At 38.5% G+C, this 72,089-nt stretch overlaps 1 protein-coding gene across 2 annotated transcripts; it reads right to left on the bottom strand.

The window, feature by feature from the left end:
* Nucleotides 1-21,558: 21,558 nt before the first annotated feature.
* On the bottom strand, nucleotides 21,559-59,381 carry LOC131153936 (uncharacterized). Of its 2 annotated transcripts, XM_058106381.1 has the most exons (6): nucleotides 59,181-59,355; nucleotides 56,734-56,942; nucleotides 44,665-46,416; nucleotides 26,334-26,447; nucleotides 25,992-26,141; nucleotides 21,559-21,974 (listed from the first exon to the last, which is right to left on the bottom strand). In XM_058106381.1, the coding sequence occupies exons 2-6, from the start codon at nucleotides 56,764-56,766 to the stop codon at nucleotides 21,834-21,836; spliced, it is 2,190 nt and encodes a 729-aa protein (XP_057962364.1). In that variant the 5' UTR covers nucleotides 56,767-56,942; nucleotides 59,181-59,355; the 3' UTR covers nucleotides 21,559-21,833. The 2 variants fall into 2 exon arrangements, with proteins under 2 accessions (XP_057962364.1, XP_057962365.1); XM_058106382.1 differs by lacking the exon at nucleotides 56,734-56,942 and having other exon boundaries at nucleotides 59,181-59,381.
* Nucleotides 59,382-72,089: the final 12,708 nt, after the last annotated feature.

Below are 72,089 nucleotides of genomic sequence, written 5' to 3'. Positions count from 1 at the left end.
TCAACTGCCCAAAAGTTGGAATGGTATTGTTACTGCAATCAATAGCTCAGCAGGAAAATCAAAGCTAGTATACGATGAGGTCGTCAGCATGATTTTGACGGAAGAAATCATAATGCAGTCAAACCATGGTTCCACTTTGAGTTTAGCCTTGAACATGGAAAGTCGAGGCAAAGGAAGTAGGCATGGACGATTAAAAAATCACGGTAGATCTAGGTCTAAGCGGTCCAGATCTAGAAAACCCAGAGGTTCTCAGGATACAGGTTCCCATGGCACAAAGAATATTGAGTTCTGGAACTATGGAAAAATTGGTCATTACAAAAACCAGTGTAAAGGTCCGAAGAAAGAATATGAGACGAAGGCAAAAATAGAAGCAAATGTTGCTTTAGAAAATGATGATATGTTGATATGTTCTTTGGAATGCAAAAAGGAGACTTGGGTGTTAGACTCTAGAGCTTCATTTCATGCCATTTGCAGTACGGATTGCCTAGAGGAGTATACACCAGGTTACTTTGGTAAAGTATACCTTAGCAATAGTTAACCTTGCGACATTGCTGGCAAGGAGACAGTGAAGATCAAGATGAACGGGTCAGTATGGAATCTGAGAGATGTCAGATATATTCCATACTTAAGGAAGTACTTGATCTCAGTTGGTCAATTGGCAAATGAAGGATATAACACAACTTTCATTGGTGATGAATAGAAGATTTCGAAGGGTGCACCGACGATTGCATGAGGTAAGAAAAGTGGAACTCTTTATGTAACCCCTAATGCATGCATGTCTATTACAGTTGCTACAAGAAATGATGATAGCAACATTTGACATCAACGACTCGGACACCTGAGTGAGAAGGGACTCAGGGTGATGCACTTCAAAGGAAAGTTGAGTGATTTACAGTCAGTGATGATTGACACATGTAAGGATTTCATACTTGGGAAATAGAAGAGGGTCAGTTTCCAGACGAACACTAGTACCCGAAAGAAGGAGAGACTTGAGCTAGTCCATTAAGATGTATGGGGACCAACGACCATTTCATCCACAACTGGGAAGCATTACTTCGTAACATTTATTGACGATCATTGTTGGAAGGTATGGATTTACTTCCTTAAAAAAAAATATGACTTCTTTGATGCTTTTAAAAATTGGAAGGCAATGGTTGAAAATGAAACTAGTTTGAAAATCAAGAAGCTGAGAACCAATAACGGTGGTGAGTATGATGACACCAGGTTCAAGAAATTCTACTATGAGCATGGTATCATAATGGAAAGAACTATGTCAGGTACACCTTAGCACAACAGCATAGCCGAACGGATAAACAGATCATTGACAGAAAAAGCCAGAAGCATGCGTATGCAGTCAAGCTTACCAATGATGTTTTGGGTAGAAGCAGTCAACACAACAACTTACTTGATTAACAGGAGTCCATCAGTACCATTGAACTATAAACTACGAGAAGAAGTATGGAGCGGTAAAGAGGTAAAACTTTTACATTTGAGAGTTTTTGATTGTGTTGCATATGTACATATCAATGATCATGTCAGGAATAAGCTTGATCCAAAATCCCGGAAATGCACCTTCGTCGGTTATGGTGGAGATGAATATGGGTATCGCATTTGGGATGGTGAAAACAAAAGGTGATCAGAAGCAGAGATGTGATTTTTGATGAAAAGGTAATGTACAATGATAGATACACAACAAAACCTACAGGGTTTGAAACAACCTATGCAGATGTGGATGATGTCCTAGAAGGTGAAAGGACACGTCAACTGAACACCGAGAATCCTCAGCAGAACACCGAGATTCCTCAAACAGAGGAACTTGTGGAGCAGATTATTGCACCACTACCTCCTACTCCAACTCCAAAGCTTAGGAGATATTCTCGGCAGCATGTACCAAATAGGAGGTATGTGAATCATTTACTTCTTACAGATGGAGGAGAACCTGAATGCTATGTTGAAGCATGTCAGGTAGGAGATTCAAGCAAGTGGGAGCTTGCAATGAAAGCAATGAAAGATGAGATAAAGTCTCTTACCTCCAACAAAACATGGGAACTAGCTAAGTTGCCCAAAGGTAAGAAGGCTCTTCACAAAAAATGGGTGTACAGGATCAAAGAAGCACATGATGGATCCAAGAGGTGTAAAGCCTGGTTAGTAGTCAAAGGTTTCTAGTAGAAGGAAGGAATTGACTACACTGATATTTTTGCACCAGTTGTGAAGCTGACAACCATCAGATCTATCTTGAGTATTGTTGCCTCAGAGGGCTTACATCTTAAGCAGTTGGACGTGAAGACGACATTTCTTCACAGTGACCTTGATGAGGAAATTTAAATGTAATAGTCATAAGGTTACTCAGTTAAAGGTAAAGAGAATCTTGTGTGCAAATTGAAGAAGACCTTGTATGGTCTCAAACAAGCTCCTAGGAAATGGTACAAGAAATTTGATAGCTGTATGCAGAGGAAAAATTTTCAAAAGTGCAATGCCGACCACTATTGCTACTTCAAGAGGTATCGTACTAGCTATATTATCCTATTATTGAATGTTGATGATATGCTAGTCGCAATATCAAATATAGAAGTAAATCAAAAATTTGAAGCAGCAATTGTCAAAGGAGTTTGTGAAAAACTTGGGTCCTACAAAGCAAATTTTTGGGATGCGGATCTATAGAGATAAGCAACAAGGTACGTTGTGGTTATCTCATTTAGATTACATTAGTCGTGTTTTACAGAGGTTTAACATGAGCAGTACCAAAGCAGTAAATACGCCATTGGTAGGTCACTTCCATCTTTCTTAGGATCAATCTCCCCAGACATATGAAGAAAAAGATTTTATGGCTAAGGTACCATACGCTTCAGTCATTAGAAGTCTCATGTATGCTATGGTTGGTAGCATACCAGATATTGGCCAAGCAGTGGGAGCTGTCAGTAGGAATATGTCAAATCCAGGGAAGACTCACTGGGAAGCAGTGAAGTGGATTTTGAGATATCTATGTGGTACTATTGATAAGTGCCTATGTTTTGGCAAAAGTGACTTGAAAATTCAAGAGTATGTAGATGCTGAATTTGTAGGTGAAATTGATCATCGCAAAAGCACCACCGGATATATATTCACTGTTGGCACAATAGCTGTTAGTTGGATGTCATAGATATAGAAGATTGTTGTTCTACCCACTATAGAAACTAAGTACGTAGTAGTGACAGAAGTAAGTAAAGAGATTATTTGGCTTCAAGGTTTGTTAACAGAGCTCGGAATAAAGCGAGAAAGAAATATTTTGTACAGCGACACTCATAGTGCGATACATCTAGCAAATAACTTTGCATTTCATTTCAGAACCAAACGCATTGGATTACGTTATCATTTCGTCAGATCTCTATTAGAGGATGAAGTGTTGACACTGGAAAAAAATCCAAGATAGCAGGAATCTGGCAGATATGTTGACAAAGGTGGTGACTACTAAGAAGTTGAATTTGTGTTCAACTTCAGTTGGTCTTCATGCCTGAAGACATATTTGAGCACATCATTTAGCCATATACTGGTTGAGGAGGCGTCTCCGTCTCCTAGTGGGAGATTGTTGAGTAGCTGGAGCCAGAAGACACGTGTGTGAGCTGGTGCTACGTGCAAGCTGGTGTAAGCTAGAGCCGCATTGAGCTATGTCTGCCGATTTATTGTAATTCCTCCATCACCATTTAATGTAATTCTTACATCCATCTATAAATAGAGAGGTGTGTGCGAGTGATAAATGTACAGAGAAAAGAGGTAGAATGCAGAAAAGAGAGTAAGGAAGAGTGCATAGAGAGCTGTCAGAGAGTTTGTATTTTTCTCCCAGTTTCATAGTGGATTGTGGTGTGCTCCGTGAATGTAGGTCAATCTAGACCGAACCATGTAATTTCTAGTGTCATCTATTTTGCTGGTGTGTGTTTTTTTTGCTTAAAGATTCCTAACAAGAGGACTTCTGCTCTAATTATCCATTGATTAAAAAAAATATTCTTGTTCATCACCTCATTGGCAAAGGTGTTTGATGGGGATCAAAATGCTTTACCTCTTTGCTTTGCTAATATGATGACACTTTGACGACCTCTGATGTCCACTCCTTTGCTAACATGGTGACACGTGGACGACCTCCAGATGTCCATTATCATTAAATCTGTTTTACAGGAACACGTGGAGTTATTCGAAGATTACTTTAAGACTTTCGGTATGAGAAGACCCCGAGTGAAGTATTGAAGGAAGAAGACCCATATGGATCCCACAAGGCTTATGGGCCCCACACAACTTCATAGGCCCTACATGAATTTGGGCCTCCATTTGGTCACATGCTTGAGTCTTCAATTTAATTTGTAATAATGCAATGTGTGCTTAGCAAGTTGGAGAGTGTTTATTATGTTAGGAGTTAATGAGTGTATTTAATATGTTTGTCTCCCATGCTTTGTTCCCATACTTTGTCCCCCCCTCAATATAGAAACCCAAACCCGAAAAATAAAAGAAAATAAATATAAAAGAGAGAAACAAAGGAAAATAAAAGAAAAAGGAAAGAAGTTAGTTGGTAGGGCCAAAACCGTTGACAGTGTTATAAAGCATGGGAAAAGGGTCACCGATTTTGGGTTAATAGGGCGAGTCAACCACAAAACCGTCAATGGTTTTGTGAATACAAGGAAAATCGTCAACGATTTTCTCCTAGGCTGCTCACCTATAAATAGAAGTGAGCTCATTTTTTTAAGAAATTCCAAAAATTCCTCTTTTGAGCTCTGCTATGGTTTCGGGGTTTATTCACTAGAAGACTCCTATGGGTCCCCTCGTACTCCCGAATCACTCTCTTTCCTCTCAGCTCATAGGATCTTGTGTTTTTATTGGTTTGAAAGGCTAGGGTTTCAAATTTTTTAGTTCGATTCGATTTCTTTTTTAGAATCAGGTAAGAGGATTAAGTTAAGTCAAATTTTTAACAAATTTAAACTGTATGAAATGTTTTTGGAATAAGTATATTTATGTTTTCAGTTGATGCTTCGAAAACCAATTGTTCAAAATAAACCTTTTTCAAACCTAGGATATATGTTATATTATTCGTCGTTCCATACTTGCATCAACCATGATAAATGTGGAATTTCTAAGTCAGTTTTTATTCTATCTTCAGGATGGATCCCAGGGGTAGGATTGTACACGGTTCGGTGCAGTTCGATTTTGGCCAAAACCAAAAATCGAACCAAAATTTTTTATTTTAGGATTTCCGAACCAAAATCGAAACCGAACCAAAATTATGCTTTAATTGAAAACCGAAAATGTGGCGATTTGGTTGCAGTTTTTTGGTTTTAAACCGATTTTTTTTTACAAAAAAAATAACCTTTATTTTCATAAAGTTGTTGAAAATTTATTGAGCATTTTAATTTTTTATAGGGAATCATAATTTTAACAAAATAAAATCTGTTGGGCACTTTTAACAAAAATAACCTTTATTTTTCATAAAGTTCTTAAAAATTTATTGAGCATTTTTATTTTCTATAGCGGCTATATGGCTATATTGCATGCTATGATATATAGATATATATATATATATTTTTTTTATATAAATCAAAATTTCAATTTTTTTTCGGTTCGGTTTCAACATAAAATCGAAACCAAAACCGAAATCGAACATTTTTATTTTTGGAAACCGCAACCAAAACCAAAAACCGAAAAACCAAATCGTTTATGGTTTCGATTCGGTTTCGGTCCAGTTTTTGGTATTTCGGTAATTTTTGTACACCCCTACCCAGGGGAAAGAAGATTATGGAAGGAAAGGATAATCATGTAGATAATTCTAGAGAAGATGATGTTGAGGCCTCGACAGTGCTATGCAATATAGCACGATAGGCTAGGAAGGAAACTCGAAGGGATTCTCGAGAGCGAGAATAGCTAGCGATTGATAGAGGCTGCACATTCTAGCAGTTTACTCAAACAAATCCGCTGGCATTTTCTGGAGGACTGTTAGCTTTACCGTAATCCCAAAAGGGGGGGTGAATTGATATTTTCAAATTTTATCCCCTAGGTCAATCCCTTAATAGCGGTATTATACAAGCCTAGGGTTAATATAATGCAGATGAGCAAATCAATATAAATATACAATAGAAATTAAACTACACAAATAATTTAGCAAAGCATGCACAACATAGCAGTAAATAAAGATGACACTCAGAGATGTTATTGAGGTTCGGAAAACTGCTTACATCCCCGACTTGGCTAACAAATACAAAAATTACCACTATAAGCTCACTTAACAGGTGGAGCGACACCTAAACAACCAAGTCAATTACCACATGGTTGACCTCAACCTTTAGAACTAGGTCAAATTAACACAAGGCTGACCTGAACCTTTAACAACGAATCCATACTGGGCTAGATTACCGCCCCTCAAGCCATGCCTAGAATACAACAGATTTCTCAATAAAATTTGCATACAACAAATATGCTTCTCAACTAAGCAGATTATGTACCAATCTAATCAATACACCACCAAATCATATGATAAGATAAGCTCAATGTGGTCTTAGTATCTACTCTCAAATTTTTATGCAAATAATGTCATCAGTATATGAGTGTTAGTGATAGGATCTTTGTGTCAAAATAATATTCCCAATCACAGCACAACAACAAATATCACAAGTATGCTTCAAATATCTCAACAAATGTTTTTCTCAATATAAACCACGAGAGATATTTAAAAATGATTTGTAGAAATTATTTAATTTTTGTGTCAAGATGATGATATCAAATAAACGATATAGCAACAAAGATTTTTCAGCACTTTAGCAAATATCTCAAAATATATTTCTCAAAGACAAGCACAAGAGATATTTTTGAAAATGATGTGTAAATATTTTTAGCAATCAAAATCCAATATGAACTCCTTGAGTATTGCAATGACAATGTGAAACCCAAAAGCCCAATGAAGTATTCCTAAAGAAGACTTATTAACAAAGTCTCCTAAGGAAACTTGAAGTTTACTCTCTAATAAAATAATTTCAATCAATCAAGAACAAGAGAGAGCTTAAGCCTTTGAGAAGAATACTCAAGAACATTTACAAAGAGATTTAAGCTATAAAATTGGGTAAGAATGAGTGCTAGAGGCTTAAAAATGGAAGTAGGATTTTTTTTTAATTTCAGAGGATTTTTTCTAATTAAGTTTGCTAATCATTGACTAATTTTTGCAAATGAAGAGGTATATATAGAAATCCCCAAAATTATAACCGTTTAGGACATATTAATCATTTTTGAAAAATTTTAACTGAGGTTAATAAATTTTAACTGCATTTTAACCCCAGTAATTCTCGCCAACCTGAGAGCACCAGTCGAACGAACTTGAGGTTCGGTTGATCAAGTGGCTAGGTTTGGTCGACCAGGAGAAATTTGAACTGAAAGGATGGTTGATCGGACTTGCATGGTTGAAGGGTGATTTTCCAAATCCACGTGGTTCAGTTGACCGGGCTGTTGGCATTTCCCACATGGGGGTTCGGTCGACCAGGGCGTTGCCCATATAAACTTGGTTAGTTGACCGAGTAGTCAACTTGTTGACCCAGGGAGGTTCGGTCGACCAAGTCTTGCCTATATATTTCTGGTCGGTCGACCGAGAGGTCAACATGTTGACCTAGTTGGGGTTCAGTTGACCGAGGATCTTAGTGTAACTGAGTTCGGTCGACTAAACATGTCAATTTCGAAATTTTCGATCCTTTTCTCTTTGAAATGCTACCCTTATTCATATAATAATTAACTTAAATTTGATAGGGCATTCATTTATGCATGCATGGGAAACTTAAGGTCAGTTTAGGTCTTTTTGAGCTTATCTATTCTACCATACAAGCAAAGCATTGATTATTACAGACCATTTTCCCTAATTACTATTACAGACTCAGATTAAATAATAATGAATTATAACATATTGATCTTCAAGATTTTCATGCTCTACTTCATATGCCATCAAAGTATCTGCGAATATAAACCTGCACATGAACTAGATAGCCATCAAATACTTGAGTATTTGTCATTATTAAAATCGAGTGACCTATAAGGTCAACATTCTCTCCCTTTTTTATGATGACAAATACACCATGCAAAAAGTGGGTGTAGCCTAGAAAGGCTCCCCTAATGATATGCATAATGTAAAAAATATTTCAATGCAGATAATTTTTTAAGTACTACTAAATACTACTACCCATTTTTTGCCTCATCTCTATTTTCCCCTTTTGGGAACAGTAAAAAGGGCTAAAAACATAAATAGCCAAAGGCATTAGGTATTACGCATTAATACACAAGAAAATTTTGGGAAATTTTTTTAAAAAATTTCGGCAGCATGCTGTTTGAAAATAGGTCATTATCGTAAAAATACCTATATAAAAATGACCTATTTTGAGTTTTAAGATTAACAGTTTATCCATAACTACTTAACCCAAACAATTCTAGTAAACACAATCATCATCATGCAGTAGATATGAGAATTATGCATTTCAAAACACAAATAAATTCATAAAGTCTAAACCAATGAAAGATACCAATAGTTATATTAATTGTTAGACTTGAGATTTGTTATAAAGCTCCCCCTAAGTTGATGCACTCTATCAAATGTCTAGGAAGCATCTCTACTATGCATGAGACCTAGTTCACGTCTAATTTGTATGAACCTATCTTCTGGAAGTGGTTTAGTGAAAATGTCAGCCCATTGTTCATTTGTGCACACAAACTCAAGTATCACATCACCTTTCTGAACAAGATCACGAAGGAAATGATGTCTAATCTCAATGTGTTTAGTTCGTGAATGTGAGATAAGGTTCTTTGAAATATTAATTGCACTAGTATTATCACATTTAATTGGTACTATATCATAATGCAACTCAAAATCCATAAGTTGTTATTTCATATAAAGAGTTTGAGCACAACAACTTCCAGCCGCAATATATTTTGCTTCGGCTATGAATAAAGCAACTGAGTTTTGTTTTTCAGAGAATCAAGAAACGAGAGATTGTCCTAAATAATGACAAGTACCGCTAGTACTCTTCCTATTAACCTTATTACCAGCAAAGTCAGCATCAGTATAACTAACAATTTCAAAAGTCATATGCTTAGGATACCATAATCCTAACTCTATAGTTCCAACTAGATACCTAAGGATTCATTTTACTACCAATAGATGAGATTCCTGAGCGGCCTGAAACCTAGCATACATGCACACACTAAACATAATATCAGGCCTACTGGTTGTAAGATATGGAATACTCCCAATCATGTCACGATACAATTTCACATCTATAGGAATTCCTTGCTCATCTTCTCATAGGAGTACCAAGAATTTTACTATTTTCCATATTGAATTTCTTTAGCAAGTCCTTAACATATTTAGATTGGCATATGAAAGTTTCATATTTAGCTTGTTTAATTTGCAGCCCTAAAAAAAATTAAGTTCACCCATTATGCTCATTTCAAATTCACTTTGCATGCATTTGGCAAACTTATTACACAACTCATCATTGGCTGCTCCAAAAATGATATCATCAACATAAATTTGAACTAGAAGCATATCATCATTTTCGAATTTGATGAAAAGTGTAGTGTCAATCATATCACGGGTAAACCCATGTTCTAGTAGAAACCTACTAAGCCTCTCATACCAAGCTCTAGGAGCTTGCTTCAATCCATACAAGGCTTTAAACAACCGGTATACATGATCTGGATATTTATGATTTTCAAAAACAAGTGGTTGTTCTACATACACTTCTTCATTAATATAACCATTAATAAAAACACTTTTAACATCCATTTGAATCAATTTAAAGTTTTGAAAAGCGGCATGAAAAAGTAGCATACGAATGGCTTCCATCCTAGCAACAGGAGCATATGTTTCATCAAAATCTATCCCCTCCTCCTGATTATAACTTTGAGCAACTAGTCTAACCTTATTTTTAGTTACTACCCCATTCTCATCTTTCTTATTTCTATATGCCCATTTAGTTCCAATAATTGTATGATCATTAGGCCTAGGAACTAGGGTCCACACTTTGCTTCTTTCAAATTGATTAAGTTCTTCTTGCATGGACATCACCCAAGACTCATCCTCTATTGCTTCTTTAATATTTTTAGGTTCTTCACAGGACAAGAAAGCAGAATAACTCACTAGGTTTTTCAAGAAAGATCTTGTAGCTATACCGCAGGAAGGTCCACCTATGATTTGATCTATAGGATGGTTTCTAATGAATTTCCAATCCCTAAGCAACTCCTGAGTTGCATTGTCATTGTTATTATCTTCACATGATTTATCATTAATTTCTGAATTCTTACTTGCATTGTTTTCAACAGATAACTTGTCTAAACATTTTCTAATGTCAATGTCATCTTCATCAATTTTCTTAGAAAACAGATTAGATTCATCAAGTACAACATGAATAGATTCAATGATAGTTAAGGATCTTTTATTGAAAACTCTATATGCTTTACTATTAAGAGAATAACCTAGGAAAATGCCTTCATCAGATTTAGAATCAAATTTTCCTAGATGCTCATTATCCCTATGTACAAAGCATTTACAACCAAAAACATTAAAATATGAAATATTAGGTCTATGGTTATTCCACAATTCATGAGGGGTTTTATTTAGTGAAGGTATAATCAACAACCTATTCATGACATAATAAGCAGCATTTATGGCCTCAGTTCAAAAATATTTAGGTAGCTTATATGCTCATTCAACATGGTCCTACCCATTTCTTATAAAGACCTATTCTTTCTTTCTACCACGCTATTTTGTTGAGGGGTCCTAGTGCAGTAAAGTTGTGTGATATACCCTCTAGGTCACAATAATCTTCTATGCCTTCATTTTTAAATTCAGTGCCTCTATCACTTCTTATGTGAGTTATCTTATAGGTTTTTCCATTTTGAATTCTCTGCAAAGCTTAGTAAATTGTTCACATGATTCATTTTTATGTGAGAGAAATAGCACCCTTGTGAACCTAAAATAGTCATCAATAATGACAAAAGCATATGATTTTCCACCAAAACTTTGTATAGAATTAGGACCAAACAAATCCAAATGAAGCATTTCAAGTGGTCTAGTGGTAGATATAAATTTCTTTTTCTTAAAGCTAGATTTTGTTTGCTTATCCATTTGACATGCATAACAAATTTTATCTTTCACAAATGGTGTTTAAGGTAAACCTTTCACTAAATCTTTTCTTACTAGTTTTGACAACAAGTCCATGCTAGCGTGTCCTAAGCGGCTATACTATAACCAACTAGCTTCATTAATTGCAAAAAATAAGCTACTTGTTGTGAAGCTAAATTATCAAAAGTAGTAGTATATACATTTTCATGGCAATCTGTAGTGAAAATAATTTTATGATCTAATTTACTTTCAACTATGCATTTATCATTTTCAAAAGAAACTTTATATCCTTTATCACACAATTGACTAATGCTCAACAAATTATGCTTCAAGCCATCAACTAATAGAACATTATCAATAACCAGGGAAGGATCCTTACCGACCTTACCTATGCCGATGATGCGTTCCTTTGCATTGTCACCAAACACCACGTACCCTCCATCCTTGGGAGTGATTGAAGCGAATTTTTCCTTGTTGCCGGTCTTGTGTCGTAAGCACTCGCTATCTAGGTACCACCTATCCTTTGAAGAAGATGATCTCAAATATACCTGCAAGATAGACTAAGTAACTAACGCTAGTCCCTAAATTTTGTTGGGTCCACAGGGGTTAGTGACTAGATCACTGTTAACTACCCACACCTTTCTAATTTTTACACGTCTATTTTTAAGTGAGCAATCAAATTGAATGTGACCGATTTGTTTGCATTTAAAACATTTCATTTTACACTTAGGATCTTCAGGTGGGATTTGAGATTTTGATTCACGTGTGAAATGTCTCAAGTAAAGATTAGGTCATCTAACATTCTCAATGCCATTAAAGTCAAGACCCTCTTTACTAAGAGAATTTCTTTGGGCTCCAAGTAGTTTTTCAAAATTACATTGGCTCTCGGTGAATGTAAAAACAATTTTGGAGTTATCTTTCAATTTTCTTTCAAGCTCATCAATTTTGAAATCCTTTTCTTTAAGAATCGAAGCATGAGAATTTTTTGCCATTTCAAATAATTTTGACCAATTCTCGCATTTCTTTGTCAAAATATCATTCTCCTTGGTCATGTTATTCAACAGTTTAGATACACGAATATATTCAAATTGCAATTTTCTAAAAGTAGGCATGCTATCAAATTCACAATCATTAGAAGAATAATATGAAGATAAAGAGCAAAAAGATGATACATCATCATCATGTGCCATCAAGCACAGATTAGCAACCTCTGAGTCGCTGCGGTCTGAGTCTGAGTCACTGTTGCTTAGTTTATCCCATGAGGTGCCTACTTTCATGGCTTTCTTCCTTTTCCTAGAATCCTTTTTCAGTATAGGGTAATCCAATTTGATGTGCCCAACCTTGTTGCAATTGTAGAACATGGGAGCATTTGATTTTTCTTTTCTTTTACTAAACTCTCCCTTCTCAGATGTAGATTCCATATATCTTTTGTATGGCTTTGTATTCTTCTTGAAGAATTTGCTGAATTTTCTAGTTAACATGGCCATATCATCCTCAGAATCATGTTCGCTGCATTCACTAAATGTATTAATGGAAGTTTTCAATGCAGTTATCTTCTTCACCCTATTATGTTCATTAAGTCTCTCATTTATAGTTAGTTCATAGGTGATCAATGAACCTATCAATTCATCTAATATCATGGCCTTAAGGTCTTTACCCTTAGAAATGGTCGTAGCCTTAGCTTCCCAAATAGGAGGCAAACCTCTAAGAATCTTCCTAATCATCTCATATATAGGATAGGTCTTACCTAATGCACGCAGTGAGTTTATAATGCATGTGAATCTAGTGTATATACTCTGAATGGACTCACCTACATTCATCTTAAAAGCCTCATATTCACTAGTCAGCATATCTATCCTACTATCTTTTACATCCCTAGTGCCTTCATATGTGACTTCTAATTTATCCCAAATTTCTTTTGCAGTAGCACATGTCATTACTCTATTAAATTCATTCACATCAAGACCATAATACAAATTATTCATAGCAGTGGCACTCAAACTAACAGCTTTCATATCATCATCATTATATTCTTCTTCAGTTTTAGGAACTCTAGTCTCACCCTCTGTTTTCATAAGAACATAATTTCCCTTAAGAACAATCCTCTACACCTTCCAATCTATATTTTGAAGGTAGATGCGCATCCTCTGTTTCTAGATGGTGTAATTAACACCACTAAAAGCTAGAGGTCGTGTGGAAGAGGGTCCCTTAGGGAAAGGGGTCACGGTGCTATGAGCCATCAAAGATCTTTTGCAAATTAACTATTAAGTCTATGCTATGTCGCTCTGATACCAATTGTTAGCTTTACCGTAATCCCAAGAGGGGAGTGAATTGGTATTTTCAAATTTTATCCCCTAAGTCAATCCCCTAAAAGAAGTATTACACAAGCCTAGGGTAAATCTAATATAGATAAGTAAATCAATATAAATATACAATGGAAATTAAAATGCACAAATAATTTAGCTAAGCATGCACAAAAAATCAGTAAAGAGAGATGACACCCAAAGATGTTATCGAGGTTCGGCAAACTGCCTACATCCCTGCCTTGACTAATAAGCACAAGGATTACCACTATAAACTCACTTAATCGATGGAGCGGAACCTAAACAACCAGATCAATTACCATAGGACTGACCTCAACCTTTACAATCAAATCAAATTAACATAGGGCTGACCTCAACCTTTAATAACGAATCCTTATCCGGCTGGATTACTGCCCTCTCAGGCCACGCCTGGAATACAATAGATTTCTCAATAAAATTTGCGTACGACAAATATGCTTATCAACTAAGTAGATTATGTACCAATCTAATCAGTACACCACCGAATGATATGATAAATTAAGCTTAATGTGGTTTTAGTATCGACTCTCAAAGTTTTATGCAAATAATGCAATTAGTATGTGAGAGTGTAAGTGATAGGATCTTTGTGTCAAAATAATATTCTCAATCACAGCACAACAACAAAGATCATAAGTATGCTTCAAATATCTCAACAAATGTTTTTCTCAATATAAACCACAAGAGATATTTAAAAATGATTTGTAGAAAGTATTTAATCTTTGTGTCAAGATGATGATATCAAACAAATGATATAGCAACAAATATTTTTCAGCACTCTAGCAAATATCTCAAAATATATTTCTCAAAGACAAGCACAAGAGATATTTTTAAAAATGATGTGCAAAATATTTTTAGCAATCAAAATCCAATATGAACTCCTTGAGTATTGCAATGACAATGCGAAACCCAAAAGCCCAATGAAGTATTCCTAAGGAAAACTTATTAACAAAGTCTCTTAAGGAAACTGGAAGCTTTGCTCTCTAATAAAATAATCTCAATCAATCAAGAAGAAAAGAGATCTTAAGCCTTTGAGAAGAACACTCAAGCACACTTACAAAGAGATTTAAGCAATAAAATTGAGTAAGAATGAGTGTAGGACGCTTAAAAATGGAAGTAGGATTTTTTTTTTAATTTCAGAGGATTTTTTCTAATTAAGTTTGCTAATCATTGACTAATTTTTTCAAATAAGGGGGTATATATAGAATTCTAATCGTTCAGGACATATAAGTCATTTTTGAAAAAGTTTAACTAAGGTTAATAAATTTTAACTGCATTTTAAACTCGGTAATTCTCGCCAACCCGAGAGCACCGGTCAACCAAACTTGAGGTTCGGTTAACCAAGTCGTTGGATTCAGTCGATCAGGAGAAATTTGAACTGAAAAGATGGTTGATCGGACTTGCATGGTTCAAGGGCTATTTTCCAAATCCGCGCAGTGTGATCGACTGGGTCAATTTGAACTACAAAGTTTGGTCAACCGGGCGGTTGGCAGTTCCCACATGGGTGTTCGGTCGACCAAGGCGTTGCCTATATAAACTTGGTCAGTTGACTAAGTGGTCAACTTGTTAACCCAAGGAGGTTTAGTCGACCAGGTGTTGCCTATATACATTTGGTTGGTCGATCAAGAGGTTTACATGTTGACTCGATTGGGGTTCAATCGACCGAGGATCTTAGTGTAACTGAGTTCGGTCGACCGAACATGCCAATTTTAATATTTTCGGTCTTTCTCTTTGAAATGTTGCCCCTATTCATATGATGATTAACTTAAATTTGATAGGGCATTCATTTATGCATGCATGGGGAACTTAAGGTCAGTCTAGGTCTTTTTGAGCTTATCTATCCTACCATATAGGAAAAGCATTGATTATTATAGGTCATTTTTCCTAATTACTATTATGGACCTAGATTGAATAATAATGAATTACAACATAAAATTGATCTTCAAGGTCTTCATGCTCTACTTCATGTGCCATCAAAGTATCTACGAATATAAACCTGCACATGAACTAGATAGCCATTAAATACTTGAGTATTTGTTATTATCAAAATCGGGTATAACCTATGAGGTCAACAAGGACCGAACCTGATTACGGATGAAGACTAGGTTTAAGAGATGGAGGAGCTGTTGGGTGTGCTAGGATGCATAGAGGAATAGAAGGTGTGGTTTTCCTTCTATAAATTGGTGGGGGAGGCGAAGAGATGGTGGAGATCGGCTAAACTGGTGGAGGAACTGTGACTAGGGTATGCATGTATTACCTGAAGTCTTTTTAGGGAGGTTTTCTTCAGCAGATACTTCCCTATTGTCATTAGAAAGGCGAAGGCAGAGGAATTCTTGCATCTGACACAGGGGTCCATGACTGTGCAGTAGTATGCGGCCTGATTTGTGGAGCTGTCTCATTTCGCTCTACATATGGTCCTTGATGAGTTGAAGAAGGCTCGGATGTTTAAGAGAGATCTGAGGCAGAGTGTATGATCACAGGTTGTGGCATTATTGACACAGAGTTTCACCAAACTGGTGGACAGGGCCATGATGGTTGAGGCCAGAATTCAAGAGGGGGAGAAAGTAGTAAACCAGAAGAAGAGACCCTTGTCTTAGGGGTTTTAGTCTAGCTCCAGCTAGAGTTCATGGAAGCGGCCCAGTAATTTTATGGGTCAGTGACAGGAGACGGGATTTCGAGTCCCTCAGGGGAATTCTCAGCGTCCTACCTGTCTTAGATGCCATAAGATGCATTTTGGGCGAGTGTAGAGCTGGATAAGCTGGCTGTTACCGATGTGGTGGGGTAGGACATCGAACGCAGGATGGTCAAGTGACCTTGAATTACACACCTCCACAACAGTAGTATGGGAGCAGTAACCAGACACCCCGAGGCGGTCACTAGAGGGGTACTACCCAAGCACAGGTGTATTCTATGACTTCGGGTGATGCCGAGCACACATGAGATGTAGTTACAGGTAACATTTATATGCTTTCAAATGAAGCTATTGTGCTCCATGTATGTTGTATGTATGATAGTCTTGTGTGGACCAGTATTATGTGGACATGTATTTTATATGGATTAGAGTCCTATGTTGATACTGTATTCTATGTGGATATGGACTTTGTGTGGGTGAGAATGTGGAATGTGTAAATCCTGTGTGGGTTATTGTGATATGTGTGTACATGTGGAACTTTGTGAAATGGTTATTATTGGTTGTGTGTGACTTTAATTGCATAAATATTTATGGTAAAGTAGATTACTCCTCTCGAGGGCTTGCTAAGGAAGACGAGTGCTCTGGTAATTATCTGTGGATACCAGAGCAGAGGGAAGCCACTTTTATGGGCAAGTGACCTTCCCTATTCTCAGAGACTTTACCTGAATGCATAACTCGAGGGCTTACTGAGAAAGGTGAGTGCCCTGGTGTTAGCACTAGAGCAGAAGGAATCAACTTGTATAGGCGGGTAGACTTCCCTATTCTCGGGAATTATCAGTAAAAATAATTATGTATGTGTGTATATCAGTGGGTGACAGAGAAGTCGACAATGATGTGATTATGAATGCGTTTTCTTGGCTGCTATGGATAGTGAAATACATTTGCATATATATTTTGTAATTATATATTACACACTTCAGCCACACACTATTGTAACTTATTTCTTCCTTACTGAGAAGTGTCTCATCCCGATGAAAATTTAATCTTTTCAGGTCTTCTAGGTGATTAAGCTTAGATAGCTCCAGGGCAGGGTTAGTTTTTGTCAGTGGATATTAGAACAGATATGTGTTTAGTTTTATGTTTAATATATTTTATTCTGGTTATGTAATATGAAGAATAATATTGTTCTTTATGGGTTTGCATATGTAAACATAGAACGCTGGTATTTTGATTGAGGTTATTTAATTAATTCTGCTGCGTGAATGGTATCAGAGACGCATGTTTGGTCTCTTAACACTCTAAGCCCCACGTGGTAGGTCTAGGGCGTTACACCTACTCATCTCTGCTCTTTTGATAACTTTCACTATTATGTTTTATTCGTGGATTACTTTACCAAATATACTTGGATTTATCCAATCAAGAACAAATCAAATGTTACCTTTCATATTTGAATAGTTTAAATCTCTTGTTGAAAATTATTTCTCTACAATGATTAAAACTGTTTATACAGATGGAACTGGCGAAGCCACTAGTCTCAAACATTTTCTCTCTCTGGTTGGAATTCAATATCTAAAATATCCTCCTCATACTCTAGAACACGTTGGCATAGCTAAAAGTAAACATCGCCATGTTGTTGAAACTGCACTAACTTTGCTACATCATGCGTTGGTTCAGCTTAAATATTGATCCTTAGCATTTCAAGCCATTGTTTACCTCATCAACTGAATGCCCTCTCTAGTAACATGTCATCAATCTCCTTTCTCTTATCTCTTTAAGAATTCACCTAATTAATTATCCTTAGAAACATTTGGTTGTTTGTGTTATCCATGGTTACGACCCTACACCTTTCCCAAACTCCAACCACAGTCCCATCCTTGTGTATTCGTTGGCTACTCAACTCCACATCATGCCTATATGTGCCTTGATCGCTCCACCAATAAAATCTACTCAACTCCACATCATGCCTATATGTGCCTTGATCGCTCCACCAATAAAATCTACATCTCTAGTCATGTCATGTTTGTGGAACACACACTTCCCTTCCAGAATAACACATCTCATACCGCATCATCCTTAATCTTACATTCCTCCACAACTTGGTTATCCAAATCAACTCAAGTGTCCATTCCTGTTTTTTCACCTAATCACTCCCAGTTGCCTGTCACCTCTACCCTTCGAGTTGAGCCTACATCTCCTCCTCTTGTTTCTACTTCACATGGTGATTCTTCTTTTTACAGGACTGAATCTCTAAACTAGGCCATCTCAATCTCGGGCCCCTCCTTCACACCTCCATCTTTGGATGCATCCAGTCCTTCCCAAGTAAGTAGCTTATCTTCAATATCCTCTCTCTCATCTACAATTATAGTCGAACCTTACCTTTATAATACCAAGCTATGTAATAACATTACAAAGCCAAAATGCATTTTTGACCTTCACACCACTGCTCCAACTACTGAACCTTCCACCTTCAAGCAAGCCCAGCAACACCTCTCATGGCGACAAGCCATAAGTGATGAATACAATGCTTTACTCTCCAATCACACATGGTCTTTTGTTCCATGCATTCCTACACAAAATGTTATTGGGTGTAAGTGTGTCTATCGAATTAAGAGGAATGTTGATGGGTCCATAGCTCGTTATAAAGCTTACTTAGTGGTTAAAGGTTTTCATCAACGACATGGGATAGATTTTTCTGAAACCTATAGCCTGGTTGTCAAACCTGCAACTATTCGGTTATTACTTACTTTTGCTTTGATTATCGGTTGGTCTCTTTTCCAACTATATGTGAATAATGTGTTCTTGCAGGGCTCTTTATCTAAGGCAGCTTTCATGGACCAGCCCTCTAGCTTCACCCACCCCAATATTCCTGATCATGTATGTTGCTTACACGAGGCCATATATGGACTTCGACAAGCCCCTCGTGCATGGTACCATGAACTTTGCACCTTTCTTATCTCGAAAGGCTTCACCAACTCTCAGTCGGATACCTCATGGTTTATGCTCCACTTTTCTAACACGGTTCTTTATCTATTAGTTTATGTTCATGACATCATCATCATTGGATCCTTCGCTGCACTGCCTTCATCACCGTTCTTACCAAACGATTCTCTCTTAAAGATCTTGGTAATTTCACATATTCTCTTGGGGTTGAAGCTCAGTTTACCTCTAATAGTTTGTTTTTGTCTCAAAGGAAATATATCGAAGACCTTTTGCATCGAGTTAACATGGCAGATGCCAAGACTCTCTCTACCCCTCTTGCAACTACTAAAGCTCTCATATTGTCTGATGGCTCTCCACCAACTGATGCTACCTCGTATTGCCAAACTCTTTGGTTGTTACAATACCTCTCCTTGACATGTCCTAACGTGTCTTTTTCCATTAACAAGCTATCTTAGTTTATGCATTCTCCTTCCACCCTTCATTGGTTTGGAGTTAAACGCTTGCTTTGCTATCTGGTTGGAACTCCTGACTATGGCATTATGCTTTGCACAAACTCACCTTGGACACTTTATCCATTTGTGGATACCGATTGGACTAGTGATCCTAATGATTAGACTTCAATCTCTGCTTATGTTCTTTTTTCTTGGCGCCAATCCGATCTCTTGGAGTTCTAAAAAGCAAAAGACTATCACTCGCTCCTCCATCGAGGCCGAATGCCAAGCTATCGCCTCTGCTGCAGCTAAAGTAAATTGGGTAATGAATCTCATTCAAGAGCTCAATGTACCTGTATCTCCTACTCCGATCATCTACTGTGACAACATGAGTGCTACTTATGTCTATGCCAATCTAGTCTTACATTCTCGTATTAAACACATCGCCATCGACTTCCACTTGTTCGTGATCAAGTTGCTACAGGTCACCTACGTGTTTCCTATGTTCATACTTCTGATCAACTAGCTGACTCTCTTCCCAAGTCGCTACCTCGGTTACCCTTTCTTACCCATCAATACAAGATTGGTATCCTTAACAGCCAGTCATTCTTACAAGGGCATGATAAGTCAACACCCAGACAAGCCATAACTCTCTCCTAGAATCTTGGCTTCAAATGTATGGAAATAATCCTCATTTATGTTGCAATTACCGAGTGTATATCTCCAACAATCATTTCCTGTATAAAGTCATGTATCATTTTGAATTGAAGAAAAAGATAAAATTAATACCTTCACTTTAGGCGCAACCATTTTGGGGGAGTTGGTGGTGGCAAAGGGCGGCAGTGAAAGCCTATATGCTTAATTCCATGGCGGAATTGACGCTAGAGTGAGAAAGATGCGCATGCGGGGGAAGCATATAGGGAGAAAGACAACAGGGGCCCTGAACGATGTCGATCCCTTATTATTATTATTTTTTCTCTGTTTGATCAAGTAAAACGGCATCGTTTTTTCGCAGGCGCATGAACTCATGCGCTGTGCGTGAAGAACCGAACGTGTGAAGTTTCACCTTATTTTCCCTTTTCTTCAAATTCAAAATTCATTTCATTTTTTTCTCATTTTAGACTAAAAATTCATTTTCCCATTTTAAAAATTCACCTTTCTCATTTAAAAAAATTTTCATTTTCAAATTTATTTTCTTTTTAAATTCATTTTCACATGACATAATCATATTAGATCTTACATAAACACTTGACGTATTTAATAATTTCAAAATTCTCCGTGTGCCGATAAAAAATTCATTAATTAATCCTTTTAACTCTTCAAATGGAGGCAAACAATGTTAGGAACGTAATTATATCTTAAAAAAAATAACATAACTTTTATAGAGTCTAATGAAATTAAATGACAAATTACAAGCAGTAGAACAAACAGCCCATACTGTTGGCAAGGAAACGTAAGAAAACTAAAAATTCAAATAGAACAAGATATATTAAAATCTATCAAGAATAACCACACCTGCTGGACCATACCTCAAAATTTAGAGAAAAAAGAAAGTAGCAGTTCCATTTTAAATCCAAACACACCATAAGTTAATACCTATAGCAAAAGAAATTGAGCAGATCTAATAAACTAAACATTTCAATTTGCAGAAATATTTAAGTAGGTTCTGAGTATTACCAGAAGTAAATCTATTGAACCTTAGATATCCAACTCCTTAGAAAATTCACTTCAATGGCAAAGGGTATATCTAGTTTAAAGAATGATCCCATGAAATCTAAATCATTCCATTTGCAAAACAAGATCAAAGGGAAAAAAAAAAAAAAAAAGGAGAGAACAATCATGAGTTTTTCATCATCCCCTTGCTCAAGTGAATCAAGGAAACTCCAAGTCTCTCAGCCAAAAATTGTTCATCAGAGTCAACTGAAGACCAAAACGTCCTCACAATATTACCAATTAGTTTAAGCCAGAACTTCATTTTATCACATATCATATTCTTCTTCTTTTCCTACTAGGTATAATGCTGCTGGGAACAGATATAAACAAATAAATAGATCATCCATGAAAGGAAAGCAGACGTACTTGAAAAAAAAAAAAAAAAAATCTGTGGATGAAGGTGCAATTTACCAATTCCCTCTTGCAACAGATTATTCCATCGCCGAAAAAATTTTGCAATCTAAATACAAAAACATAATTACAACCGCTTTACAAAGATGACCATCGGGGGAAAAGCAGCCAAGGAAAAGCCAACTGCTTCTGTAGCGGGAACAAAAAAAAAAAAATGAAACCCTGGGGCGAAGGCATGGGCTCCAACAATGTTAAAAAAATACCAACGAGGTGATTAGTAAAATTTGATCACAACAAAAAGCATTAAATATTCTACATCAGCAAGACGGTAAGAGCTTCTCCTTCATTCGACATATAAGTTTAAATTTTTCCTCAGCTTCAACCTGCTGGCGGATGTCAGTTCTTGACGCTCGGTCTGGGTGAAAACTCAGCAACCCTCGCTTATAAGCCGCATTCACCTGAAATGACGATAGCCACCGCTAAGAAATGATTTTGAGAACTCTGCAAGAACTAGGAATTATCTGGCAGACTCCTCAACCTGGCTACTACCAAAGTCTTAAATTTCGATTTCACAGCTCCAAAAGTAGGAATGGGCGAAAATTTTGATTTAGATGCTTACTTTGATTTCAATTTGAAATAATAATAAAAATTAGAAGAATGAAATTCTTATATGAAGCTCTAGAAATGATTAACAGACATAATAATGTAGATTTTAAGATTAATATATTACAAGTAAATACATCTATATTGCGTATAAGGTGAAAAAATTATAATATACTGTGCATCAAAAATATTTGTAAGAAAATGCACATTAAACATATTTAATGAATAAATTAATATAAACGAAATTCATAAATCATCTAAATATTATTATTATACAAATAATAATAATTAGACATGAATGATTAAATAAATTTTTTTTTTTTTCATATTGTAATAATTTTTTATTTCGATAAAAATAAGTAAAATAATTTAAGAGAGAATTTTCACTTCACTCCTATGCATCTCTTTTTAAAATTTTCAGAAAATTTCATTCTATAATTCAAATTTCAATAAATTTCGCTAATATTTTGAAATTTTGATAACTTTCGAACTATTAGATTTTGATCAAGGTATTATCATGGCAAGCGTGACTCCAACCCATATGTCAGTGCAATGGAGTGCTTTGGAATTGCCAATTCAAAGAGCTCAGATATTTAGAGGCAATCCCAAGCGTTAGTGACGTGGCCAAAGTGACAAAAAATCATGGTGTGGTAAAGAGTAAATGCTGTGCTCCACAGGCCAGTGCATTGTCACAAGCCCACATGGCAAGAGTGGATGGAGCAGAAATAGTTCTTCCTTTATTTGGAAATAAAATAAAATTTTCTTTATAGAAAAGAGGATATTCAAGGATAAAAAACCCTCCTACAAAGAACATAGAAATCACAGAAACAAAAAAAAACAAAACAAATACATGAGATCAATGCCAACCAATCATACTGGAGATTATAGAAACCAATACACCAAAAAATATCCAGAAGAGAAGGCCCATAACAATACAAAAGATATGATCCGCACATAAAATCAGCAGATATATGATAAACATAGAAAATCATTTCTCTGAAGACAAATCACCCATAAGAAAGCAAAAACTGCAGACTGCCATGATCTTCTCGCTTACCTTTTCCCCCCAAAATCCCTAAAGGCAGTTAACAGAAAAGCCTCCAAAAAGTTAGGATACCCCAACTGCTCACCAAATTAACCAAAAAGCTTGTTCCTAGCAAATTCTAGCTTCTAAATCTGTCTATCGCTAATGAAGGCACTGGTTTTCAGGGCTCTCCCCACGGCACACATATATATTTATATACATTTTGATTTCCAAAGAGAAGGCTTTGTGGAATTGACACTTTATTCTCTTCATTTCTTTTTGTTTACTACTTTCCTCCACTTTGTATCTCTTCCTTGCAATATAATTTTCTCTTGAAAAGATTATAATTTCATTAAGCTAGGAGCTTAAAAAGCATGTTATTAATGCACAAAAGATGTACATGTTTTCAAATAATTCATTGCTATTGCACTCAATTCCGATTATGTAACATCACAGCATTGGTATTTTTGCCAAAATATATGCCAAAATTTTAGATTTCAAGGGGGAGAAATGGAAACAACTCACAATTTCTGTTTTTTGGCAAATTTTTTGTCCAAATTTTGAAAAATTAGGAATTTCAGCAAAATTTTTGAAATTTTCAGAAAAAATTCTCAAATTTTTTAAATATTGATACAAATTCAATTTTTAACTAAAAGAAGAAGAATTGAAGCTCTCCATTTTGGTTCTAAAGTATTCATAATCATACATTTTGACATATCCCAAAGTTTCATACATAATTTGCATAATTTATTGCATGTTTCTGTTTTCCAGTCACAGTGTGCTAATACAACAAGACGCCAAGCGTTAAAGTATCAATAGGTAGAATCAGCTAGATGAATTATTTTCCGGCAATTTACACGATCATGGCTCATGGGCAATTTCTTCTAATAAATTCATGACTATTAAATTCTTACTATCTCATTCCAAGTTATTTTAGGTAATACCCCTACCCTTTCTACTATCCCTTACAATAACTAGCTCACTCCTCACTCTACACTATTTGGCCTACATTGTAGGTGCTCAAACCATCTGAGAGCCTACTTATGTTTGACTTACTACGCACTAGTCTCCTTCTATACCATTCATCTATCTTAGCATTCTAACCTCAGCAACTTTTACCTTTTGGATATGTTATTTCTAATCCACTCAACATTCCGATCCATAAAGCATAATTAGTCTTACAGTCGTTCTATAGAACGTCTATTTTAATTTTAAAAGTATTCTATGACACAACACTTGAAACTTTTCTCCATTTTACCAGACCTACTTTAATTCTATGCATTACAATTTCTTCAATTTCTCCTTCAACTTGCAAAATAAATCTAAGGTATTGAGATCTACTAGTGCTATTGATTTCTCGATCATCAAGTTTGACCTTTACTCCAAAATTTCTCCTACTATGACTGATATTACGTTTCATATATTCTGTCTTATTTCTATTTATCCTCAAACCTCTAAATTATAAAACTTCTCTCCACAATTCTAACTTAATTCTACTCTATCCATAGTTTCAGCAACCTATATAATATCATATATAAACAACATACACCACGGAATCTCATTTTGGATACTCCTATAAAGTTTATCGATCACTAGAGTACAAAGATAAGGTCTTAAAGTAGATACATGATGTACACCTACTGTGATTGGAAATTCCCTAGCCTCGCCCACATGTAATCCTAATGCTAGCCATTACTCCATCGTACAAATCCTCAATAACATTAGTATACCTACTACGTATGCCTTTATTTTCTAAAACCCACCATAAAACTTCCCCAAGTACCCTATCATAGACTTTCATGAAGTTCAAAAAAACCATATGCAAGTTACTCTTCTTTTCCCTTACTCTTCATAAAAGATATATAACTTTTGTAATAGATGTCCTAGGCATAAAACCAAAATGATTTTCTGAGACCTTGTTTCTAACCTTAATCTTTGTTCAACTACCATAGTTTCATTGCATGACTCATAAGTTTAACTCCAAAATAGTTATTACAATTTTGAATATCTACTTTATTTTTTGTATATAATTATTAAATTATTTTTCCTCCATTCGTCTAGCATTTGCTTAGTTTTTGTAATTGTGTTAAATAAATTAGTTAATCATATACTTTGTTATCTCCTACACATTTCTAAACTTCAATTGGGATGTTATCTAGTCAGATACCTTCTCAATTTTTCATGTTTTTTAATGCAAACTTAACTTCATTAATTCTAATTTTGCAAATAAATGTCTAGCATTTTCCTCAATTAGCAATTTTAAGTTTAAGCCTTCTACTTAGTTTTTCATTAAATTGCTCAAAATAACTTTGGCATCTTTATTTTTATGTCTTGTTCTTTAAACAAGATAATTCCCTTCTCATTTTTTTATACATTTTAGTATTTTCTATTACCTAAGTCCTTGCTATTTCTTTCTCTAACTCTAGTAAGTTTAAATATGTCTCTTTACATTACCTAAGGCACAATGTGTTCATCCTTGTGAATTTTTAACAAGTTCTAGGAGTTCAATCATTTGCATGATAGAATACTCAATATTTAGAAGTTACAATTGTTAAAGATTGATATACATTATTGGCCACAATGCTTTCAGCTTTTAGGTAAAGTGGTTCTTAACATATCAGTGCTATGCTTGTCATAAGGTCTAAGGTACAAACCTTATTGCCAACATTTATTGTGTGGTGGTTAAGAATTATACTATTCCCTATAATGAGGGTTATAGTTCTCTCTCTCCATGTGCAATTGGCTGCTCATGTAGGAGTGTGTTAAAAGATTGATATACATTATTGGCCAACAACCTACCAGCTAAATCAGTAACAAAAAACATTGTAAGATAAACCAAGCAACTCACCTCATGTAACAAAGGATGTAAACCGCCTCCCACATGGATTCCTAGGCTACGAAGTAGAGAGGCCATATCACTGCATGTCATTTCAAGTCTATTAAGCTCATTCCTTACTTCAACTCGATGTTGCTCCTTCAAATTCATGTTTTCCTCGTCCTGTATTTGGAAGAATTCACAACACAAGAAGGTAAGTAAATAAACATTATTTTGAAAATGAAATTCTTTGTCCTGCTAAACTTAGAAAGAAATATATGACAGCAATCAGAGGTAACATAATGCAAAACCAATATAGATAAAGAAAATATTTATCCAAAAGATATATGTGATAATGTAAGTATAGACCCAGACCTTCTTTTGTATGTCTCGCATTTCTTGCACACGTTGCTTTTGTCTCCTTTCCATGTCCAATAAACGCATGCTTTCAGCTTTTCTTCTCTTCCGCAACCGCTGTGCTTCTTCTGCCTGAGAAAGACGAAACAAACCATTTTAGAACTTGTTTTTTCCTATCTCTTTTTGCAACTCCATCAGCATAACCAATCATGATATTTTAACAGTAGAACCGAAATATGGTCATCATCATAATTCATAAAGGAAAACTCAAGACAACCAGATACTCCTTGAAAGCAGCTGGCTTTGCAATGAATGTAGACAGTGGAGCTAGGTACATATACCCAACCCACCAACTTTCCTAGCTATCCATGTAAGGTGAAATATAATTGTATTTGCAGTCATCCAAAAAGATCAAACTATCTACAGTTTCTGTGTTGCGGCAGAAATTGAAGCAATTCAAAGGTTTGTCTCCTTTTTGGGAAATACAAAGAAATTATATTAAGAAAAGAAAGCCGGAGTATGACAGGAAGGTTGGGAACCTAACACATTCACCAAAAAGATGAAAAATAAATAAATAAAAAGAGGGAGAGAGAACTGAAAAGGACATGAAACTCAGATTAGCATGGCAACCAATCCACTGGAAATCCAAGAAACAAATCCCATTAAAACAAATAGAAGACTAAGATCACAGAAAAGCAAGGAAATTATATCCTAAAGCAAATGAAGAGACATAGACTAACATCTAAAAATACGAACATTCCTCTTCAACCATATAACAAAACATCGCATAGAATACAAAACCACAATCTACCAGCATCCTTACACCTCCCAAAGACTCTAAAAGGTCAACAAAAAATTCTCCAACAAGCTCAGACACACCAACAATCACTAAAAAGACCGAATAATTCATTCCATAAGATCCAAGTCTGGCAACACAAGACTACTAAACAACATCACACGGAGACCAGGAGATAAAACCTGACGCTACCAATTAGTAGCAAATTGATGGTATTCACTCTTTTAAGAATGGCTAAACCAAACAACAGCCTTGACCTTTGGAGGAATTTTCAGTTCCCAAATATGATTAACAAGAACAGAGAATGTAGAGGAATGAGTAAATAAACTGATTTACAAGAAGACACTGCAAGATTCAAAAAAGTCGAACAAATTAAGCGATGAAGAGAGCTCCTCAACTTTCCTATCACTTAGATTTCTTCGGAAAATCCAAGAAACGTCATCCTCTTCAAGAACCAAAATCAAAATACATATGCATTACAACAAAGGCATAATAAAAAGAGAAAGCAGTAGAAAAAAGGTTGCTCCTTTACTCCCAAATCCTCTCAAAATCAATCTAAGAACCAACCCACGCTTTATACTTCATATATGGAACAAATAACGATGAAATTTGTGAAATCAATTCCCAAGGGCTTCCATGGGCAGCTCCAATGCCAATATTAGCATCCATCCAATTCTCTAGCAAACCATATTTATGTTTTATCACCTCATGCCAAAGAAAATTAGCCACTAAGGAGAAACACCATAATCATTTCCATGCTACAGCAAGAATCCAAGACACCAAGTTACCCAAACCAACCCCCTTTCAACCTCAGACCTACAAACTAACCCTTAACAAACAAGTAATCCGTCACAGGAAACTAAACGATTTTATCCAATAGGAATCTCAAATAAAGACAAAAAATAATGAGGTGTAGCCAAACGACAAGCCTCAGCTAAAAGTAACTTGGCTATCTAGAGCAAAAAGAGCACCTTCCCCTCCCCCCCCCCCCCACGCCTTTTCCAAGCTCCAACTATCTAAGCACTTGGAAACCTTAGCCACCTCCCAGCAATGAAGAGACCAAGGATTACACCTTAAGGAACACCTATATAACACTCCAAAACCAAATAACATTGGAGCTCAAATTAATGGCACAAAACCACCTGATCCATACTAATCCTCAAATCCAAAGCAATCAAAAATCTCTTTAAAGCTTGTAGTACAAAACTTTGCACATCATAAAGCCCAACTACAACACCCAATGATGATTATCAACCCTGCTTAATTCAAACTTGAAGGGAAGAATGCCTAGCCCAGTACCAAAAAAATAAACCGGTAACTCTAGGCCCAGACTCACACAGATCCTCTTCTCCCATTACCAATGCAGCTGGAAGCTCAACCATGGACCCTCCTGCCCTCCAGCCACCTGCTTCTTACCCACTATCACACCACCACAATTGGAGAAAGATGTTGGGACCAAAATTAGAACTGTTATGGTACACCAAATAATGCTAGTGTAAAACCATGGAACCCTATTGCACCTCTTCGCAGGAAAGAGAGATCATTGTAGTGAGCCTTGAAAGGCAAGAACAGATAAAAGCCAGACTCATTCAGACAACTCTTGCAGTTTGGTTGATGTTTCTGGACCTTTAGTGGGAGAGGAACTCCATGATGAGGAAAGAACCAGTGCACCTCCAGTGGTTTCTGCTGAAAGGAAGGGTTTAACCAAGGACCAAGATGCTTGTGTGGACAAGACTTGGGGTAAAACTGATGTTTTGGTGGAAAAATCTATTGATAAGGGAATCAACTCTGGTAAGTTTATGGGCAAGAAGTTTTATGCTCATCGGAAGGCAGTAAATATGAGTGTTGAAATGAGAACAAATTTGAAGAGAAGCCAAATTATTCTGGTGTTAAGGAGGCATACAAAAGGAAATTTATGTACTGGGGAAGATCCAACTATTCAAAAGGGTTCCACTGTGACAGTGTTAGCAAGGGTAAGGAGTATAAGTGGACGGGTCCCACATTGACAGTGTCACAATGTCCCAAAGAAAGGCTCGGAACGGCGAGGAATAATAATATTGAAATTCAATGGAGTCGCCACTAACCTGTTATTTACCTAAGTGCGGTTAGTTCACCTAATTACTACCCGTTAATTGGTATTTTAAACTAATATTAGGACAAAGAACCAATAGTCTCAGTCTGCATTTACCAGAGTTGAGATCGGGAGTTCAATTATGCGAGGGGAAGGTATCAGCACCCCTTGCACACCCGTTCTACAAACGATACATAATTAATCATAAATTATCCCTAAATTGAATATAATGGTTTGTAATTTTCCTTTAAAATAAACAAATAAATAAATAAATAAAATTAAAAGAAAGATGACAACCACAATACGATTTTGGAATGTCTAATAAGACCCCCAAACAAGGGGATCTTATTAGATAAACTCCCCTCGCAACTAATATAGGTGAGATCTGAAATGCCTCTTTACCCTTTGTTAAATCATTGGAATGTACACACCCAAAAATCAAGTAAAATCATCAAATTTTAAGCAAAAAAAATATTTAAAAACATTTCCAATTTTTTTCAAAATTTTTGTAGAAATTTTTTGAAATTTTCCAACACTTTTCTAAAATTTTCTAGGATTTTTAAAGACTTTTTTGTCATTTTTTTTGGTTTTTCTATTTTCCATTGTTTTTAATTTGAGTCAAGCTAACTCAAATATTTTGCTTATTTTTCCTTTTTTTTTTTAAATATTTTTCCTGATTTTTTTTTATTTTCTTATTATTTTTTCCCAATTTTCAAAAATTTAAATTCAACTAAAAATTAAAAATAAAATAAATAAATAAAACTAGTGGTTCAGAAAACAGACCGGTTCAACTAGTCTGAACCAAGCTCAACCCAGTTTGGCTTAGTGGGCCACGTGTCAACCCACAGTGGTGACACATGGCCCACTTTATTTATTCCCTTCTCTTTTTTTTTATTTAATTCAATGGCAACTCTATTTTATTTTTCTTTGTTTTTGAATTTTTTGCCACTGGGTGACGTCAACATGACATCACCCTGCCACTAGGGGTGGCAAAACGGGTTAAAATGCCGAGTTCGGTCGAGTCTAAACGGATTCGGATTCGAGTTCGAGTTGACCCGTTTATTAACGGGTGACTAATAGGTAAACCCAAACACGCCCGTTTAATAAATGGGTCACTTGTTTAAAAATATAATTTATTTATTTTAAACATTTTATATTAGAAAAATGACACTTTTTTAAAGAAAAAAGCACTCCATTTTATTTATTAACATCTAACTAAAAAAATTTAACATAAATGTAGAATTGTCAATTGCCGATGGCAGCAGTATGCAACGCTACAAGCCTGCAACAATCAACATCTCCTGTTGCTATTAGTCGAAGGCCAAACAGCCGGAACAGGGTTTCAGGTTTGGAGGAATTGGGGAAATGGGGAATGAGGGTTACCCATCAGCTTGGAACAACAAAAACTGAACCAACTAGTTCGATTCGTCCTAAAGCCTCAAAAAATAAAACCAAACCGGAGAACCTCATCCTTTACAAAATCAAACTACAAAGCGATTGCAGACTCGGGGACTTTGCGACTGCGGTGAGGAACTGAGTGAGAGCGACTGCCGACTAAGGGAGAGCCGGAGAGGGCAAGGTGAGGTGAGGTCGTGAGGCTTGAGGGTGAGATGCTGAGGCAATGAGGCTGTGAGGACTGAGGAGTGAGATCTGAGCTCTGAGGTGAGGCCCTGAGGGATTGAGCAATCTGAGCATCGAGCGACGGAGTGAGTCGAGGCAGTCGAGCAACTGTCGACTGAGGAAGAGGGTAGGGTTACTGGATTAGGTTCAATATATATATATATATATATATATATATATATATATAGATATATTCGGGTCCGGGTTGACCCATTTATAAACAGGTCAACTTGTATTAAACCCAAACCTAGTTTAAACGGACGGAGGTCACATGTCAACCGTCGGGTTTCGACCCGTTTTTCCACCCCTACCTGCCACGTGGCAGATTCTGAGCGGCTCTGAAAGTTCGACACAGATTGCTAACGTGGCCTGTGTTTTAAAAGGTGTTCGTAAGGCGCACCTCAAGGCACGCTTTGATGCGTTTTGGGCTTAAAACGCCCTAAGGCGTAAGTGGAAAGGCAAAAAGCCTAAAAGGCGTACGCTTCGGGAGGAAACACTCTCCTTTTACACCTGAAATTGGAAGGTGTACGCATTTCGGGGTGCCTAATTTAAAACATAAATAAAATAAAATAAAATAAAAAAGTACCCATAAATCTGAATCTGAAGACTAAAACCCCTTTCCTCCCTCTCTCGAGGAAGCTTCTTCTCTCTCGACGATTCCTCCACTAACGTCTTCTCTCTCAACAATTTCTCCAGCGACAATTCCTCTCTCGACGAAGCAGCTTCTCCTCTCTCGACTAGAGTAGAGGAGAGCCAAAAGGAGACGAGAGTGCTTGAAGGGTTCACTGGTTGCTGACTTGCTGCTGATCGAAGAATTAAACACCAACGCTGTCGAACAGAGCTGCTAGGAGCTATTTTGCCCTAGATTTCAAGATTTTGGGCTTAATGTAAAAATTTTGGGCCCTTTTTATAATAAAAACAAATGTTTTAAAAGGGGAAGGCGTAAGCTTTTTAATTTTTAAATTTAAAAATTAATGGGAACCATTTGTAATATGTTTTGGCCTATATGATATTTAAAAATAATGTTTTTTTTCTACATTATTCTAAAATTTTTCTCATTTTTTTACTATATATAAATTGATTTTATTTATCAATTATTTAAAAAAATACAGTCCCAAAATGCTTATGCCTCGACACTTTAAGGCTTACACCTCACCTCACAGAGGGTAAAACACCTCGCCTTACGCTTTCGCCTTTTAAAACATTGGACATGGTAGCAATCCGGTCATCCAGAAAACACATAGATCGGACAGCCAAGATTACGCCATGTCACTATCTGAACGCGCAGCCCTGGTTGTGCCACGTGTCACCATACAAATAGTGACACGTGTCCCACCCATTAATATATCTACATTTTTTCCTCTTCCATCTCTTTTCTTCCGTTCTATTTCTCTCTCCTCCTTCTCCCTCTTTTTCTTCTCTTCTTTCCTCAAAGATATTTCTTTATTTTTTTTTTTCTTTCTTCTCTTCTAGATTTTTATAAGACTCCTCACAGATCCTCTCTTTCTTTCTCTCTCTCTAATCTTCTCCTTTCTTCTTTCTCTTTCCTTTCCTCTTTCTCTAATCTTGTCTCTCATTCTTCTTTCTCTTTCCTTTCCTCTTTCTCTAATCTTCTCTCTCATTCTTCTTTCTCTGATTTTCTTTTCTCATTCTCCTTCAGATCTCACACTCTCTCATTCTACTTTGTTTATTTTGCTATCTAACCTTATTTTGTCTTCTTTTTTTGAGATCTAAAGCAAGAAGGGAGTTTCAAGAACAAACCAAGCTTCTCTAATGATAAGTTCCTTGTCCTCCCCCCACCCCCACCCCCCCCACTCCCACTTTTTTTTTCTTTTTATCATTTCCTGGTTGGTTTAAATTTTCTCGATAAAATTTTCCCAAATTTTCATGTTAACCAAACGACCAGTAAATTAAATTTTTTGGGCTTGAATTGATTTTATATGCTAGGCCGGGTAATAGTCAATTTGGGCTTTGGGCTTAAGATAACTAATTAGGCTGAGCTTAAACTAACTAATTGGGTTGGGGTTAAAGTAAATTATTTGGGTTGGGTTTAGCATTTAGTGGACCCAAGTCCAAGTTGGACCTAGGTCTTAGCCTTTCAAGTCGAATCCCAATATTGGGTCATGGGTCATAAGTCAATGAGTTGGATCTTGGGTCAACGGGTCTTATCCAAATAATGGATCGGATCCAAGACAATGGGTTGGATCAAAATTTTCAATTTACACAAGATTTTTATTTCAAACCACTAGATTTCAATTTCAAAACTAGTGCAATTTAAAAGAAAAAATAAACAAAAGAACAAAATGAAAACCAACCTCAGTCTTCACACTCCTCCGGTCTTCAAATTCAATGTTAGACCCTCAATCTTCTCTGACTATGGCTTTTTGCTTGAATCTCTTGAATTCCTCTTTTCTACAATTCAAACCTTCGGTTCCTTCAACTCTGCAATTGCCCCTAACCTCATGAATTCCTTCAGCAGCTTTTAGAATTCCTCTTTTTCCTTCACAGTATCTCCAATTCCCGAGCTCTATAACTCACTCTTGATTAGAACTCTTAACAATTTCCTATACGATTTCTCTCTATGCATGTCTCTCTGTCTATGTGTGAATGTGTTTCAGAAGCCTCTATTCATAGGTCTTAGGATTCAATCAACTTAATGTTGATTTAATCAATCAACACTTAATTTTATCAATCACCACTAATTTTGATTTTTGCACATTTTTCACACATGTTTAATTTCTTTCTTCTCTCTTCGCAAGTTTAAATTCAAGACTGAAGATTGCTAGCCCACCTCTTTATTTTTGTCTTTCCTTTTCTATTTTTTTTATTTTCCATGTAATATTTATTTCTCAGTATTTCATTTTCTTGTATTTTGTTTTTGCACTTTTTTTGGAATAAAATTTGTACAATTTTAATATATTGGCCCTAGACAAAATGGGGTGTCTACAGACAGTGAAATCATTAGTGAGTTTGATTGTGACGGGGAGGTTGCTTATAGATGAGTTTGAGGATCTATATGGATGTGATTCTAACTCATCTAACTTACTTTGGGGATATCGTACGTGCCTCCATCTACCTACATCGCCAATGGAAGGATTAGAGGGGATTTTTATTTTTGAGGATGATGTAATGGACAAAAAGCAATAGGGTAAGGAATGCATTCTCCCCATCCATGTGGAGCAATTACTATGAAGGATTTAGAAGCTCAAAAATTGACAAATAAGCTCGAGTTGTGGTTGTTTGATCCTGGAGGAAACGAAGTTCAACTCATGGTGGTAAAAATAAGGCAAAGAAAGGCTAGGGAGAACTAGAAAATTTGAAGTGCTTGATGAAATTTGATGGAAAGGGTTTAAAGCGGGGTTTTCTTGGTTAATTCTTGTTAAATATTTATTTTTCTTCCACTTTTTATCCTTCTTTTGAGGATTTTTTCTAGTCCTTGCTTGGGTTGTAAGTTCTCTATTTCCTTACTCCAAGGAAGACCTCTTTTTTTTTTTAAATTCACAACATTTTTAAAATTCACACCATTTCTACCCTCTTGAAAAGGAACCATCAATCTCTCAAATTCCACAATCGATTCAACTAGGGGTGAGCATAATTTGGTTAAAACCGAATCAACCGAGTAAATTCGGTCGGTTTGGTTCAGTTAAAAACTTATTCGACTCGGTTCAGTTTTCATTTTCATTGAATTTTTATTTTCAGTTATCGGTTCTATTTTTGGGTTCGGTTACTTCGGTTAACCGAATAGTATAAATTAATAATAAACAATTATATATATTATATATTAAAATTTTTTATATATTATATATATATACTAAATCTTTATTTATTTTTATATATTATAAATATTATTTATATTTTATACATTTTAAAAATCTATAATTTATATATATTAAATTATTAAATCGGCTAAAATTGGTTAACCGATTTAACAGAAATTCAATTCGGTCGGTTTTGAGTTTGGTTATATATGGAATTTCGGTCGGTTCGATTAACGACATTTTTTAACCAAAATTTTTTAGTTAATTAACCGAGCCAACCGAATGCTCACCCCTAGATTCAGCACTGCAACAAAACCCCTCAAATGAATGCCCTTCAAACCTCTGGTAACAAAAACAGATTGTCCCTTCCCTTTCAAGCCCCACCCTAGTTTCAAAAACTTGCCTTTCCATGTCCACCAGTGCAACACCCTATAGCCCAACTTCCTAAATCTTGCCTGAAATGATTCAGTTGAGCAAACGCTGATGAGATACAATCACCCATCAAGCAGCCCCCAACAAAACTCTAATCCACTAGTTCACTCTTCTCTAAACAAAAACAAACATCTACCTCCTCCAACGTTCTCCAATTTCAGATTAAAGGATTTGCCTTTGACCTGAACCCTTTTCCAAACCTCATCAGAACCACCAGCCACAATCACCATGACCAGTTGAACAAAACGACTTTGAGAGACAAGTTCGACCAAGAAAAGAAAGAGCCTCAATTTTTTCATGTAATAATCAACAAAATTTCAGCCCTTAGCTTTTCTGAGAACTTTCTCCTCCTTTTCTTAGAAACTGTTCATGCACAATATTAACAATTTGAACTTCTGCTTTTCCTACTCTCTGCAACCCAAACCACTATATCTTTCTACCCATTAAAGCCTTAAAATTGTAGAATATTTTTCATGCATTTACCACCATAAAACCCTAACCATGGCTACCTAAACTCTTAGAATTTTTGCTGCACAGAACTTCCAGCTACTGTTCTATCATGTTTCAGCGTTCTTGCAATTAAATCCCAATTAAATATAGCCCTCATTCATCCCTAATCCTGACTCCATTTTCTACAATAGTTACAAACCCTAAAATCCCTTATTTTTCATAAGCCAAGCATTCCTAAGCTACATAGATAAATCTTTGCCTTTTCTGTCTTGCATCTGCTCCTAGATATGTTCAATTTAAACATCTTAGCGTGATCAAATCTTTAGTCATTGCAAGAATACAGTAGCTGTGAAAATTGCCAAACATGCAGGTTTAAAGAAGAAATCATCAAACTTGTTACGAATGTTCAGAACTCGAGTTGTGTCATGCACATTTGAGCTTACTTGTTTCTGTATGAGCATGCTAACTTCAATTTGAGCTGACTCACTTTCAACAACTCTTAAAACATTAACCCTTTGGGCCAGCACCACTTAATAAACAAATCAGACAACACAAAAACAAGTTATAGAATCAAAACTAAGTACACTACTCTGATAGGAAAACAGATTACCCAATTTCTTTTAACAGAAAAAAGAACTTTCCATTAAGAAAAGAAATAATATACGAGGAAAAAAAAAACCCTCCTTACACAAAACAGAAAACAAAACGAAGGAAAATGTATACATATATATATATATACACATACGTACAAACAAAAAAAGAAAGAAAAATCAGGCTTAAAAATCAAAGAAAGCAACATTGCTGAAACAACCCAAAAAAAAAAGCTCAGTGAAGCTAAAAAGAAATCTTGTCTTGTCCCGCACTAAGCAGGAGACTAAGTGTGAGAAAGAAAAATGCAAGCATTTCTCTCTAACCAAAGCTCTGGAGAGAAGAAAAAGAAAAAAGGGTGAAATCTGCACATCATTATAATCTCCTGAATCCTTACGCCTCCCAAAACCTCCCAGATCAATCAGCACAAAATCCTCCAAAGAACTAGAGCACACCCAACACTATCCAAATAATTTATAGAGCCTATTCAATAAATCTTAAGCCACAAATGAAGGAATAGAAAGACGAGCATGAGTAACACCATCAGCGAAGTACACTACACAAAAAAATCATGACACAGATAAGGTCTTCTAATCTGAAAAAGATTGTTGGTGTTGTTGCATTGAGGATGGGCATCCACACAAAAGCCTCAACCTTAGAACAGAATCTTAGCTTTCAATGAATCTTAATTTTCATTGAGATAAGGTAATCCATAATATTTTTGGCCTTCAACAGAATGGTTGGAATGCTAATGTTCGGACTAATGTCAATCAGGAAAGGTTTTCTTTCCTTGGATGAATGAAAAATTGACAATTGTGTAAGAGTTTGCTTTAAAGAGGATTTGTAGGAAGGGAAGGTGTATGTTCAAGGGCTTTCCTTTGTCTTCATTTGTCTACTCAGTTCCCATAATGATCCTATTCCAGTTTTCTTGTTAGTAATCAGAGTGATATTTCATTTTTTTTTTTATATAGCAAAAGAAATTTCATTAATAGGGAAAGAATTTACAAGGAGGGAGAGTAAGATATCTCCAGAAGAAAATCTGGTTCAAGCCAGGAAAAGAAAAATTAAAACAACAAAAATCAAACCAACCAGTTCCTCCAATCCTTAAATCCTGAAAACTAGCTTCCCTAAAAATTCCAAACCTGACACACCACAAAAAAGCCATATAGTCATACACTAAATCTTTTCCCACATCAGTAACCAACTTAACTTCTTCCCAGAAATATCCGTGCATTACACTCCAGCCATATACCCCATAATACTGCAAATTTGCCACTCTCCCACAGAGCTGCTGTATCCTTCTTCCAAAGTCAGCAAATGAGATGGCAAACCCATAGTTACCATAAAACGCTAACATCGTTGCAAACCAAATGTTGTATGAACTTTCCAAAGCATGGTACATTTTAGTTATGGAACCCTAAATCTAACGATCCAAAATTTGTGTTCAATATTTTTCACATAACATAACTTTCTCTTAGGTAAATGTGGGGAATTCTCACATTCTAATTCTATTTCTATATTATTAATCCATATCTATTCCACAACAGAAAATATCTTCTAGATTTAGAAACAGCTCAACATCCTCTCCCAAATATACAAGTGCCATTATACTATTTTCACCAATATATCCAATTAAGTATACCCCTAACATTCCACATTTTAGAACATGCATCATACCAGTATACCATGATCCTGTTCCCACTCGACAAACCAAAACGTTCCATGTTCTAGGTAACATTGGGGAAAACCCAACTCGCTTCCATAGTACCAAACATCTTCTTCCATATCCTCCATACAAATCACGATGCAGAAAGAAATGGGATGCTGTCTCAAAATTCCTACAACAGAGCACGCAAACATCTGGAGAAAGAGCCTTCAAAGGTCTCTTAATCTGCAGCAAGTTATTGGTGTTAATTTGGTTATGCACAACCAACAAAATAAGAGCTTTTATTTTTGGGGGAACTTTGACCTTCCAAATCAGACGATAGAGAGGAAAAGGAGAATTGAAATAGTTCAAGAATTCATACAATGATTTACAAGTAAACAACCCAGATTGATCCAGAGAACAAGAACAAACATCCCTTTCTACAGATGGGTTGCAATTGTTCAATAAGGACAAGAAGGAAGACAACTCCACCATCTCCTTATTGTTTAGAGCTCTCTTGAGATGGAGATTCCAAGGGACCAATGAACTACTCACATTGTCTACAAAAAAAATAAATAAATGACTATATTTGACTAATCTCTATAAAGGGCTCCCCACTTTGCAAGAGTTGGGGAAGGATCATCATAGTGTATGTAGTCTTATCCCTACTTTTATGTAAAGAGGTGGTTTCCTTGGACTCGAACCCATGACCAACCAGTCACACAGAAGCAACTGGTGCCTTATCTTTATCCATCCCAAAAACAACCCCCCCCCCCCCCCCTCCACTCCCTCCTTGTCAAATGGTATCCTAACCAGCACATTTGATCATCACAAATAGGATCCAATCTAACCCCTCAATCATTAGTCTACTGTGGTCTTCCTTTGAATACAAATTACGAAAGAAATCAGTGATAACATATGCGATCAGACATTGATCATTAGTAACACTCCTATCCCCCTTATCTAGCTCTCTAATCAAGTTTTTACTTTTTTTCCCATTAGCTGGCTTATGAAAAAACAAAAAGAGAAATAACCTCATTTCCTAGAACATTACCTTTTCCAACTAATTTTAATTGTGGAACTCTTCTTGCCTCCTTAATTTCAGAAGAATAACCTCCCCTTCCTTTCTATCCAAGACCACCAACTCTCCTAAACGACTAGATTTTCTAATTCTAAAGTCTCCAAACTCCTCCTTATTCCATATTTTCAATCTAAAACCTTCCCAACCCCTCTCTGAATCCTCTACCCAAGAATCCCTAGCCAAAGGCTTAAACATCGCATGGTTCAATTGCATACTCTCAAACCTGAAAGGGGTAGGGCCCCATGACACCTTGGCTCCAACAAAATAGGGAAGCGATCAGAAGTAGTCCAAGGAAGTGCAATTTGGGAAAGATTGGGAAATTCATCCTCCCACTCACTGCAAAATCAAAATCTACCCAGTCTAGTAGCCACTACCCTTGCCACCCCCCACCCCCAATAGACCATGTGAACAAAGCATTCCACGTGGGAGATCTCTCAAACCACAATCCCTAATTAATGAATCAAACTTGAGCATACCCACAGTAATTCTTACGCCTCCCCCTCTTTTCTTCTTTCTAGGAAACCTAACTGCGTTAAAGCCACCTCCCACCATCCACCTAGGGGAGCAAAAGCCAAAGATAAAGCAAAAGCTCTTCCTAAAAAGAGCTCCTCAAAGCAGATCTAGAAGGCCTTTAGACAAAAGAAAGCCACCACTACCCCCTCCCTCTTACTTCGGGAAGGGAAAAAAAAAAAAACCCTCTTTAGAGAATTAATTTTAGAAATTAAGTGTGAATCCCATAGGACAAGGATACCCCCTGAAGCACCATGCAAAGGTAAAAATTCACAATCCCTACAATGCCCACCATGCAAAGGTAAAAATTTCCAATCCCTACAATGCCCACCCCAAACAGTCTTGACTACACCCCCATCAATTGATTCTAGCTTAGTTTCCTAGATAAGAATAATATCAAGAAATTCTTGTCCAATACCTCCTTTATCAAACTCCTTTTCTTCATGCACCCTAAATCATTAACATTCCCATTGACTATCCTCATAATCTCACACTCTTCCCAAAACCTTATCCACCCCTATAATTAATTGTCAACACCAGATTTTTAAGCTCCTTCTGGACTTTCCTCTTCCTTCTCTTGTAAATCCAGTCCCATGTCTCCAAGGAGTTTATGCAAGTCTAGGCAGTCTCTCTCACCTCCCTTAGAGCTACAATCACAGCCCTCCCCCAGTAGAATCCACCCTATGGCAAAGAGTTACTGGAGAAGGCAGAGGTTAAGGGAAGGGAAGAATGCACATATTACTTTTTGATGAACAAGGGTCCCCATAACTGTGATCACCCCCAACACCACAAAATGGAAAAACCACATCAGCTGCAAGGTAAGGACTGAACCCATGAACCCATGGCCGGGGTCAGAAGACAAAAATGCTGCATTATTCAAAACTTTAACCCCGTCACAATTGAGCTTGGAAGAATTTGTGCATGCTTGTGTAAAGCCAGGATTCAAATAAAGAATTTCTCTCTCCATTGACTTCCAACTCAATTTCAAAATTGCCTCTTCTTCTGCTCCATCCTCTTCAAGATCCACGTCAAAACTTTCAAATAACTGATTCAAGCCTTCCTTTTCAGAATCAGCTTTCATCTGATCAACCAAGAGCTCCTTCTCTGAATCACACATATTCCCCATCTCTTCTTCTGAATCATACAGCAGATCATCTTCCATATCCCCTTCTAAAAACATGTTTGTCATCTCCGTAGTAGTTGCAGTTAAAGGATCAGCTCGATTGCAGTTAACATCTTGTTTTTCCCTGATCGTATAAACCTCTTTACAGAGCACTCTGCCACTGGTTCTTCTGGTATCAGGCTGTCCTCTGATCTCTGCCCAGCCAATGCGTCCAATTTAGCTTGTTATGGTTGTCCTTCCTCCATTTAAATCACAGGCCTTGGTTCCTGTGTTTCTGAGCTTGGGTCTTAACATCATCCTTCCCTAAATTTGGGCCCTCACTTTTTAATGACCCATACAACTTGTGTTTTCTTCTGCCCAGATGACTTGGGCCTCTGAATTTCCAGCCCAGCTTTGGTCGAGCCACTAGGCCCCCAAGGCACCTCAAAAAATTTGAAAACTTTCACACTGCATTTGGGAGCATGGATTTCAGACCTTGATTTGAATTTGAGTGGATTTGGACAAATTTTAATAAAATTTTATATTACATCTTTTCCAAATCCAATACAATTCCAAATCCAAAGCCTCTCCAAACATAGGATCATTCTAGCCCCATCCTCACCCTGCCATGGGATTAGGATCAGTATTTAGCAAGACACCTCCCCAATCCCTTTGATTACAGGGTAATTCCTTCCTAGTCTCCACCCTTGTCACCAGAGTTTGTCTGATCACATCGGCGAAAGAGGGACACAATGATAACCTAAGAAACATGATAGAACTTACAATTTTCTCCTCAGCTTTCTGAATGTTTGAAGAGCCACAGTCGGAGCATCGCCAACCACGACTAATGGATGTGGGATGTTATGTCAAGGTTGATGATAGCTCCAGCAGGGCTGCAAGGGAATCCTTCCACCCTTTCTTCCGGTCCCCTTCAGGGATACGTATGCCGAGGGAGTTCTTACTATCACCCTCCCGCAAGCAAACAAACCTGCCTCTACCATTTTCAAGGACCTTCATAAACACACTGTTTTCTGCCTATCTGTAAATGACTCCACAGTAGTTTGCTGCATCCCCTTCATTGGCAGCACACAGCACCCCCATCAGCTTCAGCACCTGCACGAGCTCCTCCTCCACCAAAATGATGTAGGAGACGAGCTCACTTGCAAATTCAATCATATGATAGGTCAAAGCATCCAGTTGGCAGATGGTAATCACCTCCTCTCAGTTTTCACAGTTGCACGTTCACCCATGAGCTTCTAGTACGAGCAAGATGCTTAGGGTTTCAAAGGGCCAGAACAATGGGGGTAAAAGGGAAAATAGATTACGGGGCGAGGGCTAGTCAATACTGGTCAGAGGACAGTGAAGGATTAGTGAGAGTTTTTGATGTAGACGAAGGCTGTAAGAAGAATAAAGGGAAGTAGTCAGTGCGGGGAAGAATCCTGGTGATTTGCATTTTTCGTTGGGAATTTTGGGAGAGTCAATGTGAAGTGGTCGTGAAGGAATAGGACAATGGTTTGCTTTCAATCCAGAAACCAGCGCAGGGAGACGATTGATGCTACAGGAGACTAGGGATAGATTTTGGGTGGAGCTCGAAGTTGGTTTCGCCATGCTTGAGGACTTGAAGCTGGGCTCCACTGAGAGGAGGGAGTCACCATCTCTGCTCAGCAATTCAATGTATTCACAGTGATATTTTTTGGAGTTTCCATTTTAAAAAGAGTTTAAAAGAAATAACTGCTGATCTTAGGGTGCTCTTGCATATGCCTGATTTTTTTTTCCCTTTCCATCTTCTTGTAGGCAAAATGCCAAGATATGGCCTTTAGGCACTTCTAGCATTTCTCTTGCACTTCCCTCATTCTTTCTTTTGGTCCATGTCCCTAGCTGACCCTTTCCTTTTTATTGCTTTTATTTGGAAAGCTAAGGACTTGTTTAGTTGTGGAAAATATTCTCCATTTTCCATTTTTAATTTTCCAAGGAGTTATAAAAATTCCAGCCTATTTTTTATGTTTTCAAGATTCGTATTAAAATGTAGGAAATAAACTTGTTTAGTTGTGCAAAACAGTTTTCATTTTTATATCTAGTTTTCAATATTCCAAAAATTATATAAGGTAGTATTTGGGATCATGGATTTTGGGACTTTGAAATTGTGTGGATAATTTTAAACTATATTTTCTCATAATCTACACAAATCCAAAATGTGAATTCCTTGCTCCCAACAATAATCTAAATTACTACTAAGCCTAGGTCTCAACCACTCGGGGTCAACTACATGAATGCTCTATTTCCACTCTACTTGATTTTACACATGCTCTTCTATTAAATTAACTTTCATGCATCAAAAAAATTTTAAACCCATTCTTTAAGGGTTAATACAGCACAAATATTGTGCACACATAAAGATAGCCCTGTATGAGACACAATGTTCATGCATACATCATTTTTTTCCCTTTTCCATACTTTTGTGTCTCCCGTTGGCAACTCCCTTTCTCGTGTAAATGTCATCATCATAATTTACAAAGCATTTTCTCGAAAAAATTAACAAATGGTTCTGTTCTACAGTAAGGTTTAAATGCATGCCAATGAGTGCATAAGCTTCAGTATTCGGCAAACAAAAAATATATGTATCTATATATATATTGACAACATATTTAGCTATAAATGTGAGGACAATTAGATTACTGCTTCCAAGTCACACTTCAGTTCCTGATGCAGAACGAATGTCCCACAATCTAACTCCAAATCAGCTCACTACCCCCCAAAGATCTTTTATAGGTTAATATTGCTCAGGAAACAAGAATCTAAAACTATATTAAAGTTGGGTTGAGGCATGGTTTTAAATAAAGGCCGCAACCGTTATGTAACGCCATTACGTAAAGGTTTTTTGGGTTACCGATACCGTTACACACTGCGAAATTGGTGGGAAGAAAAATCACGGCCGTAGTGGCCGTTACGGACCACGACCATTACGTAAAGGCCGCTACGGCCATTACGTAACCGCTGCAGGACTATTACACCAAAAAAATATTTTATTTTTTACTTTTTCTTCTCACTTTTTCTCTCTCTTTCATATATCATTCTCAATATACCAAGTGGCAAGAGGGGGAAAAATTATAATGAGGATGACAATGATACAAAATTTACTTTTTCTTTAGATACTCACAATAGATGCATTAATTAACAATTTCAAAATACTAACTTGTTAGGAATTTTTTTTTTTAATAATATTAGTAATGTGATATTTATGTTCTTTATTTTTCAACTTCAACCTTTTTTCTTTTCTAGCTATTTTATATTTATATTATTCGTATGTCTTATGTGTCTAATAGATTAATGGAGTGTATAATGTATTTTATTTTATTAATTCATTTAGCACACATAAGAATTTATCACAGATAAGAACAATGAGAAGTATAAATACGCACACACACGTAATTTTCTATCAATGATGGTTTAAAACAAATGTAAACTTGTTACCCTTACCAAATAACTTAGTTACTCGAACTAAAGGGTCCAAAATACACTAAAACCCTTTCTAAGAATGGCCAAAAGCTTAAAACATGCAAGTACGCTAATATGCACAAGGTTGTGCATGCTTCAAAAAAATTCACGGCCGTTACACCCACTTCCCATTATGTAACATCCACTACTCCTGCTTCCCGTTACACCTGTTACCGTTACGTTATGCGACCCGCTACCGCGATTTAAAACCATGGGTTGAGGTGCATCTAGAGGCTGATGCGTGGCATATTTAAAAGTGGGTTTTGAGTCCTTAGATGCTGACACGTAGTGCGTCTTTTTTGGATTTTGTTGACCCGAGCGAGTTTGGAGGGAACCAATACGCTGATGGACAGGTACACGATTTAGTAAATCTGAGCAAGTTTGAGTTTATTAGTTTGACCTTGGCGGGAAGCACGGGCACTTTTCTAGTAATTATAGAATCCCAGGCAAGCTTAAATACCAATTTGCAAAACAGAATTACCACAGATAATTATGTTTACACAACTACAATTGCGGTCATGCTCATATATTGAGCTGCTTAATTTTACCATTTATGTGCCCTCATAACTGCAAAAAGTTCACAAATACGTATAAAGAGGAATAGCTAAAATAAAAAAAGCCTACTTCACTCACCCACCACTAACAATTAAAAGTGCAGGATAAAGAAATTTGTCAATCATGCAGCCCTGTAATACAATTTATACTCACAAGTGGAGCAATACTGCAGAGAATCAATATTCACAGCCATCAAGAAAATTAAGGCTGCACAGAAACAATATACAAGAAAATTAAGTGCAAAACCTGAATTTGTAACTGCCGCTGCCTGGATGCCCACTCTTCTTCCACTGCCTTTTTGTACTCGGCAGTTTCCTTTATCTTTTCTCGTTCATTGATTATGCAACTCTGAACAGAATATGTACCTTCACCGTCTTGAGAATGAAATCTGTCTTGCAGTTGACTGTCACAAATAGATTCAATAATTGGTTCTTTCACATCCACCAACCTAGATCTCCCCCATTTAGCCTGTGATTCATCAGATCGATTGTTGCAAAAATATGGTTTCTCATAATTGGATTTCACTTTCTCTTGGGAGTTAGCCTCATTGTTTTCAACATCTAAATTGCCTTGTGATTGAGTCTTGCATCCAGACATATTTTCAAGCACAATTCCAACTCTATCTTCACAAGCTACACCATGATGAACCAGTTTTTCAACCGATGGTTGAGCTGAAAATGAGAATTCCTCAGAAACTGCTTTCTCTTTTTCCATGAAACTACTTCTTTTGTCTTTTGATTCCTTTGTACAGAAAACATTGCAATCAGAAGGCACCTCCTGAAACTCTTCATCTTTATCCTTGGAAAAGACTGTTTCACAATCAATCTTTGTCTCAATTGAACAGTTCCTCTCACATTGAGTCACCTCTTCATCCAGAACATTAGCTTTTCCATGATCAATGGGTATGCTCAGACTGGGAGCGCGATCAAATAAACAAGGTTCTTCTGACAAGTTCCATCTCTTAGCCTGAAAAAAAGATCTTGCATGCACCTGTTCTTGATCTGACCAAGAAGAAGGTTGTTGGGAGCATTGTTCTTGTTTTTCACAAAACATTGTGCCAGTGCCACCATGATCAAAAGGCTCATAAGTTTGCCATTCTGGAAAGTTAAATGGGGGATATTCTGCACAATTCTCTGCTCTGTCGTGGACATCTTGCGTTTCTTCCATTGACTTGTGATTGAAATCTTCAGGACTCCTTGTAGCAAAATTGGGAGGGGTACCGTTAAAGTTGCCACCGCCAGATTTAACAAAGGAAGACTTCTCTTCATAATTTACATTACTTGAATTAGAACATACGGCAGTTTCTGGATGTTTTTCAGGGGAATTCTCATCTTCAGCATTTTGGCATGCAGCAGTGTGGGAGCTAGAAGCACCAGCTTGATCCTCCAAAATTGTCTGACCATTACAGAAGTCGTATTTTCTCTTCAATGAAGCATTTTCCCATTGTTCACGAAGTGTCACCTCACAATCAGAGCAATCACTTTCAGATGAACCACTCTGAGACTCAGAATCTAAACCATAACGATTTCGCGAGGGAAGTTTCCCAGAATAGGTACGTTTGCACTTTGATAAATTCAATGGGGAATTTCTTTCATGGATGAACTGGCATTCATCACCAACTGAATCTGCAGGGTCCTGGAAATGGTTGGAAGCAGGACAAGATCTCTTGCTTGAAGAGGCATCATCACATAAGTTGCCAGCACCTTCTGCACCAATTCCCTGACAGTCGTCGTCAGAGCTTCCATCATCATCAATGCTAATTACACTTCGCAATGGAAATTTTGAGCTCTCTCTCCGCACCCTTGAACCTCGCAATTTCTGCTTCAAAGAATCAGGAACATCGATGACAATAATATTATGGAAATTATCACTGTCAACGTCAATGAGAACAATATTATCAAGACTCCCTTTCATCTTGCAACTTTTAAGTGGTTTCTTCCCAGAACAAGTTCTAGGTTCAGAATGACCATGTGATGCTTCAAATCCACTAATTTGGCTCTGCAAAATAAGAATGCATGTAAGAATCTGAGTATAGTGAATGATGCAAAATCACTAAATGTATAACATGGAATGTTAGGATTCAAAGACCAAAACTTGTACTAAATCTCAGCTAGTCAGCCTACTGGATCTGAATCTTAAATGACATTGCAAATGAGAACAACCAAGCGTTCAAATCAAAGGTTTATAAATTGAACCCAAAATCCATTCAAGCTCTTTGACTTGAGAACAAACTATTGACACAGTCAAGAGCACACAAATATCCTACATCTTACTATGTTCTCCATTTCAGTAATAAGCAAGGAACAAACACAAATGCATAGACAGATAGTGTAGTAACCCAACCCTGGAAAAAAAAAATTAATAATAATAATGAATAATAAATAAATAACTAAATAAATAAAGAGATATTTTGGAGGTGATATTTTGGAGAAGATATTTTGAAAGGAGTTATTTTGAGATATTTGTATATAAATATCTTGGAGGAGATATTTATTTAGATTACTTAAATGCTAAGTTAAGTTTTATTCTATAAATTCTCTCATTCTCTCTCTCATTTTCTCTCTCTCTCTCTCTAAGATCCTTTGCTGTTCGTCGTCCGTTTCGACGATCGAAGGTTCCTGCGTGGATCAGAAGGAGAAACTCTACAACTATAGCGGATCAGATCGTTGTTTAGAAGATTTTCGGGTTTTCCTCAAAAATCAAGGTAAGGATCTGATTCCGATTTCGATCAGGTATTTGTATAGTAGTCGAGATTGCAGTGAGGTAATATTCTGTGGTTTTTAGGTTTCGAGGATCCAAGGTCGTTGTTTTGGACCAAACCATTCGTGTCTTTATTTCCGGGTTTAAGGTAAGGGGAATTTGATTACAACAGCATTTTTGGAAAACTAAACCGCTAAAAAGCTAGTTTATATTAATATGTATGATTTAACTACTTATTTGCTAAATTCTACCAAGTAGAAATGTCGGTTTTACGATTTTACGATTTTTGGTAAAAACGAGGATTTTGGCATATGATCTCCAAACCTTATGAAAATCACTTATTTGCATTTATATTGTAATAAGAGATGCTTGAATCCTTTACTTTTCCTTTCAAATGATATTTACTAGATTTATATCATTTAGCGGATTTTTGGATTAAACTCGTGTGATATATGTTGAAATGGATACGTATGAATTTTCTATACTATTGATATAGATTATGGGAACGAAGTTCCAATTTGTTATATTGAGTATGCGGAAAACAGAGGCTAGTGATACACCGAGCTTTATTTGTGAAAAGGGGTAAACCGAGTGGATAGGCGCCGGTTTGAACCCGATGTGATCATTTGAATTTGTGAAAATACTGGAATTGCACAGGTTACTATATTTTGTTATAAATTGTATATATGATAAATGGAACCACAGCTTGCTATTAAAGGAGTTGAAAGATACTCCAGTAATAAGGGTTGAAAGATACTCCAGTGTAAGAAGTTGAAAAAGCTTCAGTAATAGGGGTTGAAAGATACTCCAAATGGCAGGGAATATTCCTCAGCTGGAAGGGTACAGTGCAACCATTCATGTTTAAAATCAGTTTGGGTACATAGATAGTCGGCTAGCAAGTGTAATGAAACCACTGGTGAAATAATAAACCAGATGGGGGCAGTCGGACTATATATAAATACTTGACATATGCCTGCACGAACAGGGCATTGTTGAAGATATCAGTGCACAACCCGTGCCACAAGGTAAATAAGCAATACATGTATGACAAGCTGATAGTTGTTCTAATATTCATATGCATGATTTAAATACTTGATGTGCAGATAAATGTTATACGATACAGTATTATAAACAAATGTTTCAAACGTATGAGTTTGTATGAAAATGTGCATATATGCAGTTACACACTGTTGTAACACTTTCTTCCTTACTGAGGGGTGTCTCACCCCATTATACAACCATTGTTTTCAGGTCCTTCTGGACGTCGGTCCTAGTTGCTTGGAGGGACTAGGGAGTTTGTTTTGAGTTTTGATTACGTAAGTATTTTATTTGTGTAATAGACTTATTCGGAGTACCTTTTTGGGAGATTGTAAGAACTGGTGATGTTCTAAGTATGGACGTTTGTATTTGACGTTACAGTTAGTAAATTCTGATATATGTCTAATAGGAAATCTCGATGGATGTTTACGTTTTTCCGCAACATTTATATCCCAGTTATGTATGTGTTACACCCGTTTGTCCTTGTTTAGGGCGGGTTGTTCGTGCATGTTTATTAGATACAGGTATTCCGTATGTTCAGTCGCCACTTGGGTTCGTTTAAAGGGCCGGGTTGTTACAGTTGGTATCAGAGCCCGTAGCCAGTCGGAAGTATGATTTGATTCATGCTGCCTGGTTAGGGATATGTGCTAAACAAAGAAGTTGCTAGTTGTAATAGTCTAGAATATACCAGAGTATAGGACAAGGATAAGACCTTAGATTTTGCTTTGTATATCTGGAGACGAAAATTCATTGATAGACTTTTGTGTTTTTCTGGATCAGTCGAAAGGTTCAGAAAATCAAGGCAATCCATTGACGATTTTGTTTCCTAGTAGAAGGGTGAAATTCGAGTTAGAATGAGGATGTCAAATTTATGGAGTATGTCAATGTTAAGAATGTGAACTTGGAGAATTGACCTTATATTGTGATAGTAGTAGTTGATGAGTAGGTTATTACCTTTCTAATGGGTTCTCGTAATTATTTTCAGGATGAAATCCAGGGATATCACGGCCAACGTGAGTGGCAGTAGTAGTGAGGGTGCCGGCCCTGAGGCTGGTAATGACTCTACTAGTGTGTTGCGTGACTTCGCACAGCAACTTATGGCTAAGGTAGTGCGGACGAATAGGGGGCAAGATCATCCTACAACTGAGATGGGTTGCTCCATTGAGCAGTTCACCAGATTGAAGCCCTCAGCTTTTATGGGCAGTGCAGATCCAGTTCATGCTGAGAATTGGATCTAGGAGATCGAGAAGATCCTAAATGTGTTGAACTGCACTGAAAGACAGAAAGTCACCTTCGCCACGTTCAAGTTGGCAAGGGAGGCTGAAAGATGGTGGGTGTCTGTAAAGCAGATGGAAGAGCACCGACCGATACCAATAGCGTTGACGTGGGCCCGATTCAAAGAGCTCTTCTTTGAACGTTATTTTCCGGCCACAATTAGAAACGCGAAGATGGAGGAATTCATGAATCTGACATAGGGATCGCTAACAGTGCAGCAGTACGCTGCTAAATTCCAGGAGCTATCTCGATTTGCTCCAGTCATGATTCCTGATGAAGCAAAGAAGGCTTGGAAGTTTCAGAGGGGTCTGAGGAGCGAGATCCGTAAGCAAACAGCAATCTTGCAGTTGCAAAACTTTGCCACACTGGTTGATAAAGCCACTGCGGCAGAGGAGAGTCTACTGGAGGGCGCAGAGGTTCAGGTCCCGAAGAAGAGGTCGGCGCCTTTCAATTCTTCATCTGGGACGAGGCAGGGTAACTGGAAGAAGAACAGTGGTGGTACATCGAAGAACAGTGGTGGTACATCTCAGAACACCGTACTTTTCCAACGTTGCTCGTTGTGTGGTAGGAGACACCCAGGGCAGTGTTGGTTGGCTGCGGGGCCTTGCATGCGGTGTGGTAAACAAGGGCACCAGGCGAGAGACTGTAGTATGGAGGGAAACAGTGGAGCCCCGCAACAGCCATATAGGGGAAATACTCAGGCGCAGCGTGGTGGTCAACAAGGGGGTACCGCTCAGGCTAGGGTGTATTCCCTGACACCTGGCGACGCAGAGAACATTGGTGATGTAGTCACAGGTATCACTTACATGCTTTCTCATAAAGCTGTAGTATTATTTGATTCCGGGGCAACACATTCTTTTATTTCCCGAGGTTTTGTTAAATTGTGTGAAGTAGAAGTGCAATTGTTAGATTATGAACTGGTGGTGGCTACACCGTCTGGATCTATAGTTGGGTGTAGCAAGGTAGTTTGGGACTTCCCGATTGAAATACAGGGGAGGATACTACTAGTTAATCTTGTGGTATACAACATGTATAGCTTTGATATTATCCTAGGGTTGGACTAGTTGTTTGCCGGTTACGCCAGTATTGATTGCCACATGAGAGAGGTGTTGTTTAGACCGCCAAGAAAGCAGGAATTTCAGTTCCTTGGATCATGTGTGCGTTCTACACCACACATCCATTCTGCTATGCAAGCTAGAAGATTACTCCTTAAAGGGTGCCAAGGATATCTGGCATTTGTGAAAGACACGCCAGTAGAAGAACGGGAATTGGAGATGATTGCTGTAGTGCGCGAGTTCCTTAACGTGTTTCTAGAGGACTTACCAGGATTACCTCCAGACTGTGAGGTGGAATTTGCCATAGAATTAGCTCCAGGTACGACGCCAATATCGAAAGCTCATCGAACGGCTCCAGCTGATTTGAGAGAATTGAAGGAACAACTTCAAAAGCTGCTTGACAAGGGGTACATTAGACCTAGTGTTTCTCCTTGGGGAGCACCGATGTTATTTGTGAAGAAGAAGGATGGGTCGATAAAGATGTGCGTCGACTGCCGAGAACTGAATAAAGTAACAATAAAGAATAAATATCCACTACCCAGGATCGATGATTTGTTTGACCAACTTCGGGGCACACAAGTTTTCTCCAAGATTGACCTACGATCTGGGTATTACCAGTTGAAGGTGAAAGCGGAGGACGTCTCAAAAACTGTATTTCGAACCCAGTATGGTCATTTTGAATTTATGGTTATGCCTTTTGGTATGACTAATGCACCTGCAGCATTTATGAATCTGATGAACAGGGTCTTTCATGAATATTTAGACTGGTTCTTCATGGTATTTATTGATGACATCCTAGTGTATTCTAAGAGCACTGCAGAGCATGAAGTTCATTTGAGGTTGGTTTTGCAAATGCTTAGGGATAAGAGATTATATGTCAAACTGAAGAAGTGTGAGTTCTGGTTAGAGCATATTGCATTTCTTGGTCACGTAGTGTCCAAGGAAGGTGTATCGGTGGACCCGAGTAAGATAGAGGCAGTAGTGGAGTGGGCGAGGCCAAAGAATGTTCAGGAAGTCAAAAGTTTTCTGGGTCTTGCAGGCTACTACCGTCGTTTTGTACAAAGGTTCTCTAGTTTAGCAAGTCCTTTGACACGACTCACGAGAAAGGACGTGAAGTACGATTGGACTAAAGATTGCGAGCGGAGTTTCCAAGAGCTGAAAAGGCAGCTGGTTACTGCTCCAGTCCTGACCATTCCTTATGGGGACGACGGATTCGTTATATACAGTGATGCGTCTAAGAAGGGTCTTGGCTATGTTCTAATGCAACAGGACAAAGTAAGCAGGTCCTTTGACACGACTCACGAGAAAGAACGTGAAGTACGATTGGACTGAAGATTGCGAGCGGAGTTTCCAAGAGCTGAAAAGGCGGCTGGTTACTAATCCAGTCCTAACCATTCCTTTTGGAGATGACGGATTCGTTATATACAGTGATGCCTCTAAGAAGGGTTTTGGCTGTGTTCTAATGCAATAGGGCAGAGTAATTGCTTAAGCTTCTCGTCAACTTAAAGAATACGAGAAGAACTACCCGACGCATGATATGGAATTAGCAGCGGTAGTGTTTGTATTGAAAATCTAGAGGCATTATTTGTATGATGAGAGGTGCGAGATTTTTACCAATCATAAAAGTCTTAAGTACTTTTTCACCCAGAAAGAACTGAACATGAGACAACGCAGGTGGCTCGAGTTGATAAAAGACTACGACTCTGTTATTAGCTATCACCCAGGAAAGGCTAATGTGATGGCTGATGCTCTGAGTTGGAAGTCTATTGATGCGTCGGTCTCAGCAGTAGGGGTTCAGCATCAGAGTTGTATGGACCTGGAAAGGTTGGGCTTGGAAGTGGTAGAAAGGAATCATCAGGCTGTTCTTGCCAACTTGGTGGTGCAGCCGACCTTACAAGAGAGGATTCGTATGGCGCAGAAAGAGGATCCAGAGTTAGTTGAGGTTATGGAAGAAGTTCAAAATGAGTTGAAGCCAGATTTCAGTATCTCAGGCGACGGGATATTGAGATTTCGCAACAGAGTGTGTGTACTGAATGATGCTGTGATTAAACGGGTCATTCTAGAAGAGGCACACCGTTCGCTCTACACTGTGCATCCTAATAGCACGAAGATGTACCGGGATTTGAGGGAATCTTTCTGGTGGTCTTGCATGAAAAGAGAGATCGCCCGTTTTGTAGAGCAATGTTTGACTTGTCAACGGGTCAAAACGGAGCACCAGAGGCCAATAGGACCACTTCAGCCACTTGTCATCCTCGAGTGGAAGTAGGAGCATGTTTCGATGGATTTTGTGACAGGATTACCTACGGGGGTACATGGGCAGAATGCTATATGGGTTGTAGTAGATTGATTGACAAAGACCGCACATTTTATACCAATCAAAGTCAGCTATTCTCTGAGTAGGCTGGCAGAGCTATACGTGCAGGAGATTGTACGACTACACGGTGTTCCTGTTTCTGTTGTTTCAGACCGAGATCCTCGTTTTACGTCTCGTTTCTGTAAGAGTCTACAAGATGCCTTGGGATCACAACTGACGTTCAATACATCTTTCCACCCGCAGAAGGATTGACAGTCTGAGAGGACTATTCAGAGGTTGGAGGATATGCTGCGAGCTTGTGTACTGGATTTTGGTAATAGTTGGATACGGTATCTACCGCTTGTCGAATTTGCGTATAACAATTACCAGGCTAGCATAGAGATGGCACCTTATGAGGCACTGTATGGTTGCCGGTGTCAATCTCCGTTGTTCTGGGATCAAGAAGGTGAGCGGCAGGTATCGGGTCCGGAACTGGTTTCAGCAGGCCTCGGCAAAAGTCGAGTTGATCAAGGAAAGAATCAAGGCAGCTCAGAGTCGACAAAAGAGTTATGCTGATACTCGTCGTCGAGAGCTGGATTTGAGGTAGGGGATATGGCTTTTCTTAAGATCGCTCCGATGAAAGGGATGATGAGGTTTGGAAAGAAGGGGAAGTTAAGTCCTCGGTATATCGGGCCTTTTGAAGTCCTGAAAAGGATAGGTTCGGTTGCTTATCGAGTGGCTTTACCTCCAACACTATCCAGAGTTCAGGACGTGTTTCACGTCTCGGTGCTGAGAAAGTACGTGTCGGATCCTTCGCATGTGCTGAGTTATAAACCTCTAGAGATCAGTGAGGTTTTATCATATGAGGAGGTACCAGTACTGATATTAGATCGGAAAGTTCAGCAATTACGGAATAGAGAAATACCGCTAGTGAATGTATTATGGCGTAACCATGCAGTGGAGGAAGCTTCATGGGAGTTAGAGTCAGAGATACGCCAGAAGTACCCGCAGTTATTTTCGGATGGTACGTAGTTATGTATAGTAGTATATATGGTATGGTCATCGGGAGAGTTTTGTGTGTGTGTAATCTTCCGAAGCATCACATTGTAACCACGATATTCCTCCGCCATAAGCGATGGTAGATAATAAATTCGAGTCGGAGCTGCTTTGAGGGTGGTTGTCGACTCTTCTATAGGTCTCCAACGTAAGGTAGAGTATTCTTGGTATCAGTTGGTGAATTTCGGAGACGAAATTCTTACAAGGAGGGGAGATTGTAGTAACCCGACCCCGAAATAATAATAATAATAATAATAATAATAATAATAATAATAATGAATAATAAATAAATAAATAAATAAAGAGATATTTTGGAGAAGATATTTTGAAAGGAGTTATTTTGAGATATTTGTATATAAATATCTTGGAGGAGATATTTATTTCGATTACTTAAAGGCTAAGTTAAATTTTATTCTATAAATTCTCTCATTCTCTCTCTCTCATTTTTTTTTCTCTCTCTCATTTTTTTTCTCTCTCTCTCTCTAAGATCCTTCGCCGTTCGTCATCCGTTTCGACGATCGAAGGTTCCTGCGTGGATCAGAAGGAGAAACTCTACAACTATAGCGGATCAGATCGTCGTTTTGAAGATTTTCGGGTTTTCCTCAAAAATCAAGGTAAGAATCTGATTCCAATTTCGATTAAGTATTTGTATAGTAGTCGGGATTGCAGTGAGGTAATATTCTGTGGTTTTTAGGTTTCGAGGATCCAAGGTCGTTGTTTTGGACCAAACCATTCGTGTCTTCATTTCCGAGTTTAAGGTAAGGAGAATTTGATTACAATAGCATTTTTGGAAAACTAAACCACTAAAAAGCTAGTTTATATTTATATGCATGATTTAACTGCTTATTTGCTAAATACTACCGAGTAGAAATGCCAATTTTACGATTTTACGATTTTTGGTAAAATCGAGGATTTTGGCGTATGATCTCCAACCTCATGAAAATCACTTATTTGCATTTATATTGTAATAAGAGATATTTGAATCCTTTACTTTTCCTTTCAAATGATGTTTTCACTGGATTTATATCATTTAGCGGATTTTTGAATTAAACTCGTGTCATATATGTTGAAATGGATACGTATGAATTTTCTCTACTATTGATATAGATTATGGGAACGAAGTACCAATTTGTTATATTAAGTATGTGGAAAACAGAGACCGGTGATACACCGAACTATATTTGTGAAAAGGGGTAAACCGAGTGGATAGGCGCCGGTTTGAACCCGATGTGATCATTTGAATTTGTGAAAATACTGGAATTGCACAGGTTACTATATTTTGTTATAAATTGTATATATGATAAATGGAACCACAGCTTGCTATTAAAGGAGTTGAAAGATACTCCAGTAATAGGGGTTGAAAAATACTCCAGTGTAAGAAGTTGAAAAAGCTTCAGTAATAGGGGTTGAAAGATACTCCAAATGGCAAGAAATATTCCTCAGCTGAAAGGGTACAGTGCAACCATTCATGTTTAAAATCAGTTTGGGTATATAGATAGTCGGCTAGCAGGTGTAATGAAACCACTAGTGAAATAATAAACCAGATGGAGGCAATCGGACTATATATAGATGCCTGCACGAACAGGGCATTGTTGAAGATATCAGTGCACAACCCGTGCCATGGGATAAATAGGCAATACACGTATGACAAGCTGGTAGTTGTTCTAATATTCATATGAATGATTTAAATACTTGATGTGCAGATAAATGTTATACGATACAGTATTATAAACAAATGTTTCAAACGTATGAGTTTGAATGAAAATGTGCATTTATGCAGTCACACACACTGTTGTAACACTTTCTTCCTTACTGAGAGGTGTCTCACCCCATTATACAACCATTGTTTTCAGGTCCTTCTGGACGTCGATCCTAGTTGCTTGGAGGGACTAGGGAGTTTATTTTGAGTATTGATTACGTAAGTATTTTATTTGTGTAATAGACTTATTCGGAGTACCTTTTTGGGAGATTGTAAGAACTAGTGATGTTCTAAGTATGGACGTTTGTATTTGACGTTACAGTTAGTAAATTCTGGTATATGTCTAATAGGAAATCCCAACGGATGTTTATGTTTTTCCGCAACATTTATATCCCAGTTATGTATGTGTTACACCCGTTTGTCCTTGTTTAGGGCGGGTTGTTTGTGCATGTTTATCAGATACAGGTATTCCGTATGTTCGGTAGCCACCTGGGTCCGTGTAAAGGGCCGGGTCGTTACAGATAGACCTTTGCTACATTTTATTTTCTCTATTTAATATGAACTATGAGCATGATGGTGCAGCAAAATACTATTATGGTTAATTAAATCTCACTAGTTTCTAGCAATGAAAGTTCAAGTAGGGAAATAAGTCACAAAAGCAATTCAATCAGTCTAAAAAAAAAATGCTATAACGTTTTAAAAGTAAGAGCATATTCCATGTCTGAAAATAATCATACTAAGAAAATAAAAATGATTGAGATAATCTAGACAAATCTGATACTAGCATTGATGTTACTGATGAAGATATTTAGAGCTTTTTCCATGGCATGGCTACTTGAGCAAACAAAATAGTGCTTTACTTATAAAACAAAAATTACATGATTATTTTTATTGATTTTTACTGAGCTTTCTACATAATTTTTTAGATAAAAAAAGAAATTTAGTAGGAGTGAAGGGAAAAGCTGGAGAACAAAGTGTTTAAAAAGGAAAAAAGAACTACTTTAATCCCTTGCAAATCAATCAGGGAAAAACCCTGGAACATTCCAGAGGCTAAAGCCCAACAAGAAGCAAGAAAACAACCCTATGCCACCACAATGAGGAACATAGCTTGATCTTAAAAATTACAACATCCCTTTCCTTCCAAAAAATTCAAAGAATAGCCAATCAAGCCTACAGCATTTTCTTTTTCATAATTTTACCAAAACTTTAAACTTAGCCATCAAAAAAATCATCCCAGAATTTTCAGCACATGTCGCTTCAGCCTAACCACCCGTCAACTGAGATTTACAGAAGAGCTTTTATTTTTAAAAGATTAATCTCAAGTATCATTTGGATAATGATGTAAGCATTTAAACTCTCCAGCACATTTCCACCCAGTTCATGTAAATTTCCTACTTGCTCCTGCTCCCTGAAATTAATAGGGGAAAAAACTAAAAGGCTTCAACAATTGTGTCAAATAGAAAGAAAATTTTCAATGAGGAAAAATATAGAAACATCACAACTTTCACTCAGAAAGCTTAACCATAACTGAATGGGCAAACTACAAATTATTTCACGACAACATAAACTTCCTTTACAATATTCCTTTGCCATAAGAACGACTTAATCACACAACTTAAATCCTAATTTATATTTTATTTTTTTAAAATTTCATCCCAAACATTCATATACTATTTTAACAAGTGCAAAGATTAGTCAAACACATTTTCTACACATTAGCTCTGTCATCAACCAGTGAAGAAAAAAACAGCGATCCAGATAACTATGTGAGTTCATCTTGTGGATAAGAAATCTCAGAATATAGCCCAAAATTTGATTGAAGAAAATAAAAAATAGGGGGGGGGAAGACATTCATACGAAGATCTTAGTTTTTTTTGTGGCTTAAGACCTGAGAAAACAACTTTAAAAAAAAAAAAAAAAAAATTGTCACCTGAGCCAAACATATTAGCAAATAGTAGAGGGTTGATTTTTTTCATTTTTTGAAACCAACACAGCACAAAAAACATAAGGTTCAAATTTTATTTTATTTTTTTCCTTTTTACAACTAAACAGTGGAGGAGCTAAGGCTTTGTTTCCCTAGAAGGCTGTGTAGAAATCAAATGTCTCCAAGAAGATAGCTCTCTCTGCTTGGGAAGCTGCATTGGAGTCCATTCTCACATGATACAATATCAAACGAGAGTACCCATTTTTCATAACTAGCATTTATGAGAAAACAAACAGAAGAAAGCCAAATCATGTACTGTTTCACTGCCTACTTTCCAGGAAGCTTTGATGTCTAACTTGGCAGTGGTTTAATATCATGCGGGTCATGCCAAACACCATTAGCTCCATAGTTGTAAGTAGTGTTAGTGGGTGTAATGGCCATGAATTTATTTCAAGCACATGTTACCTTCTGTCCATTGGTACATTTGCATGTGTTAAGCTCAACCCTTCCTAAAACTATTTTTAGTATATCTTGGATCCACTAGTTCAACCTACTAACATTGTCTAGCAAGGGTAATAAATTTTACATTGCTTTTAAACTGCTATGAACAGAAAATTATATATCCTTATTTTTCATTAATCAAATGTGCAATAAATTAATTAATGAAACAAAATACATTATACACTCAATAGTCTATTAGGCCATAAGACTTACAATAAATTAAACAAGTTATTTTATTTTATTAGTTAAAACCTAGAAGCAATAAAAATCCAATAAATTTAGGCCAACAACTTAAATCTTATAATATAAGCTTTAAAATACAATATCATAATAAAATTTATCATTAAAAAAATAACTTATTAACAACTAGAACAAAAAGGAAGAAAAAAAAAAAGAAGGTTGTATTTGAGCAATATAGAGAAGTAATATAGATACTAATAGTATCAAAATAGACTTATTTTTTAACAAGACAATATTCATATCAAACAGTTAATTAATGCATATCTCATAAATTTTGCAGAAGATAATAATAATTCCATATTACTATCATCCTCATTATAACCTTCTCCCCCATCTTCTTATAGCTTATCAGGATTGATTTATGAAAATGAAAATGAGGGAAAAAAATAAGAAAAATAGTTGTAGCCATCCATAATGGCCACAATGGCTATGATGTTTATTCCCACTAATTTAGCAGTGTGCAACAGTATTGGGAACCCAAAAACCCATTACGCAACTGTCACAGTTATCTCCCTTCTTCACTGAGGGAAAGGAAAAGGGATCAACAAGAGCTCTAGGAAGACCTGTGTGTTTTTAGTGTTTTCAAGGGCAAGAATTACATGTACAGAAGCTTAAGGACAAATGGATGCATTACTATATCTGGAAATTTATGGGTTGACAGCCCCTCCACCCTCGGTTGTCTTTTGATGATATTCTTTATGCCAACCATACAAAATAATTCCCAACAGGAACCCCGTGAAAAACAAATTTTAAGTAAAATTAGAGTTCTCTTTAACCACAAAAGCGAAACCCTAAATCAAATTTTAAATTGAACGAAGAATCGCGCAGCAAAGAACGATCAAATTAAACCCTAGACAGAATGAAAAAACTAATAGCATAAACACGAAGCGAAGAGAAATAATAAGAAGTTTTCGTTTATTCCTGGGATTCAAATATTTATTCGGGCAAAAATAAACGTCGTAGAGTGAACAAGATCGATACCATAGTCGCAGGGAGTCGAAGCCGCCTACAGATAGAAATCTTTCGCTATTCGGAGAGATCGAGGGGGGGAGGCATTCTCTGAACAATTGATCAATCCAATAAAAGAAAATAGGGAGAGTGAAATTTCAGGCTCCTCAACACATCGAAATTAAGAAAATTTCGACAGTGTGAAGAGTACGGCGAATCTAAAACGGTAAACGTAAAAATAAAAATAAAAAATGAGGTGTACAGTCAGCATTCAAGAGATGGCGAGCTGACTTTGACAGACCTATGGGGTGACAAGGATCGTAGACTTGAACTACGATTGGTCCGTTCTTTTAAATTTCGTCACCGCGTTCTTTCCGGCTAACGTAATCACGTCTGTGAGGGCACGCTCGGGAAATTTATTTTGACCAGTTAGGAGGACCGTTGAGCATCGGCCGCTTTTTATCCTCCTTTTCCATGCCTACTATAAAAAAGGTGGTTTTCTTTGTCATCATTTCAAACTTAACTTAAAAATTAACTAATGAGAGCATAAAAATAATTCACCTCCAAATATCTAGTAGAGATAATTTTTTAAATCAATTTTAAATTCAGTTTATATTCTTCTCTCCTCCAATTACTCTTCTTCCATCTCTATTCTGTTACCGTCATTCTACATATTTCATCCATTATTAATTTACAAGTATGTTTTATTTCATTTTTTGTTTCATTTTTTCATTAAAAAATAATTAAAAAAATAATCATTGTCGAATCCAAAGGCAATCTACAAGGGCTTCCTCTCTTGCCGTGTCTCCAGCGCTATCTCCATCCCAGGCCTCTGCTATCTCTCTGCGTTCCTGTATTTGGATTCCAAATGTAAAGTTTCTAATTATAAAATTCATGGTAGTCGTAGGGTTAATTTAGTTATGATATTGTTGCAGGGTAAAAATAGCTGGAATGCTTGTTGACCTGAAAAAGGAAGAGAAGAAAGGCTTGGAGGACCCAGGGTGTACTCCGGGGGGTCACTCCGATGCCTAAGTAAGAGGAATGCTTGTAGAGATGTTGAATGCAACAATATAATTGGGTTGAATGACTTACCTTTGCCTTTTCTCCAAATCCCTTCTTATAGGGGCTTGAGTTGACCGCCGGTTGGCTCGGATTTATTGCATGAGGGCGTGAATCGCTCTCTAACAATAAGTGTGTGCGCCTATTAGTCGGTTATTAAGGGCGTTGGCGTGGATCTCTCCTTCTCTTTATTAGGTCAGAGCAAATCACTCGTCAAAATTTCAGACCCGAAGAAAGTGCGAGATAAGCGTTGACCTGCCCTCATTAGTGTGATTTATTATGGGCATATCAGTTGTCCCCCCCTCGGTTTCAAATTTCTAGATAGAATTTTGAATAATGGTTTTTTTCTGCATTTTTCCCTTTAAAGGGTTTAACGCTCCATCATGTTTCCTTTTTTTTTGCAAAATAGTTGAGCAGCTCGTACCGAGCTGTTTTGCCGAGCTGTTCGTGCTAAGCTGCTAGGGTCGAGCTGTTTTTCTACTTTCCTCGTGCCGAGCTGTTTTCGCCGAGCTACTTGTGCCGACCAGTTTTGTCGAGCTGTTTGTGCCGAGCTATTTTGTCCGAGCTCTTTGAAGATGTGCTTGGGCCGAACTATTTTGCCTAGTTGGTTGTGCCGAGCTATTTCATCCGAGCTCTTTGAAGAATTGCTTGGGCCGAGCTATTTTGCTGAGCTGGTTGTGTCGAGCTGTTTAGTCCGAGCTCTTTGAAAAATTGCTCGGGCCGAGCTAGTTGTGCCGAGCTGTTTAGTCCGAGCTCTTTGAAGAATAGCTCGGGCCGAGCTATTTTGCTGAGCTAGTTGTGCCGAGCTGTTTAGTCCGAGCTCTTTGAAGTATTGCTTAGGCCCAGCTGTTTTTCCGAGCTCTTTGAAGAGTTGCTTGGGCCGAGCTGTTTCTTCCGAGCTGTCTTGCCGAGCTCTTTGAAGAGTTGCTTGGGTCGAGCTGCTTCTTCCGAGCTATTTTGTTGAGCTCTTTGAAGAGTTGCTTGGGCCGAGCTGCTTCTTCCGAGCTATTTTGCCGAGCTCTTTGAAGAGTTGCTCAGCCGAGCTGTTTCTTCCGAGCTCTTTGAAGAATCACTCAGGCCGAGCTGTTTCGTCCAAGCTCTTTAAAGAATTGCTCAGGCTGAGCTATTTTGCCAAGCTCTTTGAGGAGTTGCTCGGGCCGAGCTGTTTTGCCGAGTTGTTGCAAGGAGTGAATTTGACTGAGCTATCCGACCTTTTCCCTGGAGTGAAGTTTGGACGAACTGTCCCTTGGAAGGAATTTTTTCGACCTGTACCATGAAGGGAACTTGGCCGAGTTGTCCGAACTGCTCATTGAGAGTAGATATACCGACCTGTTCGTCCTGCTTTATGAAGGGAATTTGTCAATCTATCCCCTAGAGGGAAATTGGTTAAGCTCTCTGACTTCATGAAGGGAATTAGTCCGACCTATCCCTCGGAGGGAAATTGGCTGAGTTGCCCGACTCCATAAAGGGAATTAGTCATGCTCATTATTTTGGGCCTTTGCGTCTATTGAGTCGTGCTCATCTGTTGGGTTGTTCTAGCCTCACGAGTCGTGCTCGTCAGTTTGGGCCATCCACTTGATGAGTCGTGCTCATCTGTTGGGTTGTTCTGGCCTCACGAGTCACGCTCATCAGTTTAGGCCATCCACCTAATGAGCCGTGCTCATCTGTTCGGTTATTCTGGCCTCACGAGTTGTGCTCGTCAGTTTGGGCCATCCACCTAATGAGTCGTGCTCATCTGTCGGTTGTTTCACCTTTCCAAGCCATCGTTGCACGCTTCTGTCTTGCAAGAGATACATAAAAGCAGGTTTTAAATGCCTTCTACCTTGGGAAGTGGGTTGGAGGAATCTTCTCATTTATGGTCATCTTTCTAACGTTGTGTCCGAGGCGACATGGTCTTTCGGAGGTAGCGTTTGTCCTTGGGAAGCTGCGTCCGTGCATTTGTCAGAGATTTTTTGTACCCTTTTCCTCCCTCGAGACGCAATCCTTTTTGTAAATGGAAATTCTTGAGATTCCCGCCACAGGGATTCGTGCCCTCCTCTCTTTATAAAGGTCAGTGGATTCTTTCATTCTGCACTCGTCTTCATTCTAAGAGGACTCCTTCTTTCTCTTCTCTTCTTCATTCCACAAGTCCCCCGTTTGGTGCTAGGTACGCTTTCCCTCTCTATAGCATTTTTGTTTTGTTGTTCTTCATGTTCTTCGTTGTTTTTGCATTAGCCTTGTGTGTTTGATCTTTTCTTGTAAGATGGCCTAGCTATTTGTGTGTGAAATTTTACTGTCTTGATCTGTCTTGGCATCTTTTCCTCTTTATTTTTGCTGGTGCTTGCTTGTTTGATCCTTAGGTATAGGTATTGTTTCGTTCAGACTTTGTTTTCCTTATGGAGTCTTCCTCATAGCCTTTAAGGGTTCCTACTACAGTTTAGAGCGCTCGTTGTGACCTCACCTCGTCCGACTTGCAGAATGTTCGTTATTTTTTTGCTATACCATCGAATATTACTGTTAGGTTGCCATCCGCTTCCGAGTCAGCTCTTGACCAAAACTCCGAGGAGCTCTACCTCTATATCGATTATCTAGATCTGGGTCTTAGGCTTCCTTTTCCCTCTTTTGTCTCTAACGTATTATATTTTTACCGTATAGCACCTTCTCAACTCGTCCCGAACTCTTATCTTTCGCTCACCTATTTTGCCGTGCTTCTGCTCCGCTTAAGCCATCAGCCTACAGTTCCTCTTTTCAGAAGTTGTTTCCAAATGCGATCTCATTCTACGGAGAAGGAGCTATATTATTTCAACTCTCTACCAGGCTATAAAATTTTCTCACCAAGCAGTTCTTCCATCCATAACTGGAAGACTCGTTACTTCTTTGCCTCGGTAGAGTTGAATTACACGGGCTCTTTTGTCTGGTCTTCTCCTCTTGATGGTAACATTGTCTATTTTTTTTCCACCCTTTTTTGCAAGGCTTACTAGTAGGTTATCCGTCTAACTCATCTTTTCTCCTTTTACCCCTTTTTCTTTTGTAGTTCGGGTGCGCCATCTCCTCCCCAGACTTTCCCCTGAAAAGTAGGCCATCCTAAAAGAATTTCGTGTCCTCGGTGAACAGGGTATTATCCCTCATGAGGAGCTGCTCCAAGAGCGTGTCCTCGTGCAGTAGGGGATCAGCCTCGTTTCCTCAAGTCATTCCTCCCCCTGATTATGTATATGTGTATGTTCATATATTGTCTCTACTGTTGGTGTTCTTACTCCTTTACTCTTTTATCCTTGCAGATATGGACTTCACCAGGTATGAATCTCTGATGGGAGAAGCTAGGAAGCAAAGGGTGAGTAGGAGTAGGAAGAAGAGAAGGGAGATCGAACGAGAATCCTCTCAAAGGGATGCACCTGCGACAGGTGATTCCGGCCCCCTTACTGACGAGGTCCATGCTGCTCCTCCTCCGACCCCGTAGGCTCAAATTGAAGCAATTTTTTACGAGCTGACCCGTTCTGCCTCTGCTCTCCGTCGGGCTGTGCACACTGAGGATTTTGTGCAGGCCCAGTGCACCCTTCCTGACGCTCTCTCAACGAAGATCCGCCATACCTCGTACCAGGTATCTACTTAACTGGCTTTATTCTTTTGGACTTGTACATAGTCTTGCTAACTATTCCATACTTTGTATTTTTCCACAGTTGGCGACGATGGCTCTGGCCCAGGAGGAGAAGGTTGCGGAGATGTATCGACAGACACTTGATGCCCGAGAGAAGTATGTTCTTGCTCAAAACGAACTGCACGAGGCGGAGGTCCGCAAGCGGGCTCTGCAAGCAGAGGTCGATCGCCTTCGTAGGGAGGAACTACCTACCAGAGAAGCTGCTGCTGCTGCTACTACTTCCCGAACTGCAGTAAAGGAGTATAAAGACTCCAACCAGTTTGTTATCGATACCTCCAAAGCTTATCAAGTGGGATTCAGGAGGTGCCGGGATCAAGTAAGGACCAAACATCCTGATCTTCCTTTTGATGGTGTAAGCTCTCATGGTTACGACGACGAGAGCCCTGAGTTTGTGGAAGATCTGGAGGAGAATGAAAAAGGGGAGGAGGAAGTTGGGGAGGGCAGTAAAGCCAACTAGTTTGTAGGAACCGAACTTGTATTTTGAATTTTTCAAAATTTATTGATGTAGTACAACTATTGTAATGGATACTTTTATTACAACACTGCAAGAAGCGGTTGTTAAGAATAGTATTTCTTTAACATTTCAAAGTTCCATGTGTTCTTAATTTCTTTCCCCCCTACATCTTTCAACTTGTATGTCCCTGGTTTTATTTCTGTTGTGACCCTATATGGGCCCTCCTAGTTAGGCTTTAACTTGTGCGACCCTGACTCGAACGTGTTGTTTCGCGTCTTCCTTAGGACTAAGTCTCCTGCCTGGAAATTTCGTAGTTTGACACGATTGTTGTAATACTTTGCTACCCTCTGCTGGTACGCTGCAACTTTTAAACTCGCCTGATCCTATCTCTCTTCCAGCAGGTCTATTTCTGATCTGAGTTCCTCATTGTTGGTCTACTCGTTGAAGTACTGCCTTCGCCAAGAGGGTATTCCTACATCTGCTGGGATGACTGCCTCTGCACCAAAGACAAGCATGAAAGGGGTTTCCTCTATTGCTACTCTCTTGGTGGTGTGGTACGCCCATATAAGGGAAGGGAGTTCCTCTACCCACCTACCTTGCATGGATTCAAGTCGCGTCCTCAGTCCATGCAGTAGCGTCTGATTCATGTTCTCTACCTGTACATTGCTCTGGGGGTGTGCCACTGAAGCGAAGAAGAGCTTAATAGATAGGTCCGAACAGAACTTTTTGAAGCGTACGTTATCAAACTGCTTCTCGTGGTCTGTAACTATCGCCCAGGGGATGCCGTAGCGGCGAACCACTGATGTCCACATGAAATGTGTAATGTTCCGTTCTGTTATGGTGGCTAGAGGTTCAGCCTCTACCCACTTAGTGAAGTAATCTATTGCTACCACTAAAAACTTTCTTTGACCTGTCATCTGCGGTAGAGGTCCAAGGATGTCTATTCCTCACTGTGCAAAGGGGCAAGGACTAGTTAAAGGGGAAAGTAAGTTAGAGGGTACGTGTGGTACAGCTACACATTGTTGACATCTGTCGCATTTCTTGACGAGTTCAACCGTGTCTTTCTTCATTGTAGGGCAGTAAAACCCCTGTCACATGGCTTTGTGGGCTAGGGCCCTACTGGCAAGGTGGTTTCCACACACTCCTTCGTGGATTTCCCATAGTATGTACTCCCCTTCCTCGTTGCTTAGACATTGAAGGTAGGGCAGTGTTAGGGATCGCTTGTAGAGCTCCTGGCCCATCAACGTATATCTTGTAGCTTTCCTCCTCACCTTTAGAGCTTCCTTATTGTCCTCTGGTAGGGATCCATACTAAAGGTATAGGAATAGAGACGCTCTCCAGTCGTCCTTACTGACTTCGGACTCTACTGAGTTAACTTTGTCCCCCTCGTATGAGGGTTTCCCTATGCGTTCAAGATAGATAGTATCTTTCCATTTCGAACTAGTTGCCAAGGCCAATTTCGCGAGTGCGTCCGCCTTTTTGTTCTCTACCCTTGGTACATGTTCTATGTCGAACTGAACGAATGCCTCTGTGTATTCTCTGGCCTTAGAGAGATATTTCTTCATTCTTGGATCCCTAGCCTCAAATTCTCCTTTAAGCTACTCTACCACCAGCTGGGAATCACTCAATACTTTGATCTGTGCCACCCTTAATACTTCTGCCAAGCGCAGGCTTGCTAACAAAGCTTTGTACTCCGCCTCGTTATTAGTTGCTATGAACTCGAGCTTTAGTGTGAAGAGAGTCTCATTGCTGTCTGGGGAAGAAAAGATGAATCCAGCTCCCCCTCCAGCAGTATTAGAGGACCCATCAACATGCAGTGTCTATACATCCAACTTAGTGGATGACTCGGGGAGCCTTTTTGCAGTAAAATCAGCGAGTACCTGAGCCTTGACTGTGGGCCTTGGTTGATATTGTATGTCAAACTCACCTAATTCGATTGACCACTTCGTCATCCTTCCCGAACTCTCCGGCCACTGTAGAATTTGTCTCATTGGTAGGTTTGTTAACACAACAACCCTGTGGGCTTGAAAATAGGGCCTTAACTTTCATGCTGCACAGATGATGGAGAAGGCGGCTTTTTCCACCATGCAATAGTTCTTTTCGACACCACTTAACACCTTACTTGTGTAATATACGAGCTGATGCTTCCTGCCTTCTTCCCGGACTAGGATCAAGCTGATGGCATTTTTCGTGGAAGCTATATATAGATAGAGGTCTTCCCTATTCTTTGCTTTTGTTAAGAGAGGAGGGGATCCGAGGTATTGCTTAAGCTGTTCGAAGGCTTTGGCCTACTCCTCCCCCCATTCGAATCCTCCCTTCTTCCGTAGTGCTCTAAAGAAATATAAGCCTTTGTCCCCTGAGCAGGAGATAAACCTATTGAGGGAGGCTATCCTCCCAGTCAGAACTTGGATCTCCTTTTTAGTCCTTGGAGCTTCCATTTCCAGTAGCGCTCATATTTTATCCGGGTTTGCTTCTATACCTCTATGAGTCACCATAAAGCCCAAGAATTTTCCTGCAGAAACTCCGAATACACACTTCGATGGGTTCAACTTCATATGGTACCGGCGAAGGAGCTCGAACGTTTCCCTCAAATCTTTACAATGTTGTCCTGCTTCCATGCTTTTCAACAACATATCGTCCACGTACGCTTCCATTGTTTTTCAGAGCTGGTCTTTAAAAATCTTGTTCACCAACCTCTGATATGTGGCCTTTGCATTTTTTAAGCCGAAGGGCATCACCCGGTAACAATACAAGCCCCTTTCCATGACGAAAGAAGTTTTTTCCTCATCAGCTCGACTCATAGGGATTTGGTTGTACCCTGAGTAAGCATCCATGAAGTTAAGGAGCTCGTGCCCCGAGGTCGAGTCCACTAGCTGGTCGATTCGAGGGAGAGGGAAGCTGTCCTTCAGGCACGCTTTGTTCAAGTCCGTGAAGTCTATGCAGGTGCACCATTTTCCATTTGGCTTCCTTACTAGGACCACGTGCTCAGCCACTCCGGGTAGTCTACTTCTTGGATGAAGTTGGCCTGCAACAGTTTTGTCACTTCTTCGTCGATTATTTTGATCCGCTCCATCGCGAAGCTCCTTTTTTTCTGTTTCACAAGTCGGTGGTTTGGGTTGACCTGCAACCTGTGCTCTATCACAATAGGATCGATATTGGGCATGTCTGGGCCAACCACACGAACAAATCAGCAAATTCATCCAAGAGTTCAGTCAGCTCTGCTTTCAAAGTGTCAGGCAAGTGATTCCCGAACTGTATACTTCTCTCCTTGTGGCCCTTCAAGGGTATATGCTTGATATCTTCATGTACTGTATTGATGTGGGGATACTCTCCTCTTACTTCTAGATTTTCCATCGTTAAAGCTTCTCTAGCCTCCATCTTCCCTTTCAAGGCCATTACATAGCAACTCCGAGCAGCTGCCTAATCTCCCTTGGTAAATCCTATCCCTTGTGGTGTAGCGAATTTGATTTTGAGGTGGTACGTTGACGTCACCGCCTGAACTGCGTTAAGGAAAGGGCGACCCAAGATGACATTGTATACCGAAGGTCGGTCGACCACCAGGAATTCTGTCGATGTCGTTACCTGCTGCGGGGTCGTCCCTATTGTCACCGGTAACATGATTGTACCCAAGGGGTGAACAGTGTCTCCCCCAAATCCTACCAAGGGGGTCGAGACAAGCTTTAGACGTTCCTTGCCGATCTTCATTCCAACCAGGACCGACCAGAACATGATATTGGCCGAGCTCTCATTGTCTATTAGTATGCGTCTGACCATGTAATTGGCCACGAGTAGGGAGAGCACTAGTGCATCATCATGTGGTTGCTGCACCCCTTCTTTGTCTCCGCTGTCAAAGGTTATGATGTCATCTCTTCTGTTTCGTTTGCTACTGGTTTCCCCCTTCTCCATTGTCAGCACCTGTTTAGCATATCTTTTGCATGCACTCCCCCTATCTCCTCCACTGGCGGATCCTCCGAAGATCACCGCCATTTCCCCAATGACCTGTTCTTCCTTCTCTTTTGCACCATGCCTTCTCTGCTCGAGTGGTTCCCTTTGTGGATTTTCTTTCTTGATAAACTTTGACAGATGTCCCCTTCTTATTAGGACTTCGATTTCTTTCTTCAAATGAATGCATTCTTTCGTGTCGTAGCCGTGATCCCTATGGAATGCGCAGAACTTGGACATGTTCCGCTTATGTAGAGGCATTCTCATAGGTTCAAGCCACGAGATGTAGTCCTTCTTTTTTATCTGCATCAGTTTCTTTGAGTGCGGTACATTCAAGGGTGTGTAGGTGGAGAACTTGTTGTGCTGTCCGCTCATCTTTTGACCCGGGTGCAGCGCACTAGCCTCGTGTCTTTTTGAGGATCTAAAGGGATCCCCTATTTCTCTGCTACTATTTTTCCTTTTCCGCTCTAGGCAACTTCCTCTCATATCCATCATCTCCTCTAGATTGATGTACTTTTGTGCTCAGACCATCAGCTACCCCATGTCTACCGGTGACTTTTTCCCCAGCGAGTATAAGAAGCTTCCAGGCTAGAGAGCCGTTGTCAAGGTTACTAATGCCACCCCCATGTCTAAGTTGCGGATCTCTAGGGTTGCTGTGTTGAAGCGATGCATAAAATCTTTAAGAGTCTCCTGCTCTCCTTGCGCCATGCTCATGAGATGGCCAGTTGTTTTAGCAACTCTCCTGCTGCTAAGGAAGTGGCCGGTGAAGAGTTGTTCCATGTTTGAGAAGGAGCTGATGGATCCAGGTCGCAATGTGTGGTACCAATCTTTGGCAGTACCCTTAAGGGTAGTCACAAAAGCTCGACACATAATTACGTCTGGAACTCCTTGCAACTGCATCAACATTTTAAAATTATCTAGGTGATCAATTGGGTCAGATAAACCCTCGTACCTGTCAAAAGTGGGCATCTTGAACCTACTTGGCAATGGAGCCTCCATGATTTCCTTATTGAATGGTGGCTCCGAAGACCTCAGGGATGCTTCCCCGTGGTAGGGTTTGGTTCTGCCCTCTTTCATCATCTTCTCTATATGATTTATCTTCTTGATTCTTTCTTCAAGCTCCGTGGATCTTTGTTGGTTGACGTCCACGCTATTTGCATCTTCTACCTTCTTGTGAGTTGAGTTTTCTCCTCTTTCTCCACTGGTTTGTTAGCTTGCCTGTCTGTGCTGGGATTCTCTTGCGGTTGGGGGAGGACGTGCCCTTCTTGACCCTTTTGTTGTAAGAGTTGGTTGAGCATGTCCTTCATTTCCTTCTGGAAAGCAAGGAACTCCTCCCTACTAACACCCGATGATTCTGCAGGCATGGATTTGATGGATTGGGATGGTTCTTTTGTAGCAAGGAGGGAAGTAGAATTGCGTGAGGTCGGCATTGCTGGAATGTTGAAAGTCGAGAGCAAGATAATATCGCCTCCTAAAAGCAGTTCCTACAGACGGCGCCAACTGTTGCGGGGTAAAAATAGCTGGAATGCTCCTTCGACTCCTGTTGACCTGAAAGAGGAAGAGAAGAAAGGCTTGGAGGACCCGGGGTGTACTCCGGGGGGTCACTCCGATGCCTAAGTAAAAGGAATGCTTGTAGAGAGGCTGAATGCAACAGTATAATTGGGTTGAATGACTTACCTTTGCCTTTTCTCCAAATCCCTTCTTATAGGGGCTTGAGTTAACCGTCGGTTGGCTCGAATTTATTGCATGAGGGCTTGAATCGCTCTCCAATAATAAATGCGTGCGCCTATTACTCGGTTATTAAGGGCGTTGGCGTAGATCTCTCCTCCTCTTTATTAGGTCGGAGCAAATCACTCGTCAAAATGTCAGACCCGGAGAAAGTGCGAGATAGGCGTTGACCTGCCCTCATTAGTGTGAATTATTTTGGGCATATCAGATATCCTGGCCATTGAACTCTACCAGTAGTGTTCGCTCCAAAATTTGTCATCCCGCAAGATTTATAGCTATTAAGATTAATACAAACTTTATTAATCTTTTTATACACAAAAAATTGTACAAGGTCATCCTTTTATAAGGGAAGAAGGCAGACTACAAAAGTACTTTAGGGAGATATATAAGGGTATTTTGGGGAGATATATGAGAGAGATATGCTAACATCCCCCCTCAAACTCAAGGTGGCATCGAAGATGTCATATGGAGTTTGCAGACTAAAGCACGATGACAATCAGGTGGATGAGTTTTCGTGAAGATATCAATCAACTGATCAGTTGAAGGAACTGACAAGAGGCGAAATGTCTCGTCCTATAGATGATGACGCACAAAATGACAGTCATTCTCGATATGTTTGGTGCATTCATGAAAGATATTGTTGTGAGCGATCTGGACAACACTATGATTGTCACAATACAGCGAAGTGCTTAAAGGTTGAGGAACTCCCATATCTTGGAGAAGCCAACAAAGCCAAAGAAGCTCAGAAGTAGTATCAGCGAGGGCCCAATACTCAGGCTCAGTGCTAGAGCGAGCAACAACAGTCTGCTCTTTGCTTCGCCAAGAGATAAGAGAGTCATCAAGTAAAAAAAGAAAATTAGGGGTTATAACGCTCCAACCTGGGTCTGCCAGGGAGTACTGTGTCTCTCCTCCTCCACCTAGACCAGACAACAGGGGACGAACCTTATTGGACTAATTACTAGCCTCATAGACCAACACGTGTCATTTTCAGTGTGTTTTGTCCTCACTCACACACTTTCTGAGAAAATTTCCCAAAATGTCACCCATCCCAAGATTACTCCAAGTTAGACACGCTTAACTGTGAATTTCTTATGGGAAGGCTCCCGAAAAGACAGGTGCAGCTTGTTGATATAGGTAGTAACATCTAATCCTTTTAAGCTTTTCTTCCATAGGGTATCACATTCTCCTCGACTTACAGAACGCAACGTCCTCATTGCGAACCCATATTTCCAAACTTAGGCGATGTGAATCTCATCACACTTTCAACTAGGTAATGGCTCTGATACCATTTTATAACGCCCTGATCTAGGTCTGCTAGGGAGCACTGCATCTCTCTTCCTCCACTTAGACCAGAAAACAGAGGGTGGGCCTTATCGAACTAATGACTGGCCCCACAAACCAATACGTGTCATTTTCAGTGTATTTTGTCCTCACTCACACACTTCTTGAGAAAACTTCCCAAAAGGTCACCCGTCCTCATGCTTAACCGTGAAGTTCTTATAGGAAGGCTCCCAAAAAAAAAGGTGGACCTTGTTAATATGAGTAGCAACATCTAATCTTTTTAAACCTTTCTTCCACGGGTATCACAGTGGTAGACCGACGATCAGTAGGGTCCCTTGCCCAATCAGCATCTGAATAAACTTATAAAGTCAAGAATGAGTGAGAGGGAAAAAAAGGCCATGAAATAAAATGTCATTCACATAACGTAAGATGTGAAGAACAGATGCATAGTGAACGAAACGAGGAGCCAACATAAATTGGCTAACAAGGTGCACCGCATAGGTAATGTCTGGTCTAGTGACACTGAGATAAATCAAGCTCCCAACAAACTATCAGTAATGAGTGGCATCGGGAAGGAGCTCCCTATTAGAAGGACGAAGTTTGATGTTGGGCTCTAGCGAACTATCAGTTATCTTACAATCGGTGAGACCAGAACATGTGAGAAGATTAGAGGCACATTTGGCTTGGGTCAAGGAGTAGCCATCAAAGGTAGGGGACACTTCTAAGCCAAGGAAGTAGCAAAGAGAATCGAGATCTTTCATCTCAAACTGCTAACACAGAAATTGCTTAAGTTCATGAATACCAGAAGTATCATCACTAGTAATGATCATATTGTCAACATAAA

This window comes from Malania oleifera, chromosome 4 (assembly GCF_029873635.1).
Source record: "Malania oleifera isolate guangnan ecotype guangnan chromosome 4, ASM2987363v1, whole genome shotgun sequence".
Lineage (NCBI taxonomy): Eukaryota > Viridiplantae > Streptophyta > Magnoliopsida > Santalales > Ximeniaceae > Malania > Malania oleifera.
This window is presented reverse-complemented; position numbering and strand designations above follow the sequence as displayed.

What these genes read in the sequence shown, in the direction of transcription:
- LOC131153936 (XM_058106381.1), bottom strand. Translation starts at nt 56,766, where the DNA reads ATGATTTTTTTGATGGCTAAGTTTAAAGTTTTG. An exon ending in TGGCTAAGTTTAAAGTTTTG is followed by an intron (nt 46,417 to 56,733) that starts GTAAAATTATGA and finishes CTTATTTTGCAG; the next exon opens with AGCCAAATTAGTGGATTTGA. An exon ending in AGCGGCAGTTACAAATTCAG is followed by an intron (nt 26,448 to 44,664) that starts GTTTTGCACTTA and finishes CGTCTTTCTCAG; the next exon opens with GCAGAAGAAGCACAGCGGTT.